Below are 72089 nucleotides of genomic sequence, written 5' to 3'. Positions count from 1 at the left end.
CTATAGAATCAGTCTGGAAACTGGATGCCCACATAAGAAAGAAAGCGAAAGGAAAGCAATGATAAAACTTATCTTTTGCTCAGATTATCCTGTATATAGATAGAGTGAAAGATGCTGATATTACAACAACAAAAAAAGCTGAAAGGAGCAAGGGAATAACCAAGGTTGGAGGCTGTTTAGCAATTTCTTGGCAGGAACTGCAATGTCACAATAAAATGCTCTGAAGCCAAGCTACCTGTGGTGCTGTTTGGGACATCAGCTCTGTGACTCCCCTGCTTTGAAGAAAAACCTGGGTCTTGAAGTCAGAGGCATTCCCTTCTAGAAACTGTCTAGGGCTTACTGATGGGATCCCAACAGAAGGAAGACCAGAAAAGACTTTTCAGAGAGTTTGAAGGCAGTCTCCCCTAGTGGAAGCAACAGGGGGATCCATGACATCTACTGACTACAACAGGATTATTCCAGCCCCACTTCAGCCCAGTGTTGTAGGGTCTCAGTCTGGAAGAATTAGGTGGAATTATACAGCCAATTCAATGTAAAGTCCTGAGATGGTACTTAGCCTAATTTTCCTTGTACACCACATAACAGATTGAGGTGGAAAGGCAGAGAGAGAAAGGGAAGAAAGTTTCTCAGGCCAAGTTTTACTTTCTTTCAACACAAAATATCAGGATCTCCTTTTCTAGCAGAAATCTGAGAGCCTCATCTTGAAATGAGTTCAAGTAACTTGAAATTGCAATACTCTGAAGAAAGAAGACGGAAAAAGTATGAGAAGCCTTTTTCTTTTTCACTTCTTGCTGTAAACACACATTTTTAAAATACATGAAAAAGCAACAAAGAAAAGAGGATGACAGTGCTCAGCTGGCTCTAGCTGAAAGCATAACAACTTTGCTACTACATTCACAGAACAGGGACAGTACCTCTTATTAACACAAGGGAGATTCATTGCTATAACTACAGAAACAGCATCCTCTTTCTCATAAATTCACAGGTAATCTTATTTTGCTATGGTTGCTGCACTTATACCAGTGCAATCTTCGTGTCACTTACAAAAAAAAAAGGTTTTATTACAGTCTATTAGAGGTGAAGGTCAAGGGAGAGAGAGGACCAGAGCCTGAAGTCTTCTAAATCAAGAGAACATGCATTACAAACAGTTTTGATACAAGCATCCCAGACTATAGTATAAACCTTGACCTGGAAAACCCTACCATCTTTGGTTTTGGAGGCTTAGAAATAAATCATTCTATATGTTAGATTTTACAAAAAGATTTTTCTGACCCTAACCATAAAGCTATTTGTTCCAATAAATTGAGAAGTTTTTTTTAGTATGGACTATTTTCCACTAGGGATTACACTGTGACCACCAAACTTTATTTATTTAAGAATCTAGTAGAGACTCGACATGCTGTGAAAGATAAACCTTTATCCATCTCAACTCTATTGAGCAGTGTTCTAGTTTGTAGATTACATTGGGAGTTTCTTAATTTGTAGATTGCTATGACAGGGAAGACAAATCTATTCAAAAGCAATGAAATATGTTAAATGGTTTGAAATAAGGTTTTTAAGCAGTCTATAAAAAGAAGAAAAAATGGAAAGCTTTTTTTTTAACGTTACCTACACATGAAATAGTCACAAAGGAACATTAAAGAGAAGTACATTTATCCAGGGTTGAGTGTGAAGAGTCAGGATCACAATTATTACCCCAGTGTGTTGTTAATATATGAGAAACAGCATAAAAAGTTGATTGATTGCTATGAATTTCTTGCAGCTGTAGCCTTTGAAGCATGAAATACATTAGCATTGTCTCCTAATGTCTTCAATAATTGTTCTGAGCTGATGCTTGTCTTCTGAACAAGGCATATTATTTATTCGCAAAGTCAGAGACAGTCAAAATTAAGCACATAGAAAATAAAATGACCTCTATTTCTCCAGTAAAATGACATTTATACAAAGGAAGATAGAAGAAATAACTGATGCTGTTAGTAATTGAGATAGGTCTAATTTGATGTGTATTGTCTAAATATCTTTGCTCTTTACAGGTTATTAATTATAGCAAGCTCCTGGTTGAATTTTTTGCATCATTACCCATCCAGCATAGCAATCTTTTTGGTGTAAGAAATGACCATGGTGAAAAACTGGCACTGTTTAAATAAATGTTTCTGCAATACGCTGCCTATTTTGTACGGCACAATGAATCATTTTTTCAGATGTCTGGAAAAGCGTTAAAATATTAATAAATAATAACTTTGCAAAGATACTCAAATGTCACATATTTAGCAATACGCTCATGCCTATATGCTTTAGTATTTTTCACAACTCAAATATTTCTCTTCTTGCATAACTGATCACAAAAGAAAGCAAATAAAACAGTTACTCCCCTTAGGAGATACAAAATGATTTTTAAAGTTTTGATGTGAAGAACATCTTGCAATACCATGCACTTGTCAAAAGTGAAGAAAAAAGGAGGGCTCTGGCATCAGTTATTTCTGAACAAGCTTCAACAATGAGAGAGAGAGAAATCAGAGCCCCACAGTATGCAGCACATATACATGATTTCAGAAGGAGGCACAGAAGGAACGTGAAAGGCAACAGCAGATACCACTTCTGCCTTATGGTGTTAGTCACTGATATCTGAAGGTCTAGTGACAACCAGTACATTGACAGTAAATGTAGCAAACCGTCCTTCCCTTTTGGGCAGATTTAGCTGCAATCCCAGTAATTAATTTCCCTTGGTTTTGATTCACTCCGTGCAAACAAAACTTCCTCCTTGATGTAATTCTTTAGGAGCTGATGAGCCTTGCTTTTTTTCTTGGTAGAGCATGGAATATGCATTGGTGTTGGCAAAGAACAGGCAGATTGTCCAGTGCTTTAGCAACACATTTTACCCATTAAAGGGTTTGTTAATGACTGATTATTTTGAGTTGGTCTCAGCCCCAGTGTTATTGCTTACTTAATCCAGGCTCTCATTTTTGTGTTGCCTGTAACTCTTGTCCTGTTCATAAAAATATCTGACCTCTGTTTCATGGTGTTTTTAAATCTGAACTATCTGACCAGCAAGGCACAGGCTAAACTAGGTTGCTGCTTTCATTCAAACTAGTAATCCACCTATTTGCAAAAGGTTCAATCATTTAAATTCTGATAATTGTCAAGTGCCTTTCCATAATTCTTAGCTTTAAAAAAGGACACATAAACTTACTGGGAAAGAACCAGTGTATCATTTTATTGCACCAAAAAGGCTGGAGAATTGTTTCCTGGAAATCCTCAAGACATACACTGGGAAGCTCAGTGCCAGTAAAGTAACTTGGGTGTAGTTTCATACTGTGACTGCTTGTGCCTGAACTGTTAGGCTTCATGCCAATATCTAGTTATTAACTATATGAGCTACAATGAAGACCTACCTTATTCCCTGGTCAGGTCAGCCCTGCCACTAGGGCTAGCCATAGGGCTCTGGGCTAGAAGCCACTCCTGCACCAGGGCTGGGCTGCCTCTATGACAATCCTGCCTCAGCCTTTAAAAGCCTGCAGGCATTTTGAACCCTGGGGCACACCATCAGGGAGCCTGAGGTTACTCCAGACCACTGGTCCCCCTAGGCAGGCCACAGGCTAGCCTTACCAGCCTGCCTACATCTCAGCGCCACTAGCTACATCCCAGCACAGTGCTGCACAGCTGCCAGGGCAGCACTGTTCAGACCAGCAGGGTGCTGCAGGCTGCTGCAGCCTGTGGCCAGGCCTGTCAGCCCCCAGGACCAGCTTCAGGCAGCTTCTGGCCAGCAGGGCCAGCTCCACCTGCCCCCAGTCCACCCCCAACAGCCTACCCTGTGCCAGCAGATGCCAGTCCTGTGGTGTGCCTCTGCCCTGGGAACTGCAGGCAGCTGCCCAGGCCCATCAAGACAGTGACAGCTGGTGTGAGACCCACAATGCCCTCATCCTTCTCACCCAGGAACAGACCCACACCTAAGCCCATACCTGTGTCCTCCATCTGGGGCCCCAACTGGACCAAGGAGGAGACTGGTGACCTCGTGGCTCTATGGGACAAGACAGAGGTGCAGTGCCAGTTCAAACAGTGTGGGTGCTTCAACACCCACATCTATGAGGCGCTGTCAGGCCGGATGCAGGAGCATAGGTATGACTGGTTGGCACAGCAGTGCCACACAAAGGTCAAGGCCTTGCGGGCACAGTGAGTCAGCAGCACGGGTGGCCTGCCCAAGCCCCTGCCCTAGCCTGGAACCTCTAGTAACATATCACTGGAGAAGGGCCCCTCAGGTGCCCAGTACCCCATCCCACTGAGCTCCCTGACTGCAACTCAGGAAGCCTTGGACAGCACTTGCCTGACCCGCTCCACAGCCCCAGGGCCAGCCACGAGGCACAAATGACACTGCCAGCTGCCAGCAGTGCCAGCTCTTCCTTGGGCAGGGGGGGCAGCTGGGCATCTGCATGCTGTGCCCCACCATTGGAGGATACCTCCTGGAGCCACACACTATCGCCACCAGCCGGGTGCAAGTGGAGCCACCAGCCACACCAGCCCTGGCCATGTGGTAAGCCCCAGGTCACAGACCTGCTCACCCCTGCACCTGCCCCTGTCCCCTGACACTTCCCCACTCCCTGCCTGGCCCACCCGCACTGTCCTGGCCCCCGGGTTCCCCCACCACAACCTGCAAGGAGGCAGGAGACAGTGGCAAACTTTATTGAGCAGCCTGTGCCCCAGCAGCTAGGTGGGCACAAGCCTCTTACACACCAAGGAATGCGTCAATGCCAGTGGCAATGTCCTCCTCAGCAGTGGTGGGCAGGGATGCGTAGCATAGCCACAGGTAGCCCTCCAGGTGGCAGCAGAAGCTGTAGAGCATCCTGGGCCTCCCCCCACACTATCGTAGCTCAGAGACCCATACCAGGTACACAGGTGTGCCCAGGACACCATGATGATCATCATCAGCAGGGCATAGTGGATTGGGCACCTCTCAGTCCACACAAACAGCTCCTCATTCACCACCCATGACACATGCAGCAGGGGCACACTCCATGTGCAGTGACAGCACACTGGGAGCTGATCCAAGGATGCCTTCCTGGAGAGGTGCTGTGCAGGGAGGGCAGGGGCATAGGCAGCTCCTTGTCCCAGTTGACCAGGAGCCCCACGCCCCCTGAACCCTGGCACCATGGGCTGAGCAGCAACACAAGAGAGTGGCTGGCCTGCAGGAGGGTGGGTAGTGGGGAACAGGGTGTGGAGCCATGGCAGCAGGTGCTGCCAGAAGCCTGTCCTGTCCTGTCCTGGGAATGGGGTGGGACAGGCAGGCTGCCTGTCACCAGCACACAGGCTGTGATGATGATGCAGGGGAGGTTGTCCTCAGTGACCAAGGCAAGTAATGTGGGAGCACCAGCAGCCCCCAAGGCACCTGAAGATGCACTCCACCATGGCATGGGTCCAGCTCAGGTGTAGCCCTGTGGGGTCAGGCCAACTCTCAGGATCTCAATATTGCACTGTTAGACAGGAGGGTGAGACACAATTGCACATATACAAACACACAAATCAATTAGGTCCATACATACACACACACTACAGGCTCAGGCACATACACATCCAAACCAGCCGAGGCACATGCATACCTATCACCAGTTCAAGCACATACACTATCCACCCCAAAAGTGGATCACTAATTTGTATATCATGCACAAAATGCCATATATATATATATATATATATATATATATATATATATATATATATATATATATATATACATATATATATATAGACACACACATACACACACTGTATTTTCATGCATATAGCACGCCCACAGGTATAAGCCACACCCACATATAAGCCACAGAAAATTGTATTTTTGTAAATTAATCTGTATATATGCCGCACCCGTGTATTCCCTGTGGTGGCATATACATGGGGAGGCAGTGCAGCCCAGCCCTCCCTGGCCCTGGCCCCTACAGTGGCGAAGGCACAGCCCAGCCCCAGCCCTGGCCCTGGCCCCCGCGGTGGCAGTGGCACAGCCCAGCCTGCCTGGGCCCAGCGGGGAGGCGGCACAGCCTGTCCTGGCCCCCGTGGCAGCAGCGGTGCAGCTGTGCCTGCCTCGGCTCCTGCAGCTGTGGTGGCACAGCCCAGCCTGCCTAGGCCCAGCGGAGAGGTGGCACAGCCCGCCCCGACCCTGGCCCCGGCCCCCACAGCAGTGGCGGCGTAACCTGGCCTGCCCGGGCCCAGTGGGGAGGTGGCGTAGCCTGCCCCAGCCCCCGGGGCAGCGACAGCACAGTGGGGTCTGCCTCAGCCCCCACAGCTGTGGCAGGGCAGCCCAGCCTGCCCTGGCCCAGCAGGGAAGCGGCACAGCCCACCCCCTGCCCTGGCCCCCGTGGGGGAAAAAACTCTGTCAATAGCCCGCACCTCCGTATAGCCCACACCCATCCATTTTTTTTGTAAAATCACGTATACCCCGCGGGATATATGCATGAAAATATGGTGTGTGTGTATATATATATATATATATATATATATATATATATATATATATATATAAAAGAAAAACTGGGGGGTTTGCTACACAGGCAGTGGTTGAAGTGGGCCTTGTGGGGGTACAGGTGGCTGCATGTGTCCTTCAGGAGAGCCCAGTGTAGGGCTCCATGAGGCAGGGCAGGAGTGAGTAAGTAGGGTGCCCATTGAAGAGGGGTGAGATGGCCATGGCACCCAGCTGCAGATTCAGCACCCCTGGCATGAAGCAGCTGCTTTCCAGAATGTTCAGAAGTCTGGAGTTTCAAAGGATAGTGTGCAGCAATAGTGTGTAGACACTGGTATCTGAAGTGGACTAGCCAAGTTCGCTGATGACACCAAATTTTGGGGTAAAGTGTTCACACCTGAGGACAGGATGGTGATCCAGACTGACCTTGACAAGCTCAGAAAATGGGTGGATGAAAACCTGATGGCCTTCAACTCCGAAAAATGCAAGGTACTACACCTTGTGAAGAAAAACCTGCAGCATGCTTATAGGCTCAGCAGTGCTATGCTTGCTAGCACCATGGCTGAAAGGGACTTGGGGGTCATGATTGACCAGAAGATGAACATGAGCCATCAGTGTGATGTTGCATCTGGTAAAGTGAGCAAAACTCTGGCTTGCATCCATACATGCTTCTCAAGCAAATCCCAGGATCTCATCCTCTCGCTGTACTCAGCCTTGGTGAGGCTGCAGCTGGAGTACTGCATCCAATTCTGGGCTCCACAATTTAAAAAGGATGTGGAAAAGCTTGAGAGAGTCCAGAGGAGAGCCACATGCATGATCAGAGGGCAGGAAAATAGGCCTTATGATGAGAGGCTGAGAGCCATAGGACTCTTCAGCCTGGAAAAGCTTAGGCTCAGTGGGGAACTGGTGACTGCCTATAAGGACATAAGGGGTGTACATCAGGATCTGGGGGAATGCCTGCTCACCAGAGTGCCCCAAGGGATGACAAGGTAAAACGGTCACAAATTCCTCCAAAACCATTTCAGGCTGGACCTAAGGAAAATCTTCTTTACTGTCCGAGCCCCCAAGACCTGGAACAGACTGCCTCCAGAGGTGGTGCAAGTACCTACTCTGGACTCCTTTAAGAGACATTTGGATGTTTATCTTGCTGGGATCCTTTGGCCCCAGCTGACTTCCTGTCCCTGGGGCAGGGGGCTGGACTCAATGATCTTCCAAGGTCCGTTCCAGCCCTAATGTCTATAAAATCTATGAAGATGCAGCATCATGGATGCTATTCACCTAGCTGGCATTGACATGGGTGAAGTCCCCACAGTGGTCCATGATGGTCTGGAGTACCATGGAGTGAAAGCTCATCCAGCTGGAATAGGGGCAGTCTCCATGGGGCAGGCAGGTGATGGGGATGTGGATCCTAACCAGAGTCCCAATGCTTTGGGGGAATCTCAGAGCATGGAACCCCACCACCACTGCAAAGGGGTCATGCACATGGAGCACAATGTCTGCCAGCACATCTGCATACTTCCAGGATGGCCTTAGTAACAGTGGCCTTGCCCATGCCAAACAGGAGGCCAATGTACCACAGGCTGGTGGGAGTGGCCAGCTTGAGCAGGGTGAGAGCCAGGTAGGTAGCTGCAGGGAAGGGCAGCCATATACCAGTGTCTTGCCACTCCAGGTGGGGCTGGAGCTGGTCCAAAAGGCCCCAGAAGGTGGCCTGGGTTATGCAGAAGGCCTACAGCCACTGATCATTGTCCTAGGTGTGCTGGATGATGTGCCACCACCATCCCTGAATGGTTTGGTGGGTACAGAGGTAGTGGGACTGGAGGCACAAGAGGGTGACAGCATCCCTGGTGATGGTATCCAGAAGCCCCTCATCAGCATCCCTGCCAGTGGGAGCTACACAGCAGCAGCCCTGAGAAGGTGCACTGTGATGTAGTAAGTGGTCACTGTGCATGAGAGGAGCCAGGTGGGGCAAGACAGCCACGGACCAGGATGCAGTTGGTACAGTGGACCAGTAGAGCCAGTGAGGCAGCCAGCAGGAGCCCAGGACACTGATTGTTGCTGCCAGGGGCAGGGGCAGGGGCTGGAGCAGCCATAGTGCTTTTGAAGGGGCTGTCTTTTGAAGAGGGCTGACATCTGCAGCCAGATCCTGGAGCTCCCCCTAGTGGTGGCAGAGGCCTATTGTAGGCTTACAAGAAGTTTGGTGCTGAGAGAAGCAAATCTCCCCAGTCCCTGCACATGTAGATGCCTGCCCAGGAATGCTTACTCAGTGTAGTTAACACCCAAGTAAACTGAGTCTGGATCAAATGAATGTGTAGAGGTGTGCCCCACTATCCATACCCCTGCCTACCCAAACTCCAAACCTGGAAGTGTCCAGTGAAGATATCCCCCATTGTTATTCTTGAGATCTTGGTCTCTGGCATACTTATGGGCAGTCTCTCAGATGCCCTTAGAATAGCTTTTGTCAACATTTTTGGGTTTGGAGTGTGTATAAGAGGGTGGGTGGGGCATGCTCAGGAGAAATCTGTATAGGAACATGATTGCAATCAGGTGCAGACATAAAAATAGACAAATAGGGCTAGAAAGGACCTCTGGAGGTCACAGAGTCCAGACCCTCACCAAGGATAAAATTATCCCTATCTAAATCCTTCTACAGAAATCCTTGCCTAACCTATTAGTAAAACTACACGGTCATCCCTAACACACAAATACAAAGTATAATACCCTATGTTGCCACAAGTAAATCAGGGGAACAATGGTGGCCAGTGGTTCTAAGTCAAACTCCTTGGGAACTACTGGAATGCTATGAAAAGAATGGGTCAGAATTAGCCAGTCGGTCAGATTGAGAAGGCCACTGCTACTTGTGCCTGGGGAAACAAATGTCTGTGCTTGTCTGGACAAGTCTATATAAGCCAAGTCTTGTCCCTACCTTGACCATTATTCACTGACTCCATTATAAAGAAGACATAAAGCTAATGACAGTGGCTATTTAAGAGTTGCTCTGCAATGAGAAGTACAGAGACTATATATATGTTTCCCAGTCCCATGGAGAAATGACATGACAGAAAAAAAGGACACTGCCAGAATACCATCAAACTCCAGGGATTTCTGGCTGTCAGAAAAGCCCTTCTAACTCATGTTAAAATGACTAAAATGACAAACTAAACAAAAGCAAAATAAAGTTGAGCCTTTTCTAGCCTTTATCTGTACATAAGAGCATTGCGCACAGATTCAGTAAAATATATTTACCAGCGTTGTGACCAGTTATAAAATGTTGACAGTATAGAATGTTTATATACTGTAGTGTAGTGAAATCATTCCCCTGTTAACTCTAAATCAGCCCCTGAACAGGAATTGGTGCTTCTCTGTCTGCAGTCTAGCTGAAAGGAAAATGTCATTGTGACATCTGTAGTAGCATTGCTACAATGATGAATGCCATGGTTGAATTGTGATAGTCTATAAAGGTGCAATTTACTGAAATTGGTGCAAATAAATTCTAGTGGCAGATTAGGTTTTTTGAAGGTCAAGCTTAATTGTTCTAGGTAAACTAAGCAAGAACTATACATCCATACAACCATGTTAACTCACAGTTATGTCATCAGATCTCATATGAAGCAGTGCCACAACACTAGAACTAAAATATGTAGTTAGCCCAGGGAATTGGCACCTCTATCTGACTATTTGGGTTAGCTTAACCAAATTGATAGTTTTGTGTTTTTTTCCTCAAGGGAATCCCTTCATCCCACCTCTTCCCCACATCAGATTTAACTCAGTTGAAAACAAAACATTCTGTGTGATCCAAAATGAATTGTTTAATTGCAGAAACTTGAAGCAAGAAGGGGTAAATTCACAAAACTGTGAGGTGAGGCCATGATGTCATCATTTTTTTAAAATCCATTAACCCAGTGGTTAGAACACATACCTAGGATGTAGGAATAGTGTCAATAAGAGGAAATGAGACTGTCTCTTTCCCTAAATATTCTCTAGTGTAGTGGTACAACTGTCCTGGAAAGTGAGACGTGGGTTCAAATCTTCTTAGGCAGAAGATATAGTTATACCTAAGTCTTGCATACCCTGGGTGAATGTTCTTTTAGGCTAGGGATAGAAATTACACATAAACTGATGTAAGTGATCAGAACCTGGTTCAAATCTGTACCACAACAGAAGTTCAGTGTGTACATAAACCACTTTCAAAATGGCCAAAACAAGTTTAAGGTAAACCTGATTGAAGGTAGCATTAGACTTAACTGATTTAGGTTACAGTGTTTTATTGAACTTCTGTCCCACTTCCCCTCCAGATTCAAGTTAACTCACAGTCCCATTCCCTCCCCCCTCCCTCCCAGCATCCCTGGATGCTTTGAACCTCCCCCACAAACCTCTCCTCCCATGATGGGCAGGCTAGCCTTGCCAGAAGCTATCTGCCCAAGCTGAGCAGGCAGATGTGCTTTAGTGCTCCCTAGCTTCTGACCTGGGTCACTACATACATGTGGATGCATTTTCAGCATCAAAAGTGAATGGCTGTTCACTTGTATCCCAGGAATAGCAAGAAGAGGGACTGGGAAGCCCCACCCACAGAGCATAGCATGGGAAGAAACATGAAAATAAAGAAAGAAATACAAAACAACCACTTACCTGTAGGAGGAGCAACAGACGAAGCTGGCACAAACTAGGAATGTCTGGATGACAGGTGGCTGCTGAAGCAGCAAGGCTCTCTCATACCAGGGGTGCCGAGACCGAGTCCCAGGAGGGGAGGAACACCGGGAGTGACTTCCCCCTGGTACCTCTGAGGAGGTTCGGCGGTGGAGAAGCCGAATGGAGGCATAACTGGAATGGTGACCCAGAGAAAGAGGCTGAGGCCAACCCCAGGAAAGCAGAAGTGTTCCCACTCGACTGCTCCCAGGTACCAGGTCAGGGAACTGGGCTAGGGGTGGAAAGGAAAGAGGGACCCCGTGGGACCAGCATCAGGGGAGCACTGCCAAGCATGGGCAAGAGGGCTGGAAAAGCTGACCGGTGGGACACCGGATAGGAAGACACTTTTGGGTTCTTTTTTTTTGTGCTTCTTTTCTTCATTTGTTTTCTTTACCCCTGCTCAACAGGGTCACCCATACTGACCCCAGGAATAGAGCTGGCCAGCTCAAGGGGGTCTCAGGCTTAGAGCCCACACTATCTAATTATCCTTCCCCAAGGAGAAAAGCAAGGTACAATAGGGCACGAGGAATATCCACACTGGAGAGGTGGCCATGTCAAGATCTGGCATCCCACCAGAGGCTGGTGTAAGGCTGGGGTGTAGGGGAGGTGGAGCCCCACGAATATCCCACAAGCAGAGTGGTCATCCCTGACAGGACCTTTGAGGCCAAGCCCCACACTGATGTAACATTCAAAGATGCAGCAGGTGAGTTCAGGGAAGTCCAGAGGGACAACCGAAGCCCACCTCGGAGAATATACAAAGCTAAGGAGCGTACTTCCCTTTCAATTCGGGCCAAGGCAGCATGTGAGGGGGTGTTCGAAGCCAGGCAGGTGCAACTTGCTTATCAGTTCAATCTGCATAGCCTAGACTAACCTGCAAAGATTGAATTGATTCAGCCTTGAGCTTTTTGACTATCTGTACTTTGCCTTTGTAGGATGGAAGGGTGATGATGGCCCCACAACTTCTGTTACTGTTGTGCAACTATCCTTAAGAAGTATTTATTTCAAATCAAACTATTCAGCCAGGTTTTCTGGATAGATAGTCAGAGGTAAGAAGTAAAGATAGACCTTCAGTGAAAAGCATGAGGACTGATTTTCTTAAAAGCAAGGCAAGATTTTGAGGTGCTCCCCCTGCAGTGTGGTGGGGGCAGTGCCCTACTATGGGTGTATTTTGTGGCCTTGGGCCAAAAGCACTATGAAGCAATTGCTCTGTTTATATCTGCAGACCTGAATAGGACTGGAGAGGACCTTGAGAGTTCATCTAGTCCACCTACATGCCCTAAGATGGGATTAAATATGTCAATACCATTCCTACACATATTAGTCTAACCCAGGGGGTGTCAAATGGGGGTATGCGTACCCCCAGGGGTACTTAGAAAGGCTGTAGGGGATATGCATGGGTGGGTGGGGATGGAGTGTGCCCTGGGGTGTGGTGGCAGTGTCTCCCCTGGCACATTCGCCTCTTACCCAGGGCAGGAGGAAGAATGCACCAGGCACCACCAGCACCACACAGCATGCTACAGCACCTCCCCGCTTCCCACCCCAGCTCACTCTCCAGACTGGCCGCTATCCCCACAGAAGAGCTGTGAGGGTGTGAATGGTAGTGGGGGACAGAAGAGTGTGTTTTGTGCCCGCCACCAGCAGCACACGATTGGCCAGGCATGAGGCCAGCCAGCAGAGCCACAACTGGCCATGGCAAAGTGGCATGGCGTGTACCTAAGTGGGGTGGTAGTGGTGGTGGCAGCAGTAGGTGTCACCTGTGACCCCCCACCCTGACATTCATCCCCCCCTCCCAGCGCTACCACTATGAGCACCCCCAGGAGGGCATGGGGTTAGGTGCCCCTGGATCATCATGTAGGGCAGGGTGGGCTGTGGGCTGGGGCCAGGGCAGTGCTGGGCTGATCTTGGCAGGGGCGTTGGTCTGGGCTGCACTGGGAGGTGGTTGGGGGTGGGGCTATGGAAAATTTTGGGGTGGCTACAGCTCCTCCCATAGCCCCGCTCCCAGTGCTGCCACCACCCACCCTGAGTGCAGCCCAGCCCAGTCCCCAATGGGAAGAGCCCCCCACAGTACAGGAAAGAGTGGGGTGGGGGCAAACCATTTAGCCCTGCCCCTGCCCCACTCTCTCCTGCCTTGTTGTGGGCTCGATTTTCAGCCCCACTCCTTCCCTCACCACCATGGCGGGTAGATAGATCGAGGCCCCCACTGTGAGAGAGGTAGTGGGGCAGAAGCAGGGGCTGGGGAAAGTAGGGCTCCAACTGGGCTGGGTGTCGGGAAAAACAGAGGCGTGGGGGGCTGCCCTGGGCCTCTGCTTGTCCCACCACCTAATCTGGATGGAGCCCTACGCCCCCCAGCCCCCACTCCTGCCTCTGCCCTGCTCCCTCCCTCACCATAGGGGCCTCAATCTGCACCCCCCACAGCACTTTCCCCTTCCCCCATAGATTTACCTCCTGAGTGGGGGTGCACACATACATGCACACTTAGCCCCCTCGAATAATTTTTTCTCCCTCCACCTATGCAGTGCCTGCCCCAGCCCCACTCCCTCTCTCACTGTGGAAATCTCGATCCCCCCCCCCCCACCATTAAAAACAAGAAAAAAATATAAAGGGTACATGAGCTTAAACTTTGAGACTGAAGGGGCACACTTGTTAAAAAGGTTTAAAACCCCTTGTCTAACGTGTTATGAAAAATATTCAGTGATGAGGGTTCCACAACTTCCCTAGATAAGCTATCCTTACAATTAAATTCTTTCCCCACTAAAATCCAATTTAGATCTCCCCTACTGTAATCTATGCCTCTGACTTCTTGTCCCATCTCCAACAGAAATGGAAACCAGTTTATAACTTCTTTTCTATAATACATCATATAAAATATTCAAGGACTGCTTTTATTTCAGCATGCAAAGAATTGCCTCAGACATTTAGACATGCACTTATAAGGTTTTTTTAGACAATTAGAATTGTCCATTGTCCATATAGAACATAAGCTAATTGTTCTTTTCAATGTGTTAATAGTTTTCAATCCTAATTACCAATCTTAATATTCTTTTCTTCTCTTTTTAATGAAGAAACAACATTTTGAGACTCTCTCTGCCTTGGGTCCCTAAGGTTAGAAGTTATTTTAAGCCATATATTCTCAAGCAGTTTTCTAGTAATCTATACTAAAGAAAGCTTCCATTTCTGCGTGGGTCACAGAGAGTTCAGTAATGGAAAAAGTGCTATGGTTTCTTAATGGCACAAATTGCCGACAGGCTTGTATTTCAAGTGGAAGTTACATTATTTCAGAAATTAAAGCTTTTGCTTCTCACATATTTGACATTGGTAATATATGTGAGAGTAAATATTAATCCAATTTGTTTCAAAATGCAAATATAAGCGTTAGTGACCCAATTTTGTGAGATACTCACAGTCCTTAACTCCCATCATTGCATCTTTAACATACCTAGAGTTACATTGTATTTGTTGAATATGAAAGTCTACTTGCCTGAAGTGAAATAATGACTTAGAAAAATGTATAACAAGTATTGGATGGTTTTAGAAAGCTTTTAATGAGATATATAGAATTTTTCTTTTCTGGGTCACCAGATTAAGAGAGAGCAAAGTCGTTAATTGGGAATGAGTTGATGGTTTGTGTCTGGACAGGTGTCAATTTTAGAAGAGCCTCCAACACAACTGTTATTAATCGAACTCATTAAAAGGCATAGCAGAAATACTAGACCAAATTACTCTCTCACCACTACAGATAAATATTCTCTATCAAATTTAAGGGATACTGGTAGGTCAATATAAAAGAAGGCTGTGGTGTTTCTCTTTAATCCCAAATAAAAAACGCTCCACATTTCCATTCTATAAATGTCTCTTTTCAGAAGTACTGAATCCCATTATTAAGAAGATGTAAACCATGACAATGTCATTTTATTTATGGAATGCAGCACCTATCAAGCAAAGCTTTATAAGCTTCTCATGCACACAGGCAATGAATTTTAGCAGACCAGAGTTGCATTTGTATTCATAGTTTTGAAGTTGCTAAATATAAGTGTGCTAAAAGCAGTAGAGAATCAACCTGATTTGCGTATGATATGATCTGAAATCAGTCATAAAACAGAAGGTTGTACTTTCTTAGGTTTCATTCAGAAAAAAATTGGAAGCTCAAAAACAAAATCATCTGATGTAAGGGGATAAAATGATAAGGCCTCATCCTTTTTCCATGTAAGGAAGCAACTTCAATGACTGTGCTCTTACTTTATGTTCATGTAAGAAAAGAATTAAACCCAGAGAATCCCACAGACCCAGACATCTACTGACCGAAAAACCTAGGACCACCACAAAGATGTAATACCTGCCCACCTGCTGCTGCTTCATGCATACCAAAACCCTGAAACAGGCAGGGTAGAGCCCATAGGTGGAAGATTTCACAGGGTTTTCTTGGTTCTAGAAACTTGTTCTTTATGATTTCCACCTCAAAATTAGAAGAGTGGGACATTCTTAAAATGGTAACATTTTCTCTCAGTGATGTGTATCTCAGATCAGCCCATCTGTGATGAGTGTAGTTTTTATTGTAATATTTCTGTTTAAAATGTTTTCATGTTGTAATGATGTATGCTTCAGTTTCCCTGACTATACTGTGCATGGGGAATTTGGGGTTAATAGAGTCCCTATCCCAGGGCTGCCTAGATGTCAAAGGGGACAAGATGGACCTCCAGCTTCACCAGTTTGCAGGATGATAGCCAGGAGGTATCCAGGAAGCCAGAGAAATAAGCATGGCAAGAGCAGTCAAGGAAACAGTCAGTGGTGAGCTGGGAAAACCTGAAGAGGGTGAGAAGAAAGGGAACAGCCAAGTCATCTTGGGGCATTTAGAGAAGTGCAGACTCCTACAGAGAACAGTTGAAGGATGTTCTGGCTAGTTTGTGAACAGAGGGACTATTTAACCCTTTGGAGGCAGCAGAGTATTTCTTACTGTGTGGCTTTTGCCCCAGTATCTGCCTTTACTGAAGGGAAGTTATTTAATTAGCTACTTGAACCTTCAGATTGTACTTCTTCTCCCTATTAAGGGGAAAAGTTCCTCTCTCAGGAGCTGATTTGGAAGTTAACTCTTCAAGGTAGAGCCATGGAACAACTGGGGAGGATCAAGGACCAAAAGGATCAGGTCTCAGACTTGAAAGAAGCAAGGCCTTTCCCACAAGCTAGAAACCATGCCTGGCTTTGAGATATTCCAAGACCAGATAGGGCTATGAAAGTTCCAAACAAGCACTTTCCTTCCACCCCAGGAGAGATCCCTGACAACGTCCTTACCTGGAAATAGAAAAATCCAAAGTATTGCAAATATAAGACTATCAGGGGAAATGGCAAAGTCTCATAAAGTATATGCACACAAAGTATACAGATAGGAAACTATTAGATCACTGGTGCTGATAAACACCCATTAATGGGTTGACAATCACAGTACTGTGGGCCCTGTGAATTAGCTACTGATCCTTACAATTTGCCACCAAAGCTATTGACATTTTTCCATGAAAAATGAAATGGAGACTCTAATGGTAGAATTGCCAGTATGATACTGGTCTGCACTTGGCTGGGTTTTGGGGAACGGAAGTCAACTTCCTGCTTTGAAATGGAAAGAAAGTGGATTTGAATGAAAAGTCTCCCATATTCCAAATGAATGCCCAAAACACTGGGCAATTTGGTCATTTGCTTGTTTATTTCTTCTCTTTCTGAACTCTAGCCCAAGGCCAAGAAACTGTTTTCTAACAAAGGTGTACATTTCCACAAAAATGTTGATGTCTAAGTCTTCATTTGCCAACAAAATAAAAGCATTTTGTCAGAAAATTCCCAATCAGCTTTAATGAGCATTTTCTTATGCACAGCTTTAAATGGCGACACTGTAATTAGGAATTTGCTTCCTTAAGGAATAAACTTCACCATGATTAAAAAACATTTAAAACATTAAAAAGATAGATTCCCTTTTTACACCGCAAGGCTATTCAAATCCAACACACTTTCTCTTTGGCTTTAATTGAAGCTGTGCAGCAAAAAAAGCTGTGCTCATTGAGTTGAGGATAGATTCCCTTAAGTGAGGAAAAACTGCAGTTGTGTTAAGTTCCAGGAAAAATATTTACTCTGCAGAACTCACTAGAGGCTATCAAAATGTATACATACTTAAAAGTCTAAATAAGTAAATACAAACTGTTTCTTAATTATTCAAAATACAAAGCCCAATGAAAGAACAACTATGAGAAAATTTTTAATTGCTTTATTTATTTTTACCCCTCAGAGCACTTTCAGTTTTATTCCCAACAAAGCAAGATTTATATGGCCTTTAGCAGAGAGCTATGCAGCCAATGGCTCCTGCAACATAATTGAAAATAAGGCTAACTGACATCGCCATTGACTTTTGAGCAGTGAAAAAAATGTCTGTATTAAATATTAATGTCAGCACACAAAATGGCATTAAAATGGAAAAGGTTATGTTGACAATCCAATTTTTGGAATCTGCTATTGATTAGAAAATATTTCCTACTTTTACAATTTCCCCCTACTTCTTTTATCAGAGAAAAAACCCAACTCATTAATTAACACACAACAAGAACTTAGACGTAAAAGGTATATAAATAAAATGTCAAAATTAGTAGTATCATCTATTTATTTTACAAGGGTGTCATGAGTGATCAGGTGTGGAGGGTATGCAAATAAGTGCAAATATAAAACCACTACACAAATTGACCCGAATAAAATGGCATGAAAATCAGTTCTAAAAATAACTGCAATAACCTGTAGAGAACTTTTTAATGAATCCTACAGTCTTTTGCATATAACATCAGGCAAATTAGTCCAGTTTTGCCTCTGAAATGTATCTGGGGGAGGCTGTGTCATTTCTAAATCACGACATCTTCAAAAATAAAACAAAACAAATAAGCACTTTGAAGGTAGGAAATAATTTTCCCCAGATTAGGAGAGGGTGCATGGCTCTTCCAGTCTCATAATTCATTTATGGTAAAAAGCAGTCCCTAAGATGTACAAAATAATGCCGTATGAATAATTGATTCTACAGTTCTGTAGCTAAACACACACACACACACACACACACACAGAACAATGGCTGCCTGTACATGTGCTCAGGGATGGGAAGAGCATTTTTTAATTAGAGCAGTTCCCAGACAGCCTTTCTAATTAAAAGAGCTTGCCATCATGTGTATTAAGCCCTCACACATTTAGAAATGGCTGCAGCCCTCACACATTTAAAAATGGTTTATCTAAACCTTATTTAACAAGCTTTGGCTAAAGTGCCCCTGCGGCCACTTTAAAATGTGTGGGGGCTGAATACACTTGATGGTAAGGTGAAACTGGAACATTCTAATTAGAATGTGGAGCAGACTTGATTAATCAAGCATGCTTTGATGCATTTTAATTAGAATGTGAATGAGCACATGTGTAGGCACCCAGTAATTTTCAATCAATTTAAAATTATTTCAGTAGGGAGTGGAAGGAGCTTTCACCACTTAAAATAATTTTCAGTCAAACAAACATCCTGTTCAATCTGAAACAAAAGATTTAGTTTCCATTTAGGCGCCATTCACAAATCTGAAAAAAAAAAAGAAGAATAAATAGCCCAACTTGTATAAATAGAAAATCCATGATCAAATCCTTCTTCAAGCCAAGAGATTAGAAACCATGTCTTCTACAAGAATGCCGTAATCAATGTGCTATGGACTACACTAGGCGAGAAAGGTATTATTACATGTTCTGATGCTGCTGTACTTACTTAGATCTTCATTGGAGATGAACTAGAACCACCTCTTAGCTGAGTGTCTCTATAATCACTAAACTAAACTGTGGCCATGTCTACATGAGTGGCAGACCGTACAATTTTGTTACTGCACAGTCATTTAGTATTTGCTTAAGAACAACTTAAGCTTAACCAAGTACTAAATGGCTGCACAGTAATTACCGTTACTGCTCAGTCCTGTTACCTCATGGTTTTTAGCTGCTACTGCACAGTATCAAGAAGCTACTGTGTTGTAGCTATTGCTACTATGCCATATTGTCGCCATCGCAGTTTGTGTACGGCAACCCTACGTCAGCATAGCAATGAGATACAATGCAGTAGCTAATTGCTATGCTGATTTAGCGTGTTGTGTAGATAAGCCCAGTCACTCCAAGAATTTCCATTTGTCCCACTAAAATTTTAAGTTGTATTTTTTTGAAGTGTTTTTAACAAGAAAGTAGTAAGAAAACACATTAGCCAGTGAAGAGGTTGGATACTTTGGATACCTATACACGAGCATGGAGGCTGCTCCAACACACTGTAATTACATTTCACCAGAGCAGACTCTACTACACTCCAGCAGATTCAGTTAATAATTACTGCACTCTGTTACGTCTCAGCTCTGTGTTCTTGGGCAGCCCTGGCACAGGATGCAGTCTGTCTGACTCACAAAGGACTCACCCCCCCCCCACCTAAATGAAACTGATTAAGATGCAGTGAGAGACGCACCTAAGACCCTCACCAGATGAGGGTGACAAGAGTGAATCAACTGCCCTAGGTCTCATTTGCATCCGAGATGGAACCAGATGACCATTCATTTACATGAGAGATGGAAAACAGAAAGCCTGAAGCAGAAACTGCTGTGAATTCTGGGACCAGAGAAGCAGGAGAGTGCTGCATGATGGGGAATCTGTGCTTCCGACGTTAATCAACCATGTTCACACACACCCAGCTCAGCATTTATCAGACCAGTTCTAATCTGGATTTGCTAAGGACTTTTCCCCCCCAGACACACACACACAGCTCTAAGTTTAATAGGCATCTCGGGCTGTACATTCCCCGGTCCCACTATGGGAGGCCTATTTAACCTTGATTGACTAAAACTCGGTTGCCGGGTTAGGGAATGCTGAGGCAAGAGACCGAGTCAGAGGGGGAATGGGCAACATTGGAACAATGGTTAAGGGTTCATCACAGCATCCAGCCTGCTGGAGCCCTAATCCCAGGTGTTGTCATATCTTTCCCAAAACGACTGGTGGGAGTCCTCTCCACAAAAGGTTATGAGCACCCCAATAATTGCTTTAAGTCTGTTAAAAGACTATAGTAAGATCTGGAAAAGTCATGCTAAGATGACGCTTGTGCACAACAAGTAAAAATCCAAAATCCTGATGCTGCAAGCTATCTATTGTTCCTGAAGAAACCATGAGATATCCCATCAGTATATCTGCCATCCATAGGAATCTCAAGCTGGCTCCCAAATATTTGGGTTACTCCCTAATCTTAAGTGTTTCCTGATTATCAATCAGTTTCCTGAGATGGTCCAAACCAGATAACCCCTTGTCAATAGAAAAGACAATGATTTACACTACTGAGGGTGCTTCGAAGCAGCTGAACTGAGGGTATAAAAATCTGTAAGTGTGTGTGCTGAAAGAAGAGAAAGAAAAAGAAGAAGCAGGAGGAAAGAAGGAAAAGGAAAGAAGAAGAAAACTCCTGTGCTGACACCATCCTCTGTCATTCTTGGGACGCTGGAAAAACAGATCGTCTCTCTCTTCAAGGATTGTGCTACGGACTGTGCCTGTCAGCTTTGCAGCCTGAGTACCGTGGACTAGGTGAGACCCCAGCGTTCTGTCTCTTCTGTCTAGGCATAAACTTCTGAACCTGAACTGTATTAGTTAAGCATGAGCTAAGTTTCCCCAAATACTTAGTGAAACCAGGGTAGTATTGTCATTGTTTGTGTTTGTTTTTCTTTTGCATGTCTATTACTACTAGTACCATTATATATTTCATATGCTTAGCAATAAATAACTTTTATAGTCAAACTGGTAGTAATTGGGTATATTTTTCCTTCTCTGCTTCTCTTTCCTCCCGTGCTGTGCAGCAACGCTTCTTTTACCTATGCTAAAGATCCCTGTGAAGCCTAAATTATTGTGGGGTCTGCTCATCAAGAGGCCAAAGATTGGGACGTGCTGAGTTTGAAACACATAAGGGGATCAGTTTGTACAGGCTGATTGACCCAGTTTGACTCAGACGTGCCCTTATGAACTGAATGCTGGCCCATGAGGGTGTCAGCTGGACACCCAGCAGGATTCAGAGGGATTCTGTTTACCTGTGTGCTTGTGTCTGACTGCATTTTATTGTTGCTCTTATGAACTAATTCTTGGCATATGAGGGTGTCAGCCTGTCCATGCTGATCAGCCTGGCCAGGTCAGGCGTGTCACGTTAATTGGTGTGTGTTTGTGTGTATGACTGATTTGGTGACTGGAGGAACCCAGTCCCATTGAGATTGAGTCCTGCAAGATAGCTCCACTGGGTGTGAGGGCTTGCAGAAGGGAGAAATACAGCTCCGTATAGTAACACAAGCAGCACATTGACAGAATCACCAAGACCCTAGAAACTATCCCTAATAAATGAGCACACCCCAAAGTAATGGGCAAATTTGGTAACAACTCCAGCCAGCCTCTGCCTTTCCCAAGAGGGAGCTGCAGCACAAAGGAGAAATAAGGATTTAGACTGGTGTTTTCATTCTAGTTTGGATATGGTGCATTACTTTTTATTAAAGGTGCATTACTTTTTATTAATATTCTAGATAAAAATAATGTTAAAAGGTTAAAAGTAATGTTAAAATAAAGAAGACTGAATGATACACATGTCAGTGCTTGTTTTGCTATTGTACTTATTGTTTCAGTTTTAGACTATACATTCAAATCTTTTTTAACATACAAGACTGAAAGCAATTTTCATTACCCAGGTTGGTCCTAAGCATCGATGGCCAGGAAATCTCTTACTCTCTCATTTTCATTTGGATGAACTTAATCTGTCATATTTCCAGGCCCTCTTTTCTGATATACTCATAATTTATAGGCAGACCTTCAGCTCTCTCTGCATCTGTGACCTTTGCAGACGCACAAATAGACTGATGAATCAATCTTCAGCATAGCACTGCAAAATGGAGTATAAAGTTTATACATAACATAGCACACAACAAATAATTCACAACCTGAATTAATACCGTATTAATCTATACTTTATCCTTCTGTTTATTTGCACATACAAAAATTCTGTGTCTTTCAAGGGTTTCATTCTTTTTGTCATACAGTACTCCTCAAATATGGATAGTATGTTACTTAATTTCATATTTTGACCTTTGTTTGAAAGTAAAGGTGTTATAAACAGCAAGAGCTTCCTCCTCCACAATATGCAAGAACATTGAGGATTTGACTTCATAATTTTTAATTCTGCCCCCATGGCTGCAAGGTACTACTCAAATCTTTGCCTGAATGCCCTCCAGTGCTTTTCTATATTGGACGACATAAAAAGGGTAGATGGAGGTTGCATCACTTTTGTGACCAACTGTCTTTTTACTTAGACTGTAACTGTAGCAAGATCCTGTACAGTGGCCTTTTTCCTGCCATATGGCTGATTTGCTCCCCTTACTTTTGGGTTCCAACTTCTTTTTCAGTTTGAAACTCAAATTCTTTCACATTCTATCTCATTTATCACTCTTGATACCATGTAGTGATCACCAGGTTCAATAAACACAGGTGTAAGTGAATGGGAAGAGCTAAACAATGCAAATTTATTGTAGAACAGCAGGCAACTTATACAATCCCTTAGTCCCTAAAAAACTAGTTACTTTACTGAGAGACCAATTCCCAGTTCCCAACGTCTACAGCCTTCCAAGTAATGGAGTATCTAAATTATAACTTAACATCACTACGTTCTAGACAAGCAGAAGATGCTGCCAGCCTTTATTGGGACAGCATTGAGATATACTACTTTTCTAATGGCTCTTATTAGAAAACGATTCAATAACCAAACACAAAATTTTGCATTAATTCATTTTCTATCTATCTATCTATCTATCTATCTATCTATCTATCTATCTATCTATCTATCTATCTATCGATACAATTGGTGAACACAAGATTTTACAAAAAGCATACAAGAATAGCAACCACCTCTGCAGGGGTGGCTGCACTTCCCTACTTTTTCCTCAACTGAGACAGGCAGAATACACTGTGGGAGCAGCAGCCATGGACCTTTTTTAGATCTCCAAAGCAGCTAAGAATTCTAACCCTACCCTCTCCCCACTCTTAACCCTGCTTCCATGTTCAGCAGCATTTTCCCTCCCCTCTGATTCATTGCCTCCCCTGCCTGCTCCAGCTGCTGTTCCAGGCTGATCTGGGGTCAAAGGAAGCTCAGAGCTGCTCTTAACAACACTCCAGCTGGGCCTCATGGAGGCCAGACTCAGCCAAGGACAATAACAGTGGCAACAGCAGCAGGTGGTTTCCCCCTGACCACACCTGGTCCTAGGATAGCAGGAAACACCCAGAGAGAGGGAACTGGACAGGGAGGAGAGACCTTTTTGTTGTCACCACTGCTGCCACTGTCCCCAGCTGATCTGGGCCCCTAAGAAGCTCAGATAAAGTAAAGCAGGAGTGGTTATGAAGCTCCCTCTGCTTATGGTCAGCTGGGAATAGTGGTGTAGTGGCAGCAGCAGGTGGGGGACAAGGAAATGAGAGCAAAAGAGCAGGAACATGCTACTTAGCACAAAGGAGAAGGGAAATAGAAGATTCTTATTTGTTTCAAGGACTTAAAAAAAAAAAGTCCTTGGATGCTATACCATGGTCTACTCCCAAAGGGGGATGAAACTGTGCCACTGCACCTGCTCTGGATCTGTCACATATATATATGAATAAGAATAAAGTAGTGGAGCCTGCTTTCTAGAGAACTCCTTCCCTCCTTGTTCCAAGAGTTAGAAGGTGAAAAGTGAATGAGGCAGGGGATTGCCTGAAGACACAGGATAGTCTCCTGGTAAGGGCAGCTGACTACTACCTCAAGGAAGTGGATTATATCCCTACCTTTGCCACTAATCTGTCTTGATGGTAGGCAAGTCACTTAAACCAAACTTTTCAGAGGTGGTCACTAGGGCTGTGTGAAATTTTGCCGGCTGTCTTGTTTCAACACTGTTTCAATTCATTTCAAGCTTGAAACAGCAAAATCAAAATGAAACAAAAGGGTTCCAAACAAAGTGATAGCAGTCATAGATTTCATAGGCATTAGGGATGGAAAGGACCTTAGAAGATAAGAGTCCAGCCCCCTGCCCAGGGTAGGAAGTTGGCTAGGGTCAAAGAATCCCAGTAAGATAAATGTCAAAATGTTTCTTAAAATAGTCCAGAGTAGGTGCTTGCACCACCTCTGAAGGCAGTCTATTCCAGGCCTTGAGGGCTCGGTCAGTAAAGAAGTTTTTCCTTACGTCCAGCCTGAAATGGTCTTGGAGGAGTTTGTGACCATTTGACTTTGTCGTCCCTCGGGGCACTCTGGTGAACAGGCATTCCCTCAGATCTTGATGTACACCCCATATATATTTATAGGCAGCCACTATGTCCCCCCTGAGTCTGCGCTTTTCCAGGCTGAAGTGTCCCATGGCTCTCAGCCTCTCATCATAAGGCCTGTTCTTCTGTCCTCTGATCATATGCATGGCTCTCCTCTGGACTTTCTCAAGCTTTTCCTCATCCTTTTGAAATTGTGGAGCCCAGAATTGGATGTAGTACTGCAGCTGTGGCCTCACCAAGGCCAAGTAGAGCTAGAGGATGAGATCCTGGGATTTTCTTGAGAAGCATCTACGGATGCAACCCAGAGTTTTGCTCGCTTTACGAGTTGCGACATCTCATTGGTGGCTTATATTCATCTTGTGGTCAATTATGACCCCCCAAGTCCCTCTGGGCCATGGTGCTAGCAACTGTAGTTTGGTGTCATCGGTGAACTTGGCCAGTCCACTTCTAATACCAATGTCTACATCATTAATAAATAGATTAAAGAATATAGGCCCAAGGGCAGAGCCTTGGGGCACCCCACTGGTCAAGGCGCACTGCAATAATTTACTTCCATCTATTACCACTCTCTGGGTCCAACCTCAGAGCCAATTCCCCAGCGGTCAGACTGTGATGTAGCCAAAGATGCAGTTGTAGCCAAAACATTTGTAGCCAAGGCCACAGTTGTAGTTGAAACATTTCAAAAGTTTTGAAACGTTTTGAATTTCAAAGCTGGGTTTGCTTGCAGCTAAAGAGAAACTAAGGAAAGGGAGGAGAAAGAGAAGAGAAGTACTGATCTGATATTGACTGTGTAGCTGGCCACTGACTGTGATCCTTCTCTGAGGTCCCTTCCAATCCCAGTGTTCTGGGGGAAAGATGGAAAAACAGCATAAAAAGCATTGTTTGAACTGAGCTTTCGCTGTGCCTTCACACTTACAAGTGACAGAAGCTTTGCTCTGAAAAGTTTGAAGTGCAGTTTCCCAGGAACAGCTGCACCTATCTCCTTGAAACTTTGCAGACATTGTGGCCTCAGCAGGGGCTAGCATGCCTGCAGTTTTCACCCCACTGTGCCTTAATACACACACGTGACATGAGTTTTGCTTTTAAGACATTGAGGTGCAGTTTCTCAGAAACCCTTGCACCTATGTCCTTGAAACTTGGAAGGCTTTATGGCCTCAGAAGGGGCTACCATCTCTTTATGTTTCATCCAAATCAGGCAAGAAATAATATAATTATAGGCAGCTTTGTGCTTCCCCATTATAGCCTATGGGCAAAACATCAAAACAGCATCAAAACAGCAGAACAGTTTCAATGGAATGAAACGGAACAGTGCTTTCAAAATGAAATGAAACTGAAATGGAAATAGTGTCCCATCAAAATGGTGAAACAGAAGTTGAAATGAAATGGTGCTGTTTCGCACAGTCGTAGTGGTCACTAGTTGTGTGTTCCTTGTGTTCTCGGTGCTGGACCTGAAGATTATTTAATCTGACTTGTAGAAAGGCTAACCTCTCACTAAACACTAAAGCAAATACAACGGAAGCCAATGACAGCTGACCTTTAAACATACAAAGTTCCAAGTAAAGAGGAGCACCAAACAACCACAGCCCAGCCAACTGCACATTGTCATCCAATGCTGTTAATCAAAAAATGGGGAAAAAATTCCTCTACATCTCTATCCAATCCATGTGAAATTAAAATAAGCACATTTCAGTACCCAGTACAGCAACACTGTTAATATCGTATTTTAATATGCAACATCTTTTTGTTATACTGTATTTTTGTCACATATGAGGAGGTCACAGATCAACACAGCACATTTACATGAAATCACAAAGGTCAGTATCAGCTGCGACTGGTTCAGCATTCTACTGTTCTCTGAACACTCATTCTAAGTGCCTTGCATTAACAGAAATTGTTGGCCTTGATCACGCTGTGCCTCAATTTCCCATCTGTAAAACTGGGATAATTACACCTCATCATCTCACAGGAGTGTTGTGAAAATGAATTAATTTGTGATGCACTAACATATTGTAGTGATGAGCACCATAACAAATGCCCAGGCCAAAAACAGTATTTCTGATGTTAAGAGCAGGATTTGAGCAGGTTGCAGTAAATGGAGACTAGGGTCAGACATTGTGTTACAGGTTATTATTGAAGTATTGTGGGATGTCTTGGTCTCTGTTTTTTTCTTTCTGCACCAAATAGCTTCCTTTCAGAATGTCTGGATACCAGGTTGCTTAAATTTCAAAAAACAAATGAACTACTTTTTCAAAAAATGTAGTTCTCAGCGAACAACAGGGAAACATTTAGTTTCTTGCTTCAGGGAAAACACTTGAAATGGTTAGTTTCCAAGCATTACTTAAATTCCTCATAAAAGATCCTTTTAATTGTACCTACACTAGGATGTAAGAACTCAGAATCTCTAAATGTACATATACATCTAGCTGGAGGTATGCATTATTCAACCCCAACAACTGTTCTCATTAAAACTTAAATTCTCATTTTTTTCAGCTCTCTCAAAACATCTGCTTCCATGGTAACTATTTTCATAATTATAATAATCCATATTTCTCTATCACCGCTCCTTTAGTTGCAAAAACAATGGCATTATGGGGTTCCCTTATAGCTTTCATAAACAAAAAGTAATTGCAAAATAATTCATTAGTATGACATATACAACATTTACCCGAAACCAAGACAACTTCACATTTAAGACAACCACCCCAATCATTAGATTCTATATGTGGAAAATTATAAATGTGTTACAATTTTGCATATATACCATCTAATTAGTGTAAGGTTATCTTAAATTTGTCCCCACACTGCTGTGGCAGGGAAAGCAATGGCAGGGGCAAGAGGGCAGAAACCTCCCTTGCTCCTCTGCCCTTTGTCTCCTGTGCCTACCCCCACTCCTTCCCCATTGTCCCCTGTGCCTGGGCCTGCTCTCCCAAATCCTTGGTCCTCCCTGCAGCTTGCCTCCCTGACCCTCTGCTACCCCTTGCAGGTTGCCATCCCTGCACTGGACCTATGCCTGCTCTCCCTCTCCCTGCCCATCCTCCTTTACCTTCTGCTTCAGCTGGGCCAGAGAGAAGTGGTACAACTCCTGGCCAGTCCAGGCTGGGGCTGGAGGGACCATAGCAAACCAGAAGGTAAAGAAGAAAATAGCAGTTGGGGGGAGGGGAGCAGGAAATGAAGGAGACAGGGGTGAGGGAGCACACATAGGCTTGGGTGGGCAAGGGATGGGGAGAAAGGCTCCAGGTTCCCTACCATGACCTTGCAGTCTTCCCTTCTATAATCAAATGAGCCCAAAGCCCAGGGCCAAAGCCAGAGCTGCCTGCCACTGAATTTTTGCCTGCCACTGGCTAAAGCCAGAGCCACTACCTGCCCTGCACTGGTGGTCAAATCCAAGACAAGCCTTTTTTCCCCATGCTGACTGGGAAGGGAAATGGTCTTGGATTCAAGTAAATATGGTAGTTTTATAGATACATAGTTTTAAAAGTATTAACACAATGTATGTGCCTGAGTTGTTCTAGTGCCAGAATTGTAGCAATTGGCTGGTTTGTACAACAGTAACTACTTATAATTTTTACAGCTTTATAACATCCCATAAAATGATCATGTTGCAATTGAAAGCTGTAGGTCAGAAGTTGAACACAATGTTAAAATAAATGGGGCATTATAACTAGCATAGGATTACTGAAATAGTTACAGGACTTTTTAAGGCTTGATGGCAAGTTTGTTCAAAAGGAGCGTGGAATCACCATGTCAAAAGTGTTTAGAGGTTAGCTTTAAAATATCAAGTCTATGGCATTATAATCACAACTACTCAAGGTTTTGTTCTGAGCAGATTATGCAATATGACATAGAAGTGGGACAAGAAAAGGGACTATCTTCACTATACTCCTTAGAGGTATAGGTTCTGCAGAGTAACAGAACTGTCAAACTGTCAGGCATTTAGATTGACAAATATGGTCTAAATTCTTACATTATATAATTCCTATTATTCAATGGATGAGCATAGTCATGTCGCTGGTGTGAATGCTTCCAGAATCATAGTGCTGGAAAAGACTTCAAGGTCGCCTCAGCCAACTCCCTTCATGTAAGTAGGTTTTACCTAAATCATCCTTGACAGATGTCTATACAGCTTCTTTTTAAAAGCCCCCAGTGAAAGAAATTGTAGAATTTCTCCAGGCGATGTGTTCCAATATCTAGCTGCTATGACATTTAGGATGTTTTTCTGAGGTTTAACCTGAATCTGTCTTCCTGTAGTTTAAACCCATTACTTTCTGCTCTATCCTCAGACACTAGGGAGAACAGTTGTTTGCCATCTTCAACCGGGCAATATTTTTCAAATATTTGAAAAATGTTACCTTGTCACCTTTTAAAATTGTTTCAAGATTAAACATTCCCAGCTTCTTCCACCATTCCTCAACTGTTTGCCAAACTCCAGAAGATAAATTTTAATTCTTCTAAATCTTCTCCAATAGATCTGCATCCTTCTAATATGGTCTGCCTTAATACCTGTCAAATAAAGTGTTACTGAACACATCTTAGATACGGTTCTACTCTTAATGCAAACCAAGGTGATATTTGTCCTAGGGTGACTACATTTCTGCAAGCCTCAGAATGGGAAGCTTCACTTCCCCACAGCAATTTGGCACACACAGCTGCTGCTTAGTTCCCATCTCAGCTAAGTGTGTCAGAAAGTAGCAGACAAGGAAGCACTGAAGAGCATAGGGGAGAAGAGTGAAGAATGCTGTGGGATACCAAAGGACCAGAAACCCCATATCACATAGACTAGCCAGACAGCACACTTACTGCTGAAAATCCAACTGAAAAAAGGGCAAAAATATTCATTTGACTGAACCAACAGGACACCTAGGACAGACATTTCAAATATGAAAACAGGGCATAACATCACCCCAGCACTCCCCTGTTTTGTACGTATGCATTGGTTTTCCTGTCTTATGTAAAGCCCCTCGCATCTGTCTTTGGCAAATATGAATTCCTTGCTCATGATCCATTCTCCAAACCTTTCATATTCCAGAACTTTGGAAACAGGGAAATGAATTTATATAATTTCCATATATTCATTGGTCCAAATGATGTCACAAGTTAGCAACCTGCCACCACTATGTAGAATCAGCAAGCCCAGTTTAAAAAAAAAATGTCCTAAAAAAAGTCTCCCAGGCATTGTTCAGCTGAGGAATTCTTCTAGTTTCTGAACATTTAAGGTCTGATGCTGTGAGATCCCTCTGAAGGATCCTTCTAACCTTGGATTGTATTATCAAATTAGCAGTGCTTTCCTCAAGCTAAGGTTTTAGTAAATGTGGGGCAAAAGCAGATATGGGAGTAGTTACAGCATGTTAGCTCCTGTGTGGTAAGTTCACACACTAGCTTTCCTCATGAAAACTTGTTTGCACCTCCAGGGCCTCAGTGTTCACTCCCTCCTCTCAGGCTTTGCTTCAGCAAATCCCATGCATAGTGCCAGTGATGTCAGTTTGATTTAAGCACATGCCTGAAATGCTCTATGAATTAATACCTGAATATAGGTGTGAGCATTACATACCATCAAAAAGCACCTTTTAAATATCATCCACTACAACATGTTACTGTTATATTTACACAACACCTAAGTAGTAAAACAATGTGATTTTCATTATGTTCTTGTTCATTTACTCTTCTTTCTTACCTTCATGGTGTGATTTCCTTTATTGAAAATAATTACTTTTGATTTGAAAGTCCATGATTATATAGTTACTATGGATCTTTCCTTTAAAGGTCCAGATCAATCCCCTCACCCCAAAATGAAATGTATGATAGAAAAACAACAAAACTAGAAAACTTTGACACTAAATGTGTATTGAAGTATAACCCTCCCTTCCACATCAGGGAAAATCCTTAGCCACATCCTCCTGAACCATTTTCTTGCTAAGAAAGTCCTGCTGGAATCTCAGTGTGGTTTCAGACCATCCCATGGGACAATTAACATGAACTCTGTTGCCCACCATGTCCAAGAAAAGTGTCAAGAACAACATCAGGATCTGTATATGTCCTTTGTTGACCTCACAAGGCTTTTGATTCTATCAATCATGAAGTCTTGTAGAAAGTACTAGTCAGATTTGGATGTTCTGAGACTTCTACCTGAACAAATGACTGTGATCGTTCTTTGTAGTGGATCAGAGTGATACATTTGTCATCTGAAACGGGGTCAAGCAGAGATGCATCATTGCCCCACCTCTGTTCTCTGTTTTTTATACAGTTGCCCTGGTTCTCATTAAGGACTGCGTTCCTTCCAGGATTGACACTGAATACCTAATGAATGGGTTTGTTTTTGCTCAAAGACCAAAGCACTCAAAACAACCATCCCTGACCTTCTATATGCTGATGACTGCACCATCCTTGTGCACACTGAAACCTCTAGACTGTGCTGGATCTTTACGAGAATCTGTGAAGGAGGAGAGGAAAGAGAGAAGGACAGCCAGCATCCTGGATTTACAGCACCACAGGCAATCCCCGGGAGTAGTGTGAATGAGAAGCTGCAACAATTCCAGAGTAGCATGACCCTCCAGATTGGTGAGGAGTATGCCAAGCATGGTATTTCCAGTCCCAGAAAGGGGAACAAGATGGACGGCAGCATGCAGCAGAAGGGGCAGACTGAGCAGTTTCCAGACAGGGAACAGACAGCCGCTGAAGTGGAGCCCAGCCCAAAACGCATGGTGCTTAGATCAGCACTGATTACAAGACTGGACAGCTGGTAGACACAGGAGCAGAGATCATTGGTTCCAGTCAGGTGGTTGGAAATGAGACAGTTTCCAGATCAGATGGACCCTGGGTAGGGGTGGATAGGGTGAAAGGCCCAGGCACAGAGATATTACTCATCCCCACAGAGAAGAATTATTGGATTCAGGAGTCAGAGGCTGGCCTGGAGCATATTCCTATGCCCAACCCCATATATACTGAAAGGACGGGGCAGCAGGAAGCCCCAGATTACCTAAATAGACCCTAGGAGTAAAGGTTGAAGGCTGCTGAGACCCAACAGGTCTGCTTAAGGGGCCTGGGGCAATAGGACCAAGATGTGTGAAGGCCACAGCCCTAAAGGAATCCCTATTTGGGGAGGAGAGTTATTTCCTTGTCAGTGGGGCAAATTAGCAGCAGCTATAGCCACCGGTGTATCGACTTCTGGGTTCATTAGATCCAGGACTATCCTTTGAAGGTCAAGCCAGCCAGTTAGCTGCTGTGGGAGCCCAGCAGAGAGAATGACCAAGGCCAGGGAAAGGCCAGTCAAGTGGTCAGTCTGTATTAGGGCTGCTACTAAGAATACAGACTGCTAGAGTCATCAGGAAGTCTCAATAACATCCATTCTTGTCAGAGACCAGATAGAGCTAGGATGGGATAAAGAGTAGGTTTGGAGCCCCACAAAGAGGACAGGGTAAAGGGCCTGGAAGGCCACCTATAGGGAACTGCCTCCTGGAAATTACATCAAAGTCATGGCAGGAAAGGAATACAACACCATATAGGCAGGCCAAATAACCTAGCCTAGGTTCCACCCTGTAACCACCTGTAGGTCAGCGAGCCCTGGGAAGGAGTCTTGACCTACAGCTGGCACATAAGCCTACAAAACATGGGCCTCTTCTCAGTGTTGAGAAGACTAAAGTTCTCTATCAGCCTACCTTGGGGAATGAATGTGACCCCCACTCCACAAATTCCCACTGAGGTAAAAGAGAGATAGTCAAGCATTTTCCTTACCTTGGTAGTCACTCCTCTCTCAGAGAGTGAACATTGATGAGGAGACCTAGCACAGATTCCAGTGTGCAAAGTACCTCCTTAGGGAAATTGTTTAGATGTGTCTTTATTCATCATAATCTCCAGAAAAACACTGAGATCCAAGTCTACACTATCTCCACCCTCCTCTACAGATGTGAAATGTAGGTGACCTACCACTGTCACTTCAAGAACTTGGAGAGGTAAAACCAGTGATGCCAGTAGTAAATCCTCCACATCAAATGGGAAAATTGCCACACAAAACCCAGCATCCTTGCTGAAGTCAATGTTACCTTCATTGAATCAGTGATCATCAAGCACCAACATCACTGGACTGGACATCTGGTATGGACATGAGACACTTGACTCTCAAAATTAGTGCCCTACTCCCAACTTAATAACAACCTGAGATTTTGTGATGGTCAGAGAAAATACTAGAAGGATACATTGAAGGCATACCTCAAGAAATTGGATGCTGACATCAAGAGTTGCGAGGAGCTGACTGCCAACCAACTCCAGTACAGCTGCAACCTCAAACCAGTGGAAGCCTGTTTCCAGGTAAAGCATCCTGACCTCAAAGCAACGAGAAAGCAGAGGAAGAAAAAGGAAAGGAATACCAGCCTGCAGCCTCTTCTTCTTTGTGGAATGACATCAACTTCTGTGGATGGATCCGTACCTCAAGGGTTGGACTCTTAAGTCATCTCAAGACCCAACAATGAACTGTGGTAGATGTCATCCTTGAATTGAGGGATTGCTGCTGATGATAGGTACATACTTAAGTTATTTTATTTTTTATTCATGTCAAGGCCACTTTGATTATATTGATGGGAACTTGGTTTAATAAAATGTTAAGAAACAAACTTTTTATGTTGTTTCATAAATGTTTTAAAGTCTGACTTCGACCATTAACATTGCATACAGCTGTTCAATGATGAAAGATCTATAATATAATACTAACCATTAGTGCGGGATGAAATTTACTGTACATTCTCTAATATTCAAGTAAAGGAAATGGCACTGTTCAGCAAACGTTGAGTCCATTTAGTTTCAGATACAATTAACATTTCTTCCATGGCATAAACATTTTCCATTCTTGCACCAAGCCAAATGGATTTTATTTTCTTTACCATAACACCTAAATGGACTATTTTCTTTTAGCTCAGCATGCTAATAATACATCATCTTTGCAAATTCTAACAAATGAGGTGCACTGAAAACTAGTTTAATGAAAACAACTTTTACTTGTATTTAGTGTGGAAGATCATTTACATGAATTGTAACAGAGAAAGAAGTATTTTCTTTTTTGTGTGATATACTAATTAAAGTCAAATTATTAAGTTAGAAACTCTAGGAAAAAAACCCATGCTTTAAGCCATTCTTTGAATTTGCAAAAGAATTTCAAAGAGTTGCTTAAAAACAACCTGATACGGAAGTTCATGCATATTAAATGATATCTACCACACTACTTTCATAGGCTGTAATTAGTTTTCCCACAAAGAGCTTAATTACAGTATCCGTAAAATGACATGAGCATGCGAAGGTTTGGGTCTCTAATGTGGAAAGGTGGAAACAATTAGCCTTGAAGCCTGGTAAAATAAGATGATTAAAATCTATGTCTCTTTTTCCACATTCAATTGGGGATAATTCAAAGAGCAAAGCTTTACGTTGAAGTTAGTGCAGCTCAGACACTGCTAAGGAAAAACATCTCTTTACTGAAGTCCACAGGAGACGTATAAGGCAAGGGGCATTGTTTGGGTTCTAGAAGAATAAAAGAGCAGAGGGGAAGCTATTTGGCACTTGACCCAAAGCCCACCAAAATCAACAGAAATGTATCAAGTATAAACATTCTCTTTATAGTTTTACAACTCCTTACTACTCTGTTCTTTAATTGCTTCAAAATTTGAAATGTGTTAACTTTGTCTGGGAGAACTTGTACTTCCCAGTATTTCTCTAAATGGAATGACACCCCAGTTTATGCATGAATTCTATTTATGTAGTTAGCCCAAGGACAGGAGATAACTTACACAAAGAAATTAACTTAGAAAATGTCCATTTTTACTGAATGTCTTTTAAAACACATTGAAAGTATGATCTGACAACATACACTATGAAGAAATATAAAATCTAACCTACAATAAAATGTATCTATGTTATTTGTTTTAATACCCTTTTTTATATAAAAACGCATCTGTGTAGTTATTTGGGCTAGGGACAGACATTACACATAAACTGGCTTAAGTAATCAGAAACTGGTTTAAACCTGTAACAGAACAGATGTTCAGTGCACATAAGCTGGTTTGAAAATGGCCGAAATTGGTTTGAGACAAACCTGGCTGAATGTAGTATTAGACTTAAGTGATTTAGGTCAAACCAGTTTATGCAAAGTCTGTCCCAGACCCCTTCCTGGTTTAAGGGAAATCAGAGTCCCCCAGCATCCTGGCATGCTCTCCGGGCTGGGCGGAGCTCTCTGCTCCACAGCAGGGCTGGCCCCTCCCCTCTGTTTCCTGGCTGGTGCTCGGCACAGACTTGCAGGCATAGGAGGGTCTGCTGGCTTCCTATGCCCCTCTCCCCCCCAACTTCCAACACTTGCTGCTTAAGCAGAGATCTCTTCCTTCTGTTTGCCACAGCTGGGACTGTAGCTAGCATGTGGTATGCTAGATAATGCAGAGAGGTGTCTGGGTGTGTGTGTGTCTCTCTCCAATTTCACTGGGACAGGCAGACAGAACAGTGACCCCTTATGGCTTCTGGAGCTAATTAACAGGTCATCCATAAGATGTTTAAGAAGTTTGAGTAATGTGGAGAGAGGCTATTCTTTTCCTAATCGGGTGATAAAGACTGTTACCACCCCCACCCCGCCTTGTTGCTCCCCTGTCAGTTTGCTGCAGACAGTATGAAGAAGCAGGGAGTCAGATTGAAAAGCTCCATATCATCAACAGACACATGTACCACAACCCCCTCCCACCTCCACCCATCTTGCCTTGAGTGCTAACCCAGGGCTGGGGGCTGGCAACACTCCTGTACCCCACCCCTTGAGCGGCCAGCAGAAAAAAGCCTGGGACCGTGCAGGCATCCCTAGTGAGAGAGTCCTGCTGGGGCCAAGCCATGCCCCCCTTAGTTCAGCTCCCTGCAGAAAGGAAGGGAGGGATGCTCTAGTGCACCCCAGCTTCTAGCCTGCACCACCGTAGGCATGTGGCTGAATTTCCTCGGTCCAGAGAGAATGTCTGTCCAATTTCAAACCAGTTCAGCCTAGTCAGGTTAGACTAACCTGCAAAGATTGCATCAGTTCAGGCTCAGGCTTTTTGAATGTCTGTCCCTAGACTTAAACATTACTCACTGCAACAGTACATATGCACCAATACCTTCACTTTGGAACAGCATTCTGCAGTTTCTAAAATATTCTTGGTTGCTACGTTATCAGGAAAAAGTACTCCTGTATGAAATATACCTTGCTAATTTTATATTCTCTCTCTGTGACCCAGACTGATCTAAAATTATGTAAACTGTATAAAATTGTTTGGAACACAGCTAAACACACCTCAGTCAGCCAGACTAAACATACAGATATGTCAAATGATTGACCTAACCTAAATTTCAGAGCATCTACACACTTGGCAGAAACATCATGGATTTTTATGTATATATAAAAAATGACTGTTGAATACACACACACACACACACACACACACACACACACACACACACACACACACACATTTAAGATTGGATCTGGCAAGATGCAGAAAAAGCTCCTCTTGATCCTATAAAACACTTAGGCACAGGCTTAACTTTAAGGACATAAACTTTCTTATGTGTTTAATTAAACATATGCTCAAATGCTCTGCTGAGCAAAGAAGTTTTCATCACATTTCAAAATGAAACTCAGAAATAGCATATCTAAACAAAGGTTTATTTCACAATAGATATCTCTTCTCCATGTACAGCAAAGAGGCACACTGACAAATAAAATGATACATCTTTACTCCCTGTATATTTTATTCAGATATGCATTTTTATGCACTTTCATTCCACCACACAATGGGACTGTTCTAAAAAATTAGGAAATAGCCATCATCTATTAAACCACTTGGTTGAGTGCATTTCCTGAGTTGCAGAATATGCTTACTGAGGGCATATGAGGGGAAAAAAAGGACTTGAATCTAGAATGAAATTTTACTGAAAGGGGTTATTTAGAAGCCATCATGGGGAGAGGAGAAGGAAGAACATAACTTTTAAAGACAGTTTAAAAATGTAAGCCAATTTTATATGACATTCCCTTTATTTAAACACCCAATTGAATGCAAAAAAGGACCTACCTTCTATCTAGTTCCTGACACATGCTGTAAATAAAAAATTATGATATTGAATTATAAAATTATGTGCACTAAGAAACTCAAAAGATATATTCTAACTAAAAACATATTTATGATATATTTTCCATATAATGTCCATAATATATTTCCTTTTACATGTCTCTATATAATTGTGTTGTATTTATAGAAATTCTAAAATGTGCTCCCAGACTGTCAGAGCAAGCTCCCAGAAATAGTTCACATAGATTGCAATGTCCTGTTTCAAAATTCATTGTTTCACTAAAGTTTTGTCAATGTTTCAGCCATAATTTTCTCTTCCTCTAATCCCAATGCCTAAATAACAACCCCTCTCCTGAGCTGCAAATTATCATTTAATCTATATTATACTTTTTTCCTCACTTTTCATGATATATGTCGCTGATTAAACAGTACCTTTGTATAGGTTCACTTCTCACTTTACAGATTCACAGATTCACAAAAGTTTAGGACTAGAAGGGACCTTGTGAGATCATTGGGTCCAAACCCCCCTGCCTGGGCAGGAAAGACTGCTGGGGTCAAATAACCCCAACAAAGTGTGTGTCCAGTCTCCTTTTGAAAATCTCTGGGGTAGTACCTGCACCACCCCTGCTGGGAATCTATTCCAGAGTCTGGTTACATGCACCATGAAGACATTTTTCCTTATATCCAGTATGAAACCTTCTTCTGGGAGTTTATGACTGTTGCTCCTGGTTTTCCCCTGGGGCACTTTGGTGAATAGTTGTTCACCTAGCTCCTGATGCTCACTGCTGATATATCTATAAGCTGCCACCAAATCACCGGAAAGTCTTCTCTTTTCTAGGCTGAACAGTCTCATATCTTTCAGCTTTTCCTCATATGGCTTGCTCCTCAGGCTTCTACCCATATGAGTGGCTCTTCTCTGGACTCCCGCAAGCTTCTCCACATCCTTCTTGAAGTGTGGCACCCAGAACTGGAGGCAGTACTCCAAGCTGCGGCCTCACCAATGCTGAGTAGAGAGGAAGAATAGCTTCTTTAGTTTTGCTTAAGATACACTGGTTGATGCATGCCAGCATATTGCTTGCTCTGCTAACTGTAGCATCACACTGGTGGTTCATATTCATTTTATGGTCAATTATGACCCACAGGTCACTTTAGGACATGATGCTAGCTGGCATATTACCACCAAGCCTGTAAGTTTGTTGTGGATTTTCCCTTCCCAGATGGAGCACTTTACACTTCTCAGTGTTGAACAACATCTGGTTCTGGTCTGGCCATTTAACTAACCTGTCTAGGTCTGCCCAGATCATCAGCCTTCCCTGATGCATGGCCACACTTCCACAAAGCTTAGTGTCATTGGCGAACTTTGCCAGTGTGCTCTTCACCTCAACATCCAACTCATTGATGAAGATGTTGAAAAGCACTGGTCCAAGTACCGAACCCTGGGGGACCCACTGGCTACATTCCACCAGGTCAACACAGATCTGCCTATTAGCAATCTCTGGGTCTGACCCCGCAGCCAGTTTTCCACCCATCTGACTGCTGAATTGCCCTGAAGCTGATATTGTCTGTATGTTCCTTCTCTCATTGTCCAATAGAGTAGAATCCAAATATACATATCTGCACAATTTTCCTTTTCCCTCCTTCTTCCCTGAGGTCCATTTTCTTCCACTCTACTCCACTGCTCTCCAAGACCTACTTTACACCTACTTATTCACTTTCCCTCCTTTTTCCATTGTCCTGGGGGAGAGCAGCAGAAAGACCCCAAACAATAAACAGGGACCCCCTAGGGCAGGAACCACACATAAAAAGAGAAACAAACACAAAAATAACTCAAGGAAAATACTTATTGGCAGCAGGACCCACGGCACAGCCAGAGCAAGGAAGGAAATCTGTACGGGTTGTAAGCCACGCTTTTATCCAGCTGAAGCCGGCCGGTGACGTCATCGGCAATCACTGCCTGTTGGGGATAAAATGGACTACTGGGGAAGGTGGCAGATGGAAGGGAGCAGAGTCAAGGAAGATTCAGATGCCGGACATGTCACAGGCCAGCTGGGCACTGTGAGTGTATCAATTTAGTTGAAGGCTGACTGGATGCTGCAACTGTATCAGCCACTGGGCTGTTTGGTTTGGGATCAAGGAGGCAGAGTTGGGAGTGAAGCAAAGGCAAATTTATTATAGCTTACACACACACAACAGTTAACAGAAAGATAAATGCAATAAGTGGATAATGCAGTATTAAAGAGCTAATAGTAAATAATAACAACTAAGAACAACAGATAGATGGATTAATCTGTCACAGGCCAACTGGGCACTGTGAGGGTATCAGCCACTGGGCTGTTTAAAACAACAGATAGACAGACATGGTTTGGCAACTTATCGATAGTCCCTCAATGCCAGGTGTGTGCCAAGTGATTCCAGAGAAGCCAGGCGTCCCCGATCGATGCTGTCGGAAGATCCCTCGATCAGGATCCAATCCTCATTTACACCGAGAGTTTGGAGTCTGGGCTTGGAAAAGCAATGACCATTCTGCTCCCTCCTTCCTGCTGGTCACCTGATGCACGCGCTTTTTATACCTAGTCTTGTGCTAATCTGTTGGTTTTAGAGCCACTCACAATCTTGCCCTATAGCTGTTACCCTATGGGATTAAAAAGTGTTAAAAATTATCATAAAAGCTTACTACCCAAACTCAGGTTTATCCAATAAGCAAATTACAACACAGCATTTTCAGATTTGAAATTAACATTACTCAACCCTTTTAGATTTCTCTGAATATGCTTTCTTGAGATGTGCTTTCCTGGAATGTGCTGGGTGTGCCAGGTGGTTGGATCCAGTTTTTATCATCAAGTCTGAACTATGAGCAAAAACCATTAGGTCAGCTAATTTCATAGCTATAGCTTTGCTTTTGAGCCTGTCAGTTCCACAAACGGTTAGTTTTATCATTTTGGTTAAACTTATGACAGGCAAGTTACATTTGTGGGTTACAAACTTACAAGCTTTATATTAGACAAAAATTCCAAATGCCTCCAAGAAGCACATATTTATTGCTTATTAATTTATTTGGTTCTGGCTGTCACACAGATGCCATCCAGAATACTCCCAGGGAGAGAGAGCTGGCAGGGGCTCTCTGCACCAGCAGTGGACAGTGTGGCAAGGAGGCAGAGGAGTCAGAGGAGGCTCTCTGCACCAGCAAAGGCAGGAATGCCAGAGGAATGGCAGAGCCAGAAGAGGCTCACTACACCAATGAAGGTGGGAGCATCAGGGGAACCCGGGAGGCAGAGGAGGCTCTCCTTCAGAGGCATAACAGATGGGAGCAGCAAGAGGAGCTGCAGAGAGGATGACAAGAGGCTGGGTGATGGCTCTTAACATAAGAAGCAGCCAGACACTTTGGGAGGTACTGCAGGGCACTGGAAGCAAAACATTTCCAACAGCGGAAAATGGGAGCAGCTCCACATACCACACTTGGCAGAGTGAGGGGAGAAACGACCTGGGGTGAAAGGCCACAGTCTGCTCTGGCCACATGAGAGGCCAAACCCCAGTGGGATTATAGGGAGCAAAGGTTGCTCTGTTACCCTAGCAGAAGGGCAGGGGAAGGAACTGGACAGGCCCTTCCTGACTTAATTTGAGTTGGGGTTTTTTCTGTTTCCACCTTTTGGAGGGGTTGAGAAGTAGGGCGAGGCGATGCAGGCAGGATAGCTGTATTGTAGTTTCTTTTGTCCTCCATCTTTATTTTGGGCACAGGTTAGATTTAGAGACCCAGGCGGAGACTGCCTCAGAACAGGAGGAAGTGATTTCGGTGGCCCTACAGCTAACTGAGTGAGTTATCCCAGGGAGCAGGGCCTAGGATGGGAGAGGGCTATGAAGACCATTGAGCCCCTGAAGTACATCATTGGGACTGCGGCCGAGAAGGTCTAGTGACCTGCTGAAGGTTGGCATGCGTTTGGGGTGTAGGGGTGGTGGAGCCCCATGGACAACCGCTGGGTGGACTCCCTGCCGCAGAGGAACCCCGAGTGGTCGGCCCCCGCACTGGTATAACATTCAAAGTTGTGGCAGGTGAGACTCAGGGAGGCCACTCAGGTGATAAACATCTACCCACCGGCCCCCTGGAAACCATACATCATCCGCTACCGGCCGCCCAGACCAAGGCTGCACGTGACCGAATATTTGTAGCCAGGCAGACACGGTCATTATACTTTCTATGAAGGCTCCATGAATGATATAGCTCTCTTCCTTGTCACTTTCAATCCCTTCCTTCATTCCACTCCTTTTTCTTTTTGGAAATACCATGTTGTGACATTTGAAGTTTTTCCACCTCCTGGAGTTAAGTGATTCATTTTTGTTTGTTTGTTTGTTTCAGGTCTTCATAGTTTCAAAGCAACCCATACAAATGTAACCCCTTCAATGCTTGAAAACATGAAAGGAAATAAACAAAAACCTGAACTTTCATTTAATCTAAACTGTTTTATTTTTTAATCTAATGATCCTGGAAGTATTTGACTCATGATTACTTGGTGCTGGCAATCCTGAGTTACATCCTTCTAACTACTGGCTCCCTTATTTACCTTCACACTACTCACTCATATATATAGACACCAACTTTGCTTTGTGCAAGTGGGTGCTTGCAGGTGTAAAAAAACAAAAACAGAATGGCACTTTACTTTAAACTCAGTGCATTCGTGTGCCAAGCCCCACACATGCCCAGAAGAGGCAGCAGGTTACTTCAACTTTGCTCTGCAGTGTCTGTAAAGATTGGATGCTTTAGTGGGGCTTTTTCTGGTGCTTTTATCTAATACCTAATTGAATCACCTTCAGCTAAAACACCAAAAGCCCCACTGAACCCCACCATCTTTACAGAGGCTGCAGAGCTGGGTAAAAATAACAAGCTGCATTTTCCGATAAAATACTTTTTAAAAAAATGCCTGCAAGCAGAAAACAGCCATGGCTCATCGGTGCTGAACACCCATTAATTTTTTTTGGCAGATGGTTCAGCTCTGGAGCACCCATGGAGTCAGTGCCTATGCATGCATGCACCTCAAACGTGGTTTCTTGTGAAAACAAACAAACAAACAAACACCCTCTAGTGATGTTCTTTCATAGATCAAAGGGATATTGAAATGGTTAACTGACTTTTGAAGTATTTTGGAGTCCCTGCAATGCTCCTACTGTAATACATTGTGAATCACCTCTAACTGGGTATATTACACATACCATTACCATTGTGGAGCATTTTATCCACTGCCATTTGGTCTAAGTACAGACATTACACATAATTCTCACTAAGTGATCAGAAATCAAACAAAGCCTGTAACCAGATAGATGTTTATGGCACATAGTCTGGTCTAAAATGGTGGAACCAAGTCTAACATAGTTCTGGATCTATGTGCATTCAAACTTATTTGAATTAGTTTCATCCACAGCATTAAACTTCTTCCCCAGATCCCCTATCAAATCATGGTAGCATCCCAGGCACCTTTGTAGCCCCCTCAGCTCCCACCCCATAGGGAGGTGTGTTAGCCTTGCCCTGTACTCAGCTGATCCAGCTAGGCCCATTCAGCCCTACCCCTGTGCTCTCACAGAGTGGAGCCAGCACAGTGGCTGATGCTGATGGGGGGGGGGGGAAGAGGGGAGCCCTTGCAATGCCATGCAGCTCAATCGGGCTCCCTGGACCTTCACGCACTTGGGGGGGGGCATGGGATTTCCCTGGATGGGGTTATGGGAGCCCACCCAGGAACCCCCATGTCCCCATGCACAAGCACAGCACAAGGGAGAAGATCCATCTGCAGATGCCTGTGACTCATGCTGTTGGGGAAGTGGGGGAAGAGGTGCTCAACCATGCCCTGCAGCTCAGTTGAGCTCCCTGGGTCTGTGCCTGCTCATGCAGAGCATGGGAGTCCCTGTGTAGAGTTTCAGGGATCCCCATGCACCCACAAGCAGGCACAGCACCAGGGAGCAGACCCAGCTGCAAGAGACATGGGATCATGGTTGCCTCCACTGCCTGCCTACAGTTGACAGATGCTGGCAGTGGGAGGAGGCATGCCCATCTGTGCCCCCAGTCAGGGCTGGCCCAGACATTCAGCTGCCCTCTGCAACCTCTGGCAGCCCAGGGAACCCACAGGGCATGCTAAGAAACATGCAGAAGCACCCCATACCTACTGGTCTTGGCCAGTGCAGGCAGTCCTTGTGCTCACTCCACCAAAGGGCAAATCCCAAATTAATCTATGCCACTTACAGAAACCCATGTAAATTTGAATGATTCTGCCTAAGGCTTTTTGAACATCTGTACCTAGCCTTGGTGACAGAAAAAATTACTAGCACTACAACAAGCTTCTCCACTTCTCTGCCAAGTCCCTTCACAGAAGGCCTGATTTGATTAAATTTGAATTAGGGCTTTTTGGGGTTTGTTTTAACCAACTCTCCATACCTCTCTCACAAGTCCTAGATGAGTATTAGGGGTGTGCAAAGTGGGCCCTATTCAGTTCAGATTCAGATTTGGCCCAAATCAGGTACAGTGATTTCATTTGTTGATTCGGATCACTGTCCCTGATTCAATTCAGCGAATCCGAATCTGAAGATTCGATGCTGATTCTGAGAATCAGTGATTTGGACATAGACACAGCTTTTAAAGTTTTTTCTACATACCTTGAGGTAGCAGGCACGGCTCATTGATTGCTGCAACGCTGGGGCACATGGAGCCTCCCACAGGAGTGTGCAGGGGCCCTCCATGTGCTCAATGGCAAACCTGGAAGTGGACCTGAAGTACTTACAGTCCAATTCTGGGTCTGTCGGGGAGCAAGCTTGCCACCCCCCATGCCTCCCCAGCTCAGCGATTGGCCACAGGGGACCCCAGGTGCGCCCCCCAGACTCAGGAGGCAGCAGTTACCAAGCCGGGGAGGCACAGAGGACCTCCCTCCCGCATGCTTCCCAGTGGACCCAAAAGTGGACTGGGAGTGCTTCTGGTCCATTTCTGGGTCTGCTGCTGAGCACACTGGGGAGCCACCAGTGCATCTGTGGGACACTCCATGTGCCTGCCATCACAGCACTCATGAGCCCCTGCTACCTAGAGGTATATAGAAAAGACATTTAAAGCTGTCTCTATGTCTGAATCTCCGAATCTTTTCGAATCTCTCTGAATCGATTCGGAGGGTTCCGATTCAATTCAGAGAGATGAAAAGGACCTCTGATTCAATTTGGATTTAGAGATTCAGTCACTGAATTGGGCTGAATCTCCACTGTATCAAATCAGGGACCAAAGCTTCACACAGCCCTAATGAGCATCTATTTGGTAGATGTTGTTACAATAACAATAACTCTGGACTTTTTTCTTCACATTATCATGATTCAAAGCAAGCTACCACGGATAGGCAAACACCTTCAAAAATTGCTGAACACAACTAAATCCTGCGTGCACAAGATAATTTTAAGTATGGGCTTTTAAAGATTATAAGTAATAATTACACAGTATAGCATTCTTAGTTCACTAAATTGAGAGTTACAAATTTGAGTAATTCAATTCAACTAATTAAGCTGAATTACTAAATTGCATAATTACTGAAAATTGCTCAGTAATTTAGCCCAAGGTCATCCCCAAAACAGTGTCCATAATCTTATATTCACTGCATTACTTTTGAAATATAGATTGAACCATGCTGCCTATATATTCCTCCCTTTCTGATTTTCACTAGCTCTGAACCCACCTAGGTTATTCAGGTTTCACTGATCTCCTACATAGCTTACTCTCTCTTTGTTTACAAATGTGAATGTTTCTCTTACCATGTGGCATACTTATCCCTCACCAACACCCATCTCTCTCCTTTACTAAATAAATCACTTTGGTTTATAAGGAGGATACCTGCAGCTGATGTTTCAGAAAATGATTTTTCTGTTACATCTCATTTGACATACCTGCTAAACATTAACAGGGTCACAAAAGGGTTGAAGATATTAATTTCTTCTTTGTGAATACTTTGAAGTACAGCTGTGAAAATAACATTTCTCAGGTAAAGGATGGAATTTTGGGAAGGCGGAAAGAGGGAGAGGAAGGAAAGAAGTGATCCCAGAATAAACTGATGGCTAGGATACTCATCTTGGAGGTAGAAGACCTAAGGGGTACATACAGTCATTTAGAGAGGTTAGTGGGAGGTTAGATCCAACTAATATGACATTTTTGATAATATGAATATTCTGTTATAAGCATAACAGAAAATAAATGGAAAATAGTTCTCCTAAATCATCCCTTTCTGCAACAATCAAAGTGATATCACGGCACAGAAAACAAGTTTAAGGCAAGATATTTGTAAATGGTTATAAATGTTCCCCTTAATTTCAAATGTACAACTGAGTGAATACAAAATGATATTTGACATAGTATCTTAGCATTATACAATTATTACAAAATCAAAGCATTTACAGCACATCAGTGATCTATTATAGCAGCTGCATACTTAAAGCAATCAATGTGCTATATACACCCAGGGTTTAACAGCCCTGACTTAAAAAAAACTTCAAACACTCATTTCTACAAAATTGAGGGCTTTGTTTGAAAATAATGTAAGGGTGGACCAGCTGTCATCTGGATCCACATTTTTACCTGGGATTTAGAGAGTTCAAGCCGATTTCTTGCAAAGTATTAAAAGCCATGTACAGGATCACCAGTCAACAGATCTAATTAATTGTTATTATTAATTCCAAACATAATTGAAGTAGGTTGGCATTCTAGGTACTGTCTATTAGGATGTCAGTTTCATGTAAGAGAGACATTCATGGACACAGCAATTTCCAAGAGACAAAAATCCCTAAAATGGTACTTTCACAAATGCCCTAAGAAATTGACACCCACATCTCACTAGAGTTCAGGTTACTCTAAGGCTGTGCAAAACAGCACTGTTTCATTTTGACTTCTGTTAAACCATTTCAAAGGGACAGTGTTTTGTTTAATTGTTTTGAGTACCGTTCACTTTCATTTAATCTAAACTGTTTTGCTGTTTCGACACATTTCAATGTTTCCCCCATAGGCTATAATGGGGAATCACAAAAATGCATATAACTTTGACATTTCTTTTCTGATTTGAATAAAAATAGCATGAATAGTAGCCCCTGCTGAGGCCACAAAGACTGCCCAGTTTCAAGGAGATAGGTGCAGGGGCTTCTAAGAAATTGCACCTCAAGGTGCTAACAAGAAAAACTTGTGTCATGTGTGTGTGAAGTTGGAGCAGGGTGAAACCAACAGGAATGGTAGCTCCTGTTGAGTCCATGAAGCCTGCCAGGTTTGAAAGAGATAGGTGTATGCGTTTCTGGAAAACTACACCTCAAGGTGCTGACAAGCAAAATTTGTGACGTGTGTGTTAAGGCACAGTGGGGTGAAAACAGTAGGAATGGTAGCCCATGCTGAGGCCATGAAGCCTGCCAGGCTTCTGATCCCAATCTCCCCGAGCAAGGCCATCTCATGGATGGTCTTCTGTTGCTCAACCAGCCTCTTGAGCATCAGGTATATAGAGTTCCACTGAGTCTCCATATCCTGCATGATTTTGTGCTGCAGCATATTGAGCACCACCTGTTTGTCCTGTAGCATCTTGCCCCTCTTGATGCTCCAGTGGAAGTAGCCTGCCACCTTCCTGCATTTTTAAATGAGCTTTCTGGTGGTGCTGGCACCATCACTGGAAGCCCTGTCCCCCTCCAAGTTGTCCCTGACAATGAGTTGGAACTTCTGTGCTACACAGCGGATGCCAACAAAGTTGGCATCACAGACCACCTTAACCATATTGGTTTCATTGTCAGTGACCATGAACCCATGGGTGAGCTCATCCTGCTCAATTAGCCACCCCTGCACCAAGTGGTTCATGTCCCTCATGATCTCAGTTGCCGTGTGGGACTCATCCATCACCTCAGCTTGAAAGAGAGCCCACTGACAGCCTGACCGGTCACACCAGTGCCCTGTGAGGGAGAGGTAGGTGTTATCTACACCCTGGCTGCTCTAGATTTCCAAGGTGAAGTGCAAGGCCACCTGCAGACCTGCCTTGTGCAGCTCCTCCCTCAAGTACTCCCTGCATGCCTCATAAAGGGAGGGCACGACTGTCTTGCTAAAGGTGGTGCATACAGGCACTTTGAACGACGGGGCCACAAGTGCCATGAGCCACCTGAACCCTGGCCACTCAACAAAGGAGAAAGGCTAGCCATCCAGAGCAAGCATCTCCCCAGTGCTCTGGGTGACCTCGCCCACCTTGGGAATGTCCCCCCGTGTGCCTCCCTTTCCCCCACTGTTCCAGGGTGGCCTGCCTCTGCTTTGGAGGGACAGGGGCATTGGAGAGAGAGTGGTCTTCTTTTTGGACATGTGCCAACTGATGCCAGGCTGAAGAGGAGCAAGGGCAAGGGGGTGGGTGGTACTTGCAGAGATGCATCAGCATCTTCATGGTGCTCATATGTTTCATTCCTTTGCCCCAGCTGGTTACGGCTCAGCAGTGCAGGCAGGTAGCATATGTGGGGTCATCTGCCAGCTCAAAATGATTGCAGACCACACTACCCCCTTGCTTCTGGGGTGCAGGTGCATGTGCAGATGCTGCCTTTTCCTCCTCCTCAGCAGGCAGAGGCACAGCAACAAGAGGAGTGGACTCATCTGAGCCACTTGCCTCCACAACCTCTACTTCAACCTCCTCCAAAGTGCCTTCCTGGGAAGGAGATCTGGCTCTAGGAGAAATTTGAGGAGTGTGGAGCAGAAACTCGGATGATTTCCCCTCCCTCCCCAGAATTTCCATTGCTATGGCACTCAGATCCAGATCTTCCTCTGGCACTGGAAGGCTCAGGAAGAGAAGTGAAATGGGGGTTGATGAGACTGTCATGCTGGTGCTTCTTGTTGTCATGGAGGTGGTGGGGGGGGTGGTTTTATGACTGGTGCTATTGGAGGGGATGCAGACTCAGACAGTGACACTGCTTCCCTCTCCTTTCTGCCAGGAGAACCAGAAACCTCATGCCTGCTAGTTGTAGAAAAGAGGCTGCATCTCAGTTTGGGGTGAGGGGAACTTACAGCTCTCCTTCTACTCCTCTTCCTCCCCTCCCTGAAGGCTTGCCAGCTGCCTTTCCAGCATGCTTCATAGTGTGTTTCATAGTGTGTTTGGTGTGATGGAAAATCTGTGTTCTTCTGTAATGTAATATGTACTTATGTAATATAATGTATGTATATATTTATGCAATGTATGTATGGATTTATGTAATAAATAAAATATATAAATGTATATATGTGTTCCTGTATAAATTGTATATTGCAATATGCAATATATGCTGTGATTCCCTGCAAATAGGAAGTGATGCTGTGGAGCTGCTGAAAGACACAGCTCAGTGAGCTGATAAAGGCACAACTGACAAAGCTCATTTCAAACAATGCTTTTATGCTCCTTCTCCATCCCTCCCCCAGAGGGATGGAAGGGACCTCAGGGAAGGATCACAGTCACTGGTTAGCTACACCTATCAATATCAGAGCAGTCCTTCCCCCCTCTACCCCTCCATCTCCTTAGTTTCTGTTTAGCTGCAAGCAAACCCAGCTTTGAAACTCAAAACGTTTTGAAACTTTTGAAATGTTTTGAGTGCCCTTGTTTTGTTTTGAATCTGTTTTGAAGCCTTTTGTTTCATTTCAATTTCACTGTTTTGAGTTTGAAAAGTGTTGAAACAGCTTCAAAATGAAACGCCCATCAAAATTTTGTACAGCCCTATTCTGGAGTAGTTTCAATGAGTTAGACATACCTGCAGAAGACAGGGTTTCCTGTTTCAACTTAGTTCCCTTTCTAATTCCTGGAATGTTGTTCAGAGACTTCTACAACAGTCCTTTTGAAACCAATGAATGTTTATATTGTGATTCAGGGATATGAAAAATGTATTAAAGACAAGTGGTTCTTGAAAGCAATAGAATAAGAAACTTTGACAACACAACCTTTATTTTAGCATTAAAAACTGAAGAATTATAGTAGATGGCTCAGTAGGGCTGTTAAAAACAAGATGAGATTCAGTCACCCTTTTGTAATTAGTAATTCAAGCAGCTCTGGGCCAGATTTGCACAACAGGTGTAAGATAGGGGGAGCATCTACACCTACATTTACTCCAACTTAGATTTACTCTGGTGTAAACTAAGATGGAGTAAGAGGTTTTGGGCAGGCATCTACACACATGGGGATTAGGGGATTTACAGTGAGTTCCCTGCAGCCCTGCAATGGGTCCCTGCTGCCACTAGGGGAAGCTCCAGGCTTCTCCCAGGGGCTGGCAGGGAGCATGGGGTCAGGAGGCAGCTATTTCCTGGCCCAAGGGGGCTGCCTGCTGCTGGGACAGGAACTATGTTCCCCTGCCCCAGCAGCAGAGAGCTCCTAGCCCTGGCTCCCCAATCAGGGAAAAGGGACTTGGAAAGAGCTAGCTTGCTGCTACCTGCCCCACCAGCAGATCAGGTCAGGGGGCTGGAACCTGCCCCACCCCTGCAGCTTTTTTAAAGCCCAGTGCCTCAATCACCCAGTTAGGACATGGGGTGGGGACCAGCTGCTCCTGGCCAGGACACTCCCAACCTCCACCCTACATGTCATGTGGAGACCAGGCAGCTTGTTCCTCACCCAGGTCCATGAATGTGGACCTGGGGTGGGGGGAATAGGCTGGGGGCTTGTTACCTGCCCAGCACCATGGCTGCAGAGCGGGGGAGAACAGGTTGTGCTATTTGTTCCCTGTTCACCTCCATCAGTTCAGAGCTGGGGCAGAACAAGCTCCCAGCCTGTTCCCCACATGAGCTCTGTGCTCACAGAGCTGGGCAGGGAACAGGTTCCCCTGTTCCCATTAGCAGGGAGCTTCCAAAACCAGCTCCCAGACCACTGGGCTGGTGCTGAAAGATCCTTATCTCCCATCTTGAGCTTCATGGTCACAGGGCTCAGGCTGGGAGACCTTTATGTCTCAGCCTGAGCTCTGCAGTCATGGGGCCTGGGCTCAGAAATTCTTATCTCCCAGCCCAAGCCCTGTGACTGCAGATCTCAGGCAGGGAGATAAGTATCTACTACTGTGGTCATGGAACCAACTCTGAGAGATAAGGGTTTCCCAGCCCACCACTCCCTGATCTTGATGGCAGAGCAGGGACTGAGAGATAAGGATCTGCAAACTCCCACTCCCTAATTGCAATCTCAGGCTTGGAGCTTCCTGCTGCTGTGGAGCACCCTCCAGCAGCAGGCAGCTCCTGGGGGCAGGGATCAATCTCCCCCTTCCCTCCCCCCCAGTGGATGGCTTACTGGGAATAGATTTTACTCCCTGTCAGGCATCTACACAAACACTATGTTTCCATTACTAGTCTTCTATAAATTTGCTACTTGCATTTTCAGGTAGCAAATTTACTTGGGATTAGGGTGGCATACTGTGAAGTAAGCATGTGCACATGTAGACACACAGGCTTACTTCACAGTAAACGATGCTAATGCAAAGTTAAGTGCCTCGTGTCAATGCGCCCAAGTAGTAGGTAAATGATATGTTTCCCACCTGGCACAAAACTCTGACTCATGTTGTCTTCAATCCGTGATTGAACAGGGATTCTGAGATCAGCCTACATACCCCAAAGGTGAATGGAGCCAACTCAGGATGGACCAAGCAGACTAGGAAATGAACTCTACCTCAGTCTGTCTCCTACTCATTTTCTACAGGCAGGACTGTAAAATAGATTATTATGTTGCACATCTCCATCAGCTGCTCAGGAGGAGTGTGGCATCATTCAAACTTTTGTTATAAAGCAAACCCTAGAGGCACTTGTAGGAACACATCTGGCCTTCTGTATTCATTTTACAATTGCAGAAATACAATAAATCATTGCTGCAGCTGCCTGCCACTTGGAACTCATGTACATTTTTGTGACCAAATCAATTGACAGAATGCCAGTATTTTCAGAAAACAACTAATCAGTAATGACTCCACTGTAGGACTCCATTATATTATATCCACAAGAGAATGACAAAATAACTAAATAACTGGTTTGCTGCCACAGATTAAGTGTTATTTAGTCCTATTGGGCATGTCTACATGAGATACTTTACTCGAGATTAGAGCAAATTACCACACAGTAAGCATCACTGTCTATATGTGCAGATGATTACTGCACAGGAATTTGCTCTAATACCAAGTAAATTTGCTCCCAGTTAACCAGGCAACAAGGGGTGGGAGATTGCTCCCTGCCGCTGGGGCAAAAAGATATTGTCCTCGCTGGGGCTCCAGTGGCAGAGCCCGCCATGGCAGCAGGCAGCTCCTGGGAGCAGGAAGTAATGTCTCAGTCCCTACCAGGAGACAGCTGTCTCCTGGCCTGTGCTCCCTACCAGCTCCTGGTCTAGCACCCAGGGGGAGCCTCTCTGGTAGTGGCAGTGGGGCAGTACAGGGCCCACAGTGGAGGGAGCAAAATGCTACCATGAGCAGCAAATCTGTTCCCACTTCCTTTCATGTAAATGCCTGCCATGGGTGGGTTTACTATAGAGTACTTTACTCTAAACTCACCCTGGAGCACTTGCACATGTAAACATGCCCACTATCTCCTAGACAGTAAACACTATTGTTAAATCATTTTGAGTCAAATTAAGTAGCTTGTTAGTGAAATCTAAGCATCTATTAGCAATTTAGATGTCTGCAAGAGACAATATACATCAGAATTTGATTTCCTGAGTGGTACTGGCTAAGTTAGTCTTTTTTATATGCAACTGTCTGTTACAAAGAACAATATTTTACTTGTCAGAAACTACATTTTAACTTTTGCAAAATTTGTCAGAGAGCTCAAAATATTAATCTTAGACTCAATTGTATAAAAAATAATCCTTCCCATCACTTATGCCACTGAGAACAGTGTCCTATCCATCCTTTTTTTAGCAGTGAAAAATGCACAGCTTTACCCATCATCAATATGCAGTTGTTTTTCCTTAAAATACTTGCTAGGAATGGGAATACTTTCTCCAATACACTTGGCTAACATGCACAAAGCTGAATGATTAAATCTGGATTCAAAGTGGACCTGTTCATCAGCTGAGTTTGGCTGTACAAATGACACAATAATTGAAGGAATTACTGAAATGATTAATGAAGTATTGGAGGTTTGGCTAATCAAAACTAACTCTGTTTCAAAATAATAAATTCTCATACTTGAGTATGAGATAACAAATTATCTAGGAACCGCAACACCTTTCAAAATGTTTCATAGATTTGATAGAATTTTAGGGTGAGAAGGGACTTTAGTAGATCATTGAGTCTGACCCCCTGCCCTGGGCAGGAAAGAGTGCTGGGGTCAGGTGACCCCAGCTAGGTGCTTGTCTAGTCACCTCTTAAAGACCTGCAAGGTAGGGGAGAGCACCACCTCCCTTGGAAGTCCATTCCAGATTTTGGCAACCCTCACCATGAAGAAATTTTTACTAATGTCCAATCTAAATCTGCTCTCCATCAATTTGTGGCCATTGATCCTAGTAACCCCAAAGTGCACCCTGGTAAACAGAGTGTCCCCTATTCCTTGCTGCCCCCCACTCCTCCTGATGAATTTGTAGATGGCCACAAGATCCCCTCTTAGCCTCCTTATGTGGAGGCTGAAGAGATTCAGGTCCCTCGATCTCTCCTTGTAGGATCTTACCTGCAGGGCCTTAACCATATGAGTAATCCTCCTCTGGACACTCTCAAAGTTATTCACATCCCTCTTGAAGTGTGGTGCCCAGAACTGGACACAATATTCTAGCTGTGATCTTACCAATGCCACAAAGAGGGGAAGTATCACCTCCTTAGACCTGTTCATGACTCACCTTATAATGCATGAAAGAGTGCAGTTGGCTTTACTTATCATTTTGTTACATTGGCAACTCGTGTTAATTTAGGAGTTGACTATGACTCTGTGATGCTTAGAAAGTTGCCTCCCAGTCTGTAGGTGTGTTGGTGAATCTTTCTCCCTAGATGCAGCACTTTGCACTTATCTTTGTTAAACTGCATCCTATTCGGACCTGCCCGCTTTCCCAGTCTGTCCAAATCCACCTGAAATATTAATGAGCACAGCCTTACAACAAGCTTATGCAAGCAGAGTATTACTATCTCTGTTGGAAAACATACACAAATAGGTTGCAGCAGAGGGTTTGCAACTAGTCTGTCCAGAAGAAATTTAGTTGACTCAAAAATTTTTGCAAGTTCTGCTAGGAAGAGCACTGGCCTGATCACTGAGCTAGATTTGAGGTGAATGCAGTATTATGTGATAACCCATTGGTTGGCAGAAACTAACAATGGATGTCTAAACCATGACAGTTCCCACACCACCTGGGAAGGTCCTAAGCAGAAACTCTACAAGGCATGGCTTGAGATAAAGTGGGTGCATTTACATGGCGCTCTATGGCAACGTAACAATGTGCTAAATCACTGTAGGGTGCACTATGATGATGTAGCAATCGTGGTTCTACACATGATCATCAGCTACATTGCTATAGCAGTGACTTCCCAGCTATAGCACACCAATACAACAATGTAGCTGGTGACTCTTAACTGCACTCTCTCCTTATGCTGCAGTACGGGCAGCTACTGTGCTGTATTTTATTTCTTCCTCCAAGCAAGTATTAAAACATGGAACAGTACTATCATCGTCAGACAGCAACGTAGACACACCCAGTGTAAACTCTCTGCTTTCAGTTTCCTCCACTGCACTTCATGTTTTCTAGGGCAACAACTCAGCTGTTTAACTCAGCTTTTAAATTATCCATGCCCCAGTTTCCCTATGGGAAGAATATTGTTTCACACATCTATTCTAAAACTTAGCTTGTCAATGTGGCCTATACCTGGCTTGGCTTCCAATGATTAATTTTAAGCAAACTGTACTTGTATTTTCTCACCCCAACTGCTCATATCCATCCAGGAATACTCTCTAGGGACTGAAAGAAAATAAAATGTTGGTCTTCTCCCAGAAGTAACTCATTATTCTCACAAAGGAAAAGGAAACTCATAGTAAGATTTGTGTTAATTGTTCAACCGATACATTTTGACTTGTGGAGATGTTGACAGATGGCAAGTACAAGCATTACATTTATACCAAGCTAACCAAAGTTATGTTGATCTAAATATCCAGTTTACAGGCATTCACAGGGCTTAATTGACCCTAAAAGTGGCTTATAGAGTCTTAGAAATTAGGGTTGGAATGGACCTCAGGAGGTTATCTAGTCCTATCTCCTGCTCAAAGCAGGACCAACCCCAACTAGACCTTCCCAGCCAGAGCTTTGTCTAGCCAGGTCTTAAAAACTTCCAAGGATGGAGATTCCACTACCTCTCTGGGTAAACTATTCCAGTGTTTTACTACCTTCTAGTGATAATTTTTTTTCCTAATATCTAACCTAAACTTCCCCTGCTGCAACTTGAGACCATTGCTCTTTGTTCTGTCATCTGCCACCACTGAGAACAGTCCAGCTCCATCTTCTTTTGAGCACCCCCTTCAGGTAGTTGAAGACTGCTATTAAATCACCTCTCAGTCTCCTCAGCTGTAGACTAAATAAGCCCAGTTCCTTCAGTCTTTCCTCATAAGTCATGTCCCCAGTCCCCTCACAATTTTGTTGCCCTTCACTGGAGTCTCTCCAATTTGTCCATATCCTTTCTGTAGTGAGGGGCCCAAAACTGAACACAGTACTCCAGATATGGACTCACTAGTACTGAATAGAGGGGAATAATTACTCCTATTAGTCTTCTGGCAACACTTATAACAATGCAATCCAGTATGCCATTAGCCTTCTTTGCAACAAAGGGACACTATTGGTTCATATTCATCTTATTGTCCACTGTAACCCCCAGGTCCTTTTCTTCAGAGTTGCAGTCCAACCACAGATCCAATCACCTCATCATAGAAGGTAATCAGGTTGGCCAAGCATGACTTGCCCTTGGTGAATCCTGCTGAATGTTCCTAATCACCTTCTTCTCCTCCATGTGCTTAGAAATGGATTCCTTGAGGATCTTCTCCTTGATTTTTACAGGGACTGAGGTGAGGCTCACTGGTCTGTAGTTCCCTGGATACTCCTTTTTTCCTTTCTATCCCAGGGGAGCTGGGGTTACAGGAGGACCCCAGGCCAAAAGAAAGCCCCACTTACCTTCTGCAGAGCTCAAAAAGCAGGAAGGAACATGCACGGTGAAACCACCACTGCAACTTATCAGCCGTGCTTATATCCAACTGGGGCCAGGCAGTGTGGGCTAGAGATGCCAGCCCCGAGGGTGTAGCGGCCCGGCAGACGAGCGGAGGCTCAAGGAGATCACCCACACCCCGAGGGGCTGAGCGGCTGCATCGGGGAGCATGGGAAACCGGGTGCAGAGCCAGGAGAAGCTCCGACAGCAGAGCCTGCAGCAAAGCCGGTAGTGACACCGGTGGTGGAGCCAACAGAAGCTCTGACAGCAGAGCTTGCAGCCAAGTCAGCAGCAACGTCGGCGGAGGACCCGACAGCAAAGCCGACAGAAGCTCTGTCAGCAGAGCCTGTAGTCAAGTTGGCAGCAGCGCCAGCGGGGGAGCCGGCAGCGACGCTTACAGCAGGGCTGACAACGAAGCTGGTAGCAAAGCTGGCAGAAACACCGGCAGTGGCTCCAGTAGCAGCACCTGCAGCAGAGCCAGAATCGGCACTGGCAGAGGGGCCAGTTACAGAATCAGTGAAAGCAGCATTGGGCAAGCTGACACAGGGATCAACGGGCAAGCCAGCAGTGAAGCCTCAGAGAGGAGGTAACAGAGCTGGGGCCAACGGGAACCCCATCGGGTAACACCGCGGAGGCCGGCAGTAGACCCCAAGGAGGGACGGAACAAGCAGTGGTTGAGTCCCACTGCAGCCCTAGGATAGAAGACTGGAACTCAATACCCGAGTGAGGTGAGCAACCTGGGCCGGGTACATAGGCCCAGGGGGATTCACAGGGCCCATAGGCTACGAGCACCCTTCATGGCCTCCTGGCCCACTGGCCTTATTGCATCAGCCATCACGGTGGTGGGAATTGCACGTTAAGTCACAGGGTGGTTGGGATAGGGCACTAGGGATTCAGATTAGAGGGACCCAGGTCCGAGGACTTTGAAGTCCGCACATCAAGTCACGACATCGGGCAGAGCGAAGAACACCTAAGGGGCCCGAAGACTGGCAACCCAAGGTGGCGAGTGGCTGGGGTGTAGGGGAGGTCGGAGCCCTGTGATTGCCTGCTGGGAGGCGTGATGACCCTGGAGGCTGCCTTGAAGGGGAACCCCTCCACTGAGGTACTATTCAAAGTCATGGCAGGAGAGTCAAGGGGATCCCCTGACATCAGCTGGGGTAATCTTTGGGGTCCACCCAGAAGCCCAGGACAGGCTCGAGCAATAGTCTGGGCTAAGGCTGCACGTGATCGCCTAGTAGAACAGAGGCAGGCACACTTTCTTAAATATGGGCACTATGTTTGCCCTTCTCCAATCATCCAGGATCTCTCCTGATTGCCGTGAGTTTTCAATCTGCCGTCTCAACAGCCAACTCTCTCAGCACCCTCAGGTGAATCCCATCCTGCTCCATGGCCTTGTATATGTCTAGCTTTTCTAAATAGTCCCTAACCTGTTCTTTCACCACTGTTGGCTGCTCACCTCCTCCCCAAACTGTGCTGCTAAGTGCAATAATCTGGGTGGCTGACCCTACCTGTGAAAACTGAGGTGAAGAATGCATTGAGCACTTCCACATTTTCTGCATTCTCTGTCACAAGGTTACCTCCCTCATTCAGTAAGGGACACACACTTTTCCTGATTCTCCTCTTGCTACTGACATATTTGTAAAAACCCTTCTTGTTACCCTTTATGTCCCTTGCTAGCTGCAACTCCAATTGCACCTTACCCTACCTAGCCATGTCCAGATGGAGTGTGGATATTTGGTTCTCCAGAGACAGGTAGCAGTGGTACACCTTGTTCCACTGCTATTTGTACCCAGAGAACAACCATGCCACAGGCATGGGCAGCCTTCCCTTGCAGTGTGGATAACACCTCAGTGTGTGGTATGTGCACTGCAGGTGTGCTTGCAGTGCCACGAACCGCACGGCCATGTTCATCTGAACACGCCTGCTGACTTCATCCCTGCATGCCTGAGCAATCCTCTTATTCTCCTCCCTAGTTATTTGTCCAGATTTCCACTTCTTATAAGCTTCTTTTTTGTGATTTAGTTTACTGAAGAGTTCCCTGCTAAACCAAGCTTGTCTTCTGTCATTCTTGCTAGTCTTCCTGTGTATTGGGACGGTTTGTTTCTGCACTCTCAGTAAGGCTCCTTTAATGTATAGCCAGGTCTCCTTGAATCCTCTCCCTCTTAGATGGCTTCCCAGGGGATCCAGCCCATGAGTTCCCTGAGTAAGTTGAAGTCTGCTTTCTGAAGTCCAGGGTCCTTACTCTGCTGCTCTCCATCCTTCCTTTCCTCAGGATCCTTAATGCAATCATCTCATGGTCACTACTGCCCAAGTTGCCATTCACTTTTACTTTTCCCACCAGCTCTTCTCTGTTAGCAGCAGGTCAAGAAAATATGGCCCCTGGTTGGCTGCTCCAGCACTTTCACCAAGTAGTTGTCCCCAACACTCACCAAAAAGTTCCTTAAATGCCTGAAATACTGATCTATTGCCCTCTCAGCAGATGTCAGGGTCATTGAAGTCCCCCATGAGAACCAGGACCTGCAATTGGGAAACTTCTGCTAGCTGTTTGAAGAAAGCCTCATCCACCACTTCCTCCTGGTCTGATGGTCTATAGCAGACACCCACTACAACATCACCCTTGTTGCTCCCCACTCTAACATTAACTCAGAGACTTTCGACAGGCCTATCTCCAGTTTCATACTGCAGCTCTAAGCATGACTCTTTTACATAAAGTGAAACTCCTCCTCCTTTTCTCCCCTACCTGTCCTTCCCAAATAGTTTGTACCCATCCATTACAGTGCTCCAGTCATGTGAGATATTCCACCAAGTCTCTGTTATTCAGTGACACCATAGTTCTGGGCCTGTGCAAGGACTTCCAATTCTTCCTTCTTGTTTCCCAAGCTACATGCATTTGTGTACAGGCACCTGAGGTAACTAGGTGATTGCCTTGATTTCTCAGGAATTATGATAACACCTCCCCAGTTGCCCACTCCTGCTTGTGGCAAACTTAGTTTAAAGCCCTTCTCACTAGGTTAGTGATCCTGTCTACAAAGATGCTTTTCCCACTCTTCATCGGGTAGATCCCATCTCTTCTCAGCAATTCTTCTTGGAACAACACCCCATGGTCAAGGAAGCCAAATCCCTGCTTATGACACTACCTGTGCAGCCAGGTATTGATCTGCAGGATACCCCTGTTCCTGCCCAGGCCCTTTCCCTTGACCAGAACGGTCAAAGATAACATGGCCTGAACCCCAGATCCCTTCACCCTGTACCCAGAGACCTGTAGTCACTTTTGATCTTCTTACCCATTGTAAAGTTAGTTTACTTCACAGGTGAGCTACCTTTGGTTTGACCTGGGTTAACCCAGCCTAAAAATTGCCTGCATTTATTTACAGCAGAGTCCTGGGTCTATCAAACCCCATTCAGCCTTCTCCATTCCCCTCACACCCCAACTACTCCTCTGGACCTGCCACCCTCCCCACCCACAGATCTGCTAGCTCCCCCAGTCCCATTATCCCCTCCCCTTCACCTCCCAACTTACCTCCAGCAACCTGGGTGAACACCTGCACACAGCAGAACCTGACCCAGGTTTAGGCAGCACAAAGTAAGGCACCTACCCTCAGACAGGTTGTTTGAACATTTGTTCACACCCAGAGTAATCTATGGGACACTTGTAGTTTGAAAAAGGGAGATCAGAGATATGGTTCATTTTTTCCCCACTTTCAGATTACAAAGGTGACTTTTTAAATAGACTTTTACTGCAGTCTACTTGTGGATGCAAAACACAACAGCAGCACTGACTTCTATAGCTAGTGCTAAGAATTTCTAAAAAAGCACAAAATAGGGGGAAAATCTTCATTCAGTAATGTGAAATATATTGTGCACACATTCTTTGAATCCACTGTCCATCGTGTCCCAAGTGTTCTGAAGGAGCATGTATTTTTGCTAAATGGCAATATGAATGTCCTGCAGACTCCTGCCACACTAATTAACTCACCTGAAGTATTTTCAACTGGAGCCACATGCACTTTTTCTAAGAATTCTTTGTTTCTTTGTCAAATATTTTTTACCACAATCACATACAGGGAGAAAATAATAAAGCACTGTATGACTAATGTTTCTCAGTTCACTTGAAACTATTAAGAAATAAAAGCCAAGATGAAGTGGCACTGATACAAAAGGGCTTTTGCCCTCACAGCAAAAACACAATAAGTAAAACTATTGAAGGCTTTTAGATTAGGAAAAATTATGTTTTCTATATTTCTGTGCTTCAGAGTTTCAAGGACTTCCACAGTTCATTTGTGGCAGAGGTTAAATCCAATTCATGAAGTTTCCTTCAAATGCAAACACTTTAACTGTTACAGAACATGAAATAACTTGTCCTCTCTTTGCCCATTTCTGGGAGAAGTATCACACCAGGAGTACAGCATAATGAAGATGGATATGATGATGAACTTGCACAAAGAGAACAATGAGAGCCAATCCCAATGTGTCAATGACAAAGCCAATCTGAAAATTTCCTCACAGAAATGCCTTAGGGCAGCCCTTCCTACATTTTGATGACTGTCTTTTCCAGGCTCAGCCTCCCTATAGGCACACAGTCAAGATCCATTACAACAGTATTCTCCCCTTCTACCCAAGGTTGCAGAGCATGTGGAAACAGGGCTTTCTGGGAAGCTTACAGTTCAAAGGTTTAGAAACTTTGTATTTACCAAATGTTATGAGGCCTGCCAGTTTTCACAGTATTCCCTTCATTATCCCTTTTGAATCAATGGCACTATTCCTTGACTCTGTGCAAAAAGGCAATCTACCAGAATTTATGAATAAGTCCAAAAAGAAGGGATTGCAAAATAGCTAACAGGGAAAGGTTTATCATAGTAAAATCTGTTTTGGAAATCTTAAATGAAACCCTAAGGCGAATATTCAGGAAGAGAAAACTACAAACTTGTTTCTTCTTTCCTGTTATTGCATTACTAAATAAGGACTTTTTTTCCTGCAGTGAACTCTAGGGATCCACTTGCACAGAACTTTTTCTGCACAACGCTAGGGATCCACTTACACAGAATTTGTTGCAAAAGCCAGCACTTTTTTCGTGATGCACTTCATCTGTGGATCATGTGAATCAGCCTGGAAGCTACTGATTTACAGCTTCACGCAGAACCACAGTGGTAGTAATGTGAAAGAGAGATCTCCATGAGATTAATGGAGAAAATACCAAGTACAAGACTGTTATTATTTCCATTTACTCTATTTAACTATTGCTGCCTATAAGTTCATCACGGGGGCACAGAAGGGAATTGGTGAGGTTTTATTCACCAAGGCGCCCCCGGGGGTTACAAGAAACAATGGCCACAAGCTAGCAGAGAGCAGATTTAGACTGGACTTTAGGAAGAACTTCTTCACAGTCAGAGTGGCCAAGGTCTGGAATGGGCTCCCAAGGGAGGTGGTGCTCTCCCCTACCCTGGGGATCTTCAAGAGGAGGTTAGATAAGTATCTAGCTGGGGTCATCTAGACCCAGCACTCTTTCCTGCCTATGCAGGGGGTCAGACTCGATGATCTATTGAGGTCCTTTCCGACCCTAACATCTATGAATCTATCTATGAATCTATGTTGTTTTGGGGTTATCATGGGCAAATGCCATTCATGGTCCTTTAAGGGTCAGATCCAGATCAGTAAATTTCCTTTCTCCACTGTACTACAAAATACAGTCTCTTTGCCATGATGAACTACACTCATAGCAACAACAACATTTTAGGAATTTGTGCGCTACTACAAATCCATCAATGAAGAAACTTGGAGATCCAAGTTTCTCCCCATTGTCCTGCTGATTTTCCTAAGGAACAGGGCAATGGTTGCTCTGGAATAATTCCTTATCCCTGAAAACCTCAGCTCCACTGCCCTTATACCAGACCTTACAGCTAAAGCAGGAGGGTCTCTGCCAGCTCCAGGTGGCTTCCTCTTGGGTTGCAAAAGAACTGTAGGCCTCCCTTCCATAGAATGGGTTAGCCTGGAATGGTACTCACCCTGAGATCATGCCACAGGCAATCAGTAAGGAGACAAAACAACAAAAGGAGGTAGGAGGAAAGAATAATACAAGCAAAGCTGACCATAAGCTTGAAAACAGAACAAAAAGATAAGTAAAGTTTCTAGTTACCAGCTAACCCCCATGAGAGTCCCACCAGTATTTCCAGTGATCAGTCTTTCTGCTGATCCTGTCAGCCCTTACCACCTTGGACTTGGACTCTCCCCAACCTCGGATAATTCAAAGACCACCCCTATCTACAAGATAATTCCCTAAATACCACCAAGCCAACATCGCTCCCCATCAGCATTGTCCCAATTCTATATGAGCCTCAGAATTCTCTGGAAATGTATTTCCTGCTAGGGACAGATGAAATTCTATTTAATGGCCCATTTTTTTCCTGAAATGCCTTAGCTATTATGGGGTTGCTTTTTTCCATTACAGGGAGATAAAACCTTGTGTGCCCATCTTAAAAGTAGCCCCTTATGCCTAGGATTTAGAGTTGCAATTACTCTTGCCTTAGTAACGCTACAGCAGGAGATACTTAGCAGTTTTACTGGCCCCTTTTCCTTATGTATCTATTCTTCATTGCCTTTGGTTAAAACACATCCAAACTCATAAAGGTATATCGACAGCATAAAATGACACAAATAAACACAGCAGAAGATTGGCTTTACAGTGAAATCATACCCACCATATCAATAAAACAAACATAAGAAAACTTGTATCACAAGCTACAAACATCTCAAAATTTGATGGGGTTCATGACAGGCACAAAAGGTAATCCAAACCCACCCCAGAAAAGGTCACAGGTGCCTACCTTTTGTATTACAAACTTAGACTTCTTAGCAAAGCATGGGAGGAATGATAAGAAGTCAGATTAACCTGTGTGTTTAGTCTTTTGCATGGATTAGCTATAGGCACCTTCCTGCTCATAGTTTCCGTGTTCTACATAGTCTTTTAGAGGTACTCTACTCTCTCCACTGACTTCATAGTCACAAGAATCATAACTGTCCAACTGTGTCCATTAGATAACTCTCCTGGAGCAAGATGCCTATGTTCAGGCATGCTGAAGCCTAAAATGGAAGTCTATATCACATCAACCTTGAGTTGGCCCTAATTGTTTCTCTGAGTGGGCTAATGGAATTAAAAATTATTTTAATACCTGGTAGGAAAACAATCACAGTAAATAAAATTAGTGTCAAAAGAATGATGAGACTAATAGGCTGAAGGCAAAAGGAGGCCTTGCCCATAAGCTTGTAAAACTGGTATTTAGGAAGTAACCCAGGCTTGAGTAGGTCCTGGAAGCTGCTTTACAGACTACAGACAATGCCCTTTTTTCAGATATACTATCTAAAGCAATGGTGAAGAGAATAAACTTTAAAATCATGTCTTTAGGCAATTCAAATCTACTGAGGTGGTTTGATTCACTATGAGCATTAGCCTTGCTGAGCCTTTGTGTTTTCTGAATACAAATACTGTTCCTCTGTAATCACCAAATTATGATTTGGCTGCATAGAATTTGTGAACAAACTTATTTATTTTGGTTTGCAGAAGTACTTTTATTGTTAAAATCTGAGGGAAATGCAAAAAAGTAAAATGTATAGTGCCTTAATTTTGTTCCTATATAAGGGGTTTTATTTCAAATGGATTTTGTCAGAGAAATACAAAATTGTCTATAAGCAATTTCATATCTCACAATTCTGTTTTTTAAAGTGATTAATACTTAGTGAGACAATGCTATTTCTAAATGTCTCAAGATCAAAGATGAGAAAATCAGTATAAAATTCAGCTGTATCTTGAAAAGGTACCACCTCCAGTAAACCATTAGTAAAGGATACCTTTAAATCTCTTACCAAATCTCCTTAGTATTACTTTGTACTTTTTTCAAATCAGAACAGGTATTAAATTCAGCCTTTCCTGATAAGTGATGGAGATCTCAGAGTCCTGCTTTAAGTTGGGATTTGACTCAGTTACATTAGTAGCATTAAATCAGTATTGCAGATTTAAAAAAAGAGAGGCATGTTGCATTTAAATAGCATAAAAAATAAACCTGAGGGTTGCATCAGGTTTGTATACATGCATTAGGCTTTGTTTTGTTTTGTTTTTATCTGGATGCATAAGGGATGCATTTGTAAAACTGAAATACAACTATTAACTGTATGATTACATGCTTACAAATGGAAAAAGGGGAAGTAAGTTCTTCCAATTTAATTCACTTATCAAATGAAAATTTGATGCAAGTATCAATGTAAAGATTCTACAGGAGGAAACTGGGGGGAAGCTGTTTCAGAGAAGATCATGTTTTTCTGTAGATGATCAATAAATTACCCCCTCCCCAAAAAATCTTTTTTTTTCTAATGTTAAATGCTACTTTGCAGCCTAATCTCCTGATTTGTGATATTTGGGTGATATGTTGGAAAAATATTAGTATCTACTTATTAATGACAGTTTACCAAGCTGCAAATAAATGGCCAAGCCAAAGCTTCTGATTTATTCACGAGCGACTGAATTTGTTTTTTAAACAAAAAATGTCCCTTCCTCGGGGACTGCTGTTTCCACTGCCTCCTTAATGAGTTACCCTGTGTTTCTTTCAGCAAAAATAACTATTCACATAATTGGCAATCCAAAGTGTATATTTATATCTAAAAAAAATCAACAACAAAAATAAAACAATCAAGTAGCTCTTTCCTTAAACAGCTAAAATTTCAAATGGCATAACTGGCTATTTTGCATCTCATATAGTTAAATTTTATTCAAGTGAATAACATTAGATTTCGTATTTGCTTTAATGTTCAAAGAATTGTTACTGTATTTATAGTTGGTCTTGGAGTAAATAGGCTCTCATCAGACTCTCATCATTTGAATAAATCAGCAGCATTTTCAAAAGGGTAAGGGAGACCAAAATGATTACTGTTAGGATATTGAACCATAAGATAAAAAAAAGATCCAGCACTTTCCTTCTTAATATACAGCTTCAAAGCAGAGTAAAAGTAATGTTCAAAGGCAATCTATACTTTCACAGGAAAGTTGAAGTCTCTTAATGATTTGTAATTTAGAATGAAAATAATTCACAAAATGCTGCAGGATGCCTTATCCAAATAAATTCACCTCAACATAAATTTTCCTCCCAGAACATAAAAGAATGTTTAATATTTACCTATAGAAATCCACAAGAAATTAGCATTTTCTCTTAAATACCTATCTAATTTTATAAAGCAGCTATTTAACAGCACCAAAAGATTATTTGTCAAAGCATGAAACTTCTTTAACTGAGTTCAATCAATTTAAGGAGCTAAATCACAAACCTCTCTACCAAGATCTTCATTAAAATCTTTAATCAGAAGTGAAGACAGCTATAAGCCTATACAAACGACAATAATCAAGTTCTATTCCTTTAAATATAAGAAAGATTTAGTTGTTTACTTTCAGATTAAGCCTAGTTGAATGTGTCAGACATTTCAGGGCAGGCATGTAATGCCACTAGTTAGTAGTGTTCAAGCATAATGTTTTTTTCTGTTTTTGTCCCTCAGAGCTTCAAAGAGAAGAACAGCAGAGATCTCAAGAACAATAAGGAAAAACTTTAAAACTGTAGGCCCAATTCTCATTTTTATTTTTTTGTTAACAACTCAGGCAAAATAAAAGGGACTGTAATGTGGGTAGAAATGCTGTTTATAGCTGTTTATAGATACTTTACACCGCTGAAATGGTACAATATATCTATACACAAAAATCAGGTTTCATGTCTCGCCAAGAAAACTGAATCCCCTCAAGACAAACTTACAGAAATTATCCTTTGAGGGCCTGAATGAGCTATGCATGAAGCTTTTAGAAAAACAATAGCTTGTTCTAATGCCATAGTATAAAAGCCAAATGGTATAAAAGGTACTGTTAATTTGAATGCCATTTAAAATTCCTGTCTTATTTGATACATAATGACCTTAATTTTGCAAAGAATTGAGTGGCCTCAAATGACCTGAAGAAGAATGTTTTGCATTCAAAAATTTGTCTAACTCTATCCCTCTCTTGGTATACAACTACAGAGTATAAAATGAGTGGAAATAGTCACTGGAACTTTCTTGAATTAGGGGACTAGAATGAACTGTATCTACAGCACTGGAACTACATACTATAAGCTGCATTTGTTCTCCAAATGCATAACTTGCAAACCTGTCCTACATGGCTTTTGTGTGTACTGATGTTCCATAGTAAAAAGAGGCTTTCATTCAACAGAATCACTATGGCTAGGAATATAAATTACACATAAACTAGTATAAGTGATCAGAAACTGGTTCAAATCTGTAACACAACAGAGGTTCAGTGAGCATAAATCAGTTTATTGAACTTCTGTTCCAGATCTCCTCCAGATTCAAGATAAATCTCAGTCCCCCAGCATCCCAAGATACTTTGCACCTCCTCTGCAAGCCTCCCTGCTTCACCCCCCTCCCCCAGATGGGCAGGCTTGCCTTCGCCCACTGTGTCTGCTCCTGCTGACCATGCTTTAGCACCCCCTGACTTCTGATCTGAACCACTGTAGGCATGTGGCTGTATTTCTGGAATCAAAAGTGAATGTCTATTCACTTGTTTATCAGTTCAATCTACACATCTTAAACTAACCCACAAAGATTGAATTGATTCAGCTTTGGGCTCTCTGATTGTCTGTACTTAGCTTATGAATCTAGAATCCAATCCAATTTTAACTGCTATTGAAAACGTCACTTAACTTCACCTGGACTTGGGTTTGTAGGAGAAAACAAAGTGGAGCATAAAATATGAGCAAGAAGCTAGAAGTCTGAATGGATTGAAAACAGACTATAAGATGATAGAAAGCTGTATAGTTCTTCATCTCAGTGGACAAAACTAAACCACCTTCACAAGAGCTACTTTGTTATCATTCTCTATAAAATCTGTTCATACTATACAGAGTTTGGACTCTGTAACACCAGAAATGGTTTGTCTTGGTCAGAGATGAGGCATCCTATCAATAGAAAAGCTAGAACTGGTAGTCTCCTCTTGTTCTTCTTCAAGATAGAGGACTACTTCTCATAAGAATGCCAATCAACACCTTTTAGAAAAATAATCATTTCTATATATAGTTATACATATGCAATCCGTAACCAGCTAGGTTTCCTATAAAATAAATGTTTCTATAAAATGTTATAATCTACTCTTTTTTATGAATTGCCTTTTTTTTGTCTTGAGAGTAATTGTCATATATGATGGATTTAATTAACTGGTAATGCTACCGCCTAGCAATCCCTTCTTTGCTCAGTTCTGTGAGTGATGCATATACACTTTAGAGAACAACAGAGGATTCATTATTGAGTAAGTTAAAATAAGGCAACCAAATCCATATTTAGACAACTAGGTCACTGACAGATGTCGGGGAAAAAATACAGCTCTTTACTTTCAGCTCGGCACATCCCCGTACCAAACACAGGGCATGCCCAGAAGAGGAGCTGTGTCAGTTTGGCCTGGCTTCCCAGCATCTGTGTAGATTGCGCACTACAGCGGGGCTCTTTGGTGCTTTTATCTAATAGCTGATTCAATCAATCTAGTGCCCCTAGATAAGTGGCTGGATTTGAAGAGACTTTGTTTTTGTGCTTTACTATATTTTTCAATGATCGCTATTTCAACAATATATCAAGATTCAAAACTGGAGAAAATAGTTCTTCCAAAACACTTGCATATCTAAAGACTAGCTCCACAAGCAGAAATCTCGGATAGGTCAGACATAAAAAGCAGCAGTACATAAATACTAATTAGTTTCCTGCCAGTGATTGCATGATAACATTTACTGATGCTTAATTGAATACCAGAGATTTAAAAAATAGAGAATGTGGGTAGATTTAATAATTAATTCCTCCCACACTAATCAGGGTTTCTATTTCATCTAAGAAGTACAATTAAATTTTCTACTTTCTTCCTTTTTCTTTTCTTCTTCTTCCTCCTGTGTGAGTAACAAACTATTATTATGTTTCTTTAATAGTACTGTATCAAAACTAAGAGGAAATCATTATAATGAATGCACAAAAAGGTCTGAAATGAAATTAAAATTAAAAGCATTGTAGCTGTTTGTACATTTTTACCTCACATTTTTATGTCACCAAAGTTCTTTTGTTTGAAAAAGCAAAAGGAAACTGAAAAATCATTTTTTCTAAAGTCATGCATTTAGAATTCAATGGCATTTTTATTTCTATGCTTCCATGTTCCTATATATTCAGAGGATCATTCACTGCCATCGAAACAGTGTTGCAGATGAAGGAAGTTCATCTCCATTTTCACAGCTTTTGAATGCGTATAAGAATTAGAAAGAGCCTATACGGTCTCTTAGTTATGTAGGTGATTAGGTTATGCCATAAAGGAACTATCTAGGTTGAAGAACTCGGGTTCAAAGGTAGATACATTGATACTCTTACTACAGAAATTGGATATGAGTATAATGCTGCACTTCAGAAAAGATAGGCTACAACTGTACTTGAATGTGTTCCTGCAAAAATGTGCTGATAGGCCTGGTCTAGCAAAAAATGTGAGGGTCTACAAAAAAAAAAAAGAACTAAAAAAGAACTAATAAGATGGTGAGGTGAAGCATATTTTCCAGGAGTTTGTTATTGACACGGACATTATTTATTCGGCAAATAGTAAATCAGCAAGAAATATGTTTTGGTTGTCCTGAAACTATTTGTGAATTCATCAAACAAATAGTTTTGTCTAGACTGTGTTTCCAGGTCATTTATCCAACAGCCAAGACAATCACCCAGGATGTGGGAAACCCAAGTTCAGTTCCTTCCTCTGTATAATAGACATACATTATGCATTTTCCAGTTGAGTATCCTAACCACCAGCCAAGAGAGCCATTCCCATACTTACTCTCTCTTGAACACGTAACTATTTTATACACATTACATTAGTTCCAACAAGAAGGACTGAGAGAGACCCACCTCAGAAACTTCCTATAGTTCGGTGGTGATGACCTCGTGTAGAAGGTGGGAGACCACCTTCCAATTTAATCTCTCTGCTGGATCTAGGGCAGGGATTTACACAAAAGTCTTGTACCTCTTGGCAGAAGGTCCTAACAAATCAATTTTTTTTGGATTTTGAATTTTGTACAGTGTGGCAGGGTTCCTGCCACTTTAAGGGCTGGAGCAGGCAGCAGCCAGGTGCTTGAGTACAGCAGCCATTTTGAGACCCAGAATATATACAGGGTGAAGCAAGTTTTCTGCTGGCAGCCAAGAAAGAAATGTCAGCCAGCAGAGAAGAGGCTCAGGAACAGCTTGGAGATAAGGACAGGAGCTTATGGGGATGGTTTGGAGGCTCATGGTCCTGGGCATGACCTAATACTACACCCTGCCGGGGATGAGTGGCCTGGAAGTGCTCCTGGTGGTATGGGAGCCCCCAGGAAATGCCAGGCTAGTTACCACCCTGGTGAAAGGCTGGTTGGGGCACTTTAATAACCCCAGCCCCCACAACTGGGTGGGTAACCCTGTAACAGGGCCCAAGAAGGCAGACCTATGTAAAAGAGTGTGGGCTAGTTGCTCAAAGCCTGACTTGAGGCATCCTCAACTAATCAATGCTGGGGCCAGGATAAGAAGGGTCAAAACGGCCAGTGGCCCATCGTGAGGGATGCCCAGAGCCAAGGGCCTGGGACTCTGGTTGCCCTTGGGGTGAAGCCAGGGCCTGTGTGGCTGAAGGTCCTGGTGTGGCACACCTGAGAGGGGGAAGAGTGCAGGGAGTTAGGCAGCCCAAAATGAGGGCACAGTGGGCTGCCTCACTAAGGGGGGGGAGGGAGGGATATAGCTGGGGTCTAGAACAGGGTGTTATAGCACTCAGTGTAGGGCTTGAGACACCATCTGCGAGGCATGGGCTGCACTGTAGGGGAGGTTTAGAGCAACAGATAACACCCTCTGGCAGGAAATGGGCAGCCTTCTGCCAGGGTAATATCTTAATCGTTTTCCATCAAAGCATGGCAGGCGAGAGAGTCAGGCAGTTAGCCCAGAAACTGGTGGGTGGTACAACTTCTATCCAGCCCTGGGAAGGCCCCCTGTTACATACAGCAAGCCATACAATAAGCAAAAGGAACAAAAATGCTGCTGAGTAACTGTATGTGAGAGATCTGGAAATTAGCATTTTGTTATCATAACAAAAGACTCAATTTGTTGGATAAAATATTTAATGATAATTTTTTCAGCTTTGTTATCTGCATTTATGATCTATAGTCCCATGATCACACAGGTTGGTTAGCCTAGCGATGTTTAATAGGGCTGTGTGAAACAGCAGCATTCTGCTTTGACATCCATTTTGATGGAACAGTTTTGTTTTGAGTTTTGTTTCATTTTGAAGACACTGTTCCATTCCATTTCATCAAAATGGTTTCACTGTTTCAGCATTTGGACCAGGCTGGGGAAGGGAAATCAGCCCAGCTCAGTTCCCCTCCCCAATGCTGGGATCAGGCTGGGGAAGGGAACTCACCTGGCTGAGTTCCCCTCCCCAGCAGTGTGATCGGGCTTCAAGCGGTTGGGAACTTGAAGCAATTGCGCTTCAAGTGGCTGCACCAGGCTTCAAGCAGCTAGGAACCCAGCCCCATGCAGGTGGACATGGTGCACAGCCACCTGCATGGAGCTGGGTTCCCACCACTTGAAGCCTGGTGGAGTTGGGCAGGGCACAGCCTGGGGGCTGTGCTGTGCCTGCCTCCACTGGGCTGGGTTCCCAGTGGCTTGTAGCCCCATGGAACTCAGCCTGGTGGCAGGAGGCGGAGTGCAGCCCTGGCTCTGCCTGCCTCCAGCCAGTGGGATGAGCTCCATGGGTCTGGGAGAGCCAATCGGAGCACAGCCTAGTGTCAGGAGGCAGGCAGACCTGGCACTGCACTCTGATCAGCTCTGCCAGCCCCAGGGAGCGCAGCCCAGTGGTGGGAGGCAGGGAGAGCTAGGGTTGTGCTCCCTGCCAGGCTGAGCCACATGGGGCTGTGTGGAGCTGCTGGGAGCACAGCCCAGGCTCTCTCCTGCCTCCCACCACCTGGATGGGCTGCTTTTTCAAACCTTGAAGAATTTTGAAACTTTCAAAACATTTTCACTAGCCTCATTTTGTTTCAAGGCTGTTTCGAAGCTCTCTGTTTTGTTTTGTCCCCCCCCCCCCCCCCCATTTTGAGCTGAAATGAGTCAAAACAGCATTGAAATGAAACTGCTGGTGAAATTTTGCACAGCCCTAATGCTTAACAAACCCTTTAAAGATAAGGCAAAAAAAGCAAGCCAAGCCACATAAACCACAACATGTCTAACTTTAGGCATGTAAGTGATTCCTTTGATCAATGACTTACTTACTTGCTTACAGTTAAGCCTTTGCAGAATCAGGGCCCTTGCTTGGTTTGGTAAATGACTCAGTACCTTGTGCCTGTATATATAAGAAAGCAATCATTAGTTAAAAGTGCTTTTTGGTATTGTTCAAGTGTTACTGACTTCATAATTGTTACTGGACCCACACTTTATCTTCTGCAATGATTTGTACTATTGTCACGGCGGGGTCCTTCAGGAGGGCCGTGATCTCCTCAAGGCCCTCTCTCCGCGCTAATTCGGCCCAAGGGCACCCTCCATACTCGCCCGCCACGTCTTTGCTCTTAAGGAAAATGTAATAGGGAGGCTGCCTTGCGTCTCCTCGGGCACGTAAACTCCTGGAACCCTCGTAGGTCTCCCAGTACAATGGGTGCTACTCAAGCACCCTAGCCTTGTGGGCTACGCGTGGCTCCTACCACCCCTAATACCACGCCCCAAGCCTCGCTGATGTACCTGACGTTGGTGTGTCCTTCTCTATATAGTCTGCCCCCTCTCTGGGGTCTTCTCTCACCAGGCACTCCCCTCTTCAGGGCTCGCCGTGCCCTCCTTGGGCTTCCTAAAATGCTGCCCCCCTTCTTTGGGGCCTTCTCTAACACTGCCCCTCTTCTCTGGGACCTCTTCTAAAAGTGTTGTCCCACTCAGGGACCCTTGTCCACTTTGGGACTCTTACCTCGATCCTCCGGTCTTTCAGGCCCACCGCGCTGCTTCCCCTCTTGCAGGACGCTGTGCTGCTATCCCCTTTCCTTGGGGACCACCGCAACACCCTGTCCTTCTCTTGGGGCGCTGTGCTGCTAACCATTTCTGTCTGGGTCCACTGCAGCACCCTGCCCCTGTCCTGGGTTTTTCCCTGCAGCGCTAGCCGATTACCGGGCTCGCTACGCCCGTCCTGGGCTCCTCACATATTGCCCCTCTCGGGCTCCTCACATATTGCCCCTCTCGGGCTCCTCACATATTGCCCCTCTCGGGCTCCTTGTGCCTGCCTTGGGCTTCCTAGTAGTGCCGCCCACTCTTTGGGGCTCACTGTGCCCACGCTGGGCTCCCTAATAAAATCGTCCCTCTCTCTGGGACCTGTTGTGCCCACACTGGGCTTCTCCACAATGCCCTCCCCCCCTTCCTGGGGCTCACCACGCCCACGCTCGGGCTTCCTAGCAGTGCCCCCTCCTGGGGCTCATTGTGCTCACGCTGGGCCTTCTCAAAACGCCCCTCTCTGGGGCTGGGGTCTATGCACCCTGCACACAACCCGGGGGCTCAGTTCCCCACCCGCAACCCACTGGTTGCACTCAATTGCGCCTCCACTGGCGTGCAAGCTGCGCCTTCACTGGTGCTAGGGCACCCCGCCCCTATGGGGTCCCTATGAGGCCTCCTCCAACCCCTACAGCCTCACCTAAGCCTCCGCTGTAAAATACACAAACACAAACTCAAGCCACCTGGCTATAACTAAACTCAAAGCCCTATGGCTCCAACAACATTGCTCCATATCAGCGGTACTTGCTGCTAGGCTCCTCTCTGCATCCTCACTCCCAGAGCTCCTGCCTCCCTGGCTGCTGGCTGGCAACTGCCAGCCTGGCCTTGACTCCTAGCTTTATAGGAGCCAGGCCCTGCTCCCTACAGGCAGCTGATTCTTATTAGTCACCCTGGCAACCTGCAGCTGTACTCATTATGGCTGCTGGGCCTTTTCCCCAGCAGCTTTCCCCTCTCTAGGAGCAGGGCAGCAAGGTGCGCCGCGACAACTATCAATACATTCTGCAGTGCAATGCTGATACGTTGTGAATATTGGAAGTACAACAGTTAGGCATACTCTCTCTCTCTCCCAAGTGTATGGAACCCATTCCCACTGCTTATGTAATAGTATGGTCTTTGGCATAGGACAAAAATAATCAAATTTCCAAGTGGTTTTTACACCAGCTGGTTCTGAAGAGCTCATCCATGATAAAATAAGGAATTAGAGAAGGTCAGTATTTGATAAAAAGACATTTGAAACGAAGTTGCAACATCTATGAAAATTGGCATTGCACCTAAAGATGCCATATTGAAAGAAGAAATGTGGACGAGACACTAGTAATATTATTTTGGCCATTTAATATAACCTACATGATTTTTTTGCATTATATGAAATAGAATGAATCTTCACCTAATAAATTCAGATTTAAAAGAACTATTTAATTTTAACCTGT

The sequence above is a fragment of the Alligator mississippiensis genome, chromosome 7, assembly GCF_030867095.1.
Source record: "Alligator mississippiensis isolate rAllMis1 chromosome 7, rAllMis1, whole genome shotgun sequence".
NCBI lineage: Eukaryota > Metazoa > Chordata > Crocodylia > Alligatoridae > Alligator > Alligator mississippiensis.
The sequence above is the reverse complement of the archived record's forward strand: the minus strand, read 5'-3'. Positions refer to the sequence as shown.